At 45.0% G+C, this 66,913-nt stretch overlaps 43 non-coding genes and 3 pseudogenes across 43 annotated transcripts; 1 reads left to right on the forward strand and 45 right to left on the reverse strand.

Moving 5' to 3' along the window:
- Window positions 1-17,848: 17,848 nt before the first annotated feature.
- Window positions 17,849-17,922, reverse strand: TRNAN-AUU (transfer RNA asparagine (anticodon AUU)). The gene has a single exon. It is a non-coding gene; the product is annotated as a tRNA-Asn (tRNA).
- Window positions 17,923-19,482: 1,560 nt separating this feature from the next.
- Window positions 19,483-19,624, reverse strand: LOC135021330 (U1 spliceosomal RNA; annotated as a pseudogene).
- Window positions 19,625-19,776: 152 nt separating this feature from the next.
- LOC135021351 (U1 spliceosomal RNA) lies at window positions 19,777-19,940 on the reverse strand. Its single transcript, XR_010218610.1, has one exon. It is a non-coding gene; the product is annotated as a U1 spliceosomal RNA (small nuclear RNA).
- Window positions 19,941-20,611: 671 nt separating this feature from the next.
- On the reverse strand, window positions 20,612-20,774 carry LOC135021316 (U1 spliceosomal RNA). The gene has a single exon (XR_010218580.1). It is a non-coding gene; the product is annotated as a U1 spliceosomal RNA (small nuclear RNA).
- A 152-nt stretch (window positions 20,775-20,926) lies between these two features.
- LOC135021352 (U1 spliceosomal RNA) lies at window positions 20,927-21,090 on the reverse strand. The gene has a single exon (XR_010218611.1). It is a non-coding gene; the product is annotated as a U1 spliceosomal RNA (small nuclear RNA).
- A 671-nt stretch (window positions 21,091-21,761) lies between these two features.
- On the reverse strand, window positions 21,762-21,924 carry LOC135021337 (U1 spliceosomal RNA). The gene has a single exon (XR_010218596.1). It is a non-coding gene; the product is annotated as a U1 spliceosomal RNA (small nuclear RNA).
- A 152-nt stretch (window positions 21,925-22,076) lies between these two features.
- On the reverse strand, window positions 22,077-22,240 carry LOC135021343 (U1 spliceosomal RNA). The gene has a single exon (XR_010218602.1). It is a non-coding gene; the product is annotated as a U1 spliceosomal RNA (small nuclear RNA).
- Window positions 22,241-22,913: 673 nt separating this feature from the next.
- LOC135021310 (U1 spliceosomal RNA) lies at window positions 22,914-23,076 on the reverse strand. The gene has a single exon (XR_010218574.1). It is a non-coding gene; the product is annotated as a U1 spliceosomal RNA (small nuclear RNA).
- A 152-nt stretch (window positions 23,077-23,228) lies between these two features.
- On the reverse strand, window positions 23,229-23,392 carry LOC135021283 (U1 spliceosomal RNA). The gene has a single exon (XR_010218549.1). It is a non-coding gene; the product is annotated as a U1 spliceosomal RNA (small nuclear RNA).
- Window positions 23,393-24,063: 671 nt separating this feature from the next.
- Window positions 24,064-24,226, reverse strand: LOC135021317 (U1 spliceosomal RNA). The gene has a single exon (XR_010218581.1). It is a non-coding gene; the product is annotated as a U1 spliceosomal RNA (small nuclear RNA).
- A 152-nt stretch (window positions 24,227-24,378) lies between these two features.
- On the reverse strand, window positions 24,379-24,542 carry LOC135021288 (U1 spliceosomal RNA). The gene has a single exon (XR_010218553.1). It is a non-coding gene; the product is annotated as a U1 spliceosomal RNA (small nuclear RNA).
- Window positions 24,543-25,213: 671 nt separating this feature from the next.
- On the reverse strand, window positions 25,214-25,376 carry LOC135021301 (U1 spliceosomal RNA). The gene has a single exon (XR_010218565.1). It is a non-coding gene; the product is annotated as a U1 spliceosomal RNA (small nuclear RNA).
- Window positions 25,377-25,528: 152 nt separating this feature from the next.
- Window positions 25,529-25,692, reverse strand: LOC135021353 (U1 spliceosomal RNA). Its single transcript, XR_010218612.1, has one exon. It is a non-coding gene; the product is annotated as a U1 spliceosomal RNA (small nuclear RNA).
- Window positions 25,693-26,372: 680 nt separating this feature from the next.
- LOC135021328 (U1 spliceosomal RNA) lies at window positions 26,373-26,535 on the reverse strand. Its single transcript, XR_010218592.1, has one exon. It is a non-coding gene; the product is annotated as a U1 spliceosomal RNA (small nuclear RNA).
- A 152-nt stretch (window positions 26,536-26,687) lies between these two features.
- LOC135021344 (U1 spliceosomal RNA) lies at window positions 26,688-26,851 on the reverse strand. Its single transcript, XR_010218603.1, has one exon. It is a non-coding gene; the product is annotated as a U1 spliceosomal RNA (small nuclear RNA).
- Window positions 26,852-27,524: 673 nt separating this feature from the next.
- Window positions 27,525-27,687, reverse strand: LOC135021311 (U1 spliceosomal RNA). Its single transcript, XR_010218575.1, has one exon. It is a non-coding gene; the product is annotated as a U1 spliceosomal RNA (small nuclear RNA).
- Window positions 27,688-27,839: 152 nt separating this feature from the next.
- Window positions 27,840-28,003, reverse strand: LOC135021354 (U1 spliceosomal RNA). The gene has a single exon (XR_010218613.1). It is a non-coding gene; the product is annotated as a U1 spliceosomal RNA (small nuclear RNA).
- A 692-nt stretch (window positions 28,004-28,695) lies between these two features.
- On the reverse strand, window positions 28,696-28,837 carry LOC135021333 (U1 spliceosomal RNA; annotated as a pseudogene).
- Window positions 28,838-28,989: 152 nt separating this feature from the next.
- On the reverse strand, window positions 28,990-29,153 carry LOC135021293 (U1 spliceosomal RNA). Its single transcript, XR_010218558.1, has one exon. It is a non-coding gene; the product is annotated as a U1 spliceosomal RNA (small nuclear RNA).
- A 671-nt stretch (window positions 29,154-29,824) lies between these two features.
- On the reverse strand, window positions 29,825-29,987 carry LOC135021305 (U1 spliceosomal RNA). The gene has a single exon (XR_010218569.1). It is a non-coding gene; the product is annotated as a U1 spliceosomal RNA (small nuclear RNA).
- A 152-nt stretch (window positions 29,988-30,139) lies between these two features.
- Window positions 30,140-30,303, reverse strand: LOC135021296 (U1 spliceosomal RNA). Its single transcript, XR_010218561.1, has one exon. It is a non-coding gene; the product is annotated as a U1 spliceosomal RNA (small nuclear RNA).
- A 671-nt stretch (window positions 30,304-30,974) lies between these two features.
- On the reverse strand, window positions 30,975-31,137 carry LOC135021309 (U1 spliceosomal RNA). The gene has a single exon (XR_010218573.1). It is a non-coding gene; the product is annotated as a U1 spliceosomal RNA (small nuclear RNA).
- Window positions 31,138-31,289: 152 nt separating this feature from the next.
- LOC135021355 (U1 spliceosomal RNA) lies at window positions 31,290-31,453 on the reverse strand. Its single transcript, XR_010218614.1, has one exon. It is a non-coding gene; the product is annotated as a U1 spliceosomal RNA (small nuclear RNA).
- A 671-nt stretch (window positions 31,454-32,124) lies between these two features.
- LOC135021318 (U1 spliceosomal RNA) lies at window positions 32,125-32,287 on the reverse strand. The gene has a single exon (XR_010218582.1). It is a non-coding gene; the product is annotated as a U1 spliceosomal RNA (small nuclear RNA).
- A 152-nt stretch (window positions 32,288-32,439) lies between these two features.
- Window positions 32,440-32,603, reverse strand: LOC135021289 (U1 spliceosomal RNA). The gene has a single exon (XR_010218554.1). It is a non-coding gene; the product is annotated as a U1 spliceosomal RNA (small nuclear RNA).
- A 671-nt stretch (window positions 32,604-33,274) lies between these two features.
- On the reverse strand, window positions 33,275-33,437 carry LOC135021302 (U1 spliceosomal RNA). The gene has a single exon (XR_010218566.1). It is a non-coding gene; the product is annotated as a U1 spliceosomal RNA (small nuclear RNA).
- A 152-nt stretch (window positions 33,438-33,589) lies between these two features.
- On the reverse strand, window positions 33,590-33,753 carry LOC135021356 (U1 spliceosomal RNA). Its single transcript, XR_010218615.1, has one exon. It is a non-coding gene; the product is annotated as a U1 spliceosomal RNA (small nuclear RNA).
- Window positions 33,754-34,424: 671 nt separating this feature from the next.
- On the reverse strand, window positions 34,425-34,587 carry LOC135021323 (U1 spliceosomal RNA). The gene has a single exon (XR_010218587.1). It is a non-coding gene; the product is annotated as a U1 spliceosomal RNA (small nuclear RNA).
- Window positions 34,588-34,739: 152 nt separating this feature from the next.
- Window positions 34,740-34,903, reverse strand: LOC135021364 (U1 spliceosomal RNA). The gene has a single exon (XR_010218623.1). It is a non-coding gene; the product is annotated as a U1 spliceosomal RNA (small nuclear RNA).
- Window positions 34,904-35,574: 671 nt separating this feature from the next.
- Window positions 35,575-35,737, reverse strand: LOC135021342 (U1 spliceosomal RNA). Its single transcript, XR_010218601.1, has one exon. It is a non-coding gene; the product is annotated as a U1 spliceosomal RNA (small nuclear RNA).
- A 152-nt stretch (window positions 35,738-35,889) lies between these two features.
- On the reverse strand, window positions 35,890-36,053 carry LOC135021345 (U1 spliceosomal RNA). Its single transcript, XR_010218604.1, has one exon. It is a non-coding gene; the product is annotated as a U1 spliceosomal RNA (small nuclear RNA).
- A 673-nt stretch (window positions 36,054-36,726) lies between these two features.
- Window positions 36,727-36,889, reverse strand: LOC135021312 (U1 spliceosomal RNA). Its single transcript, XR_010218576.1, has one exon. It is a non-coding gene; the product is annotated as a U1 spliceosomal RNA (small nuclear RNA).
- Window positions 36,890-37,041: 152 nt separating this feature from the next.
- On the reverse strand, window positions 37,042-37,205 carry LOC135021285 (U1 spliceosomal RNA). Its single transcript, XR_010218550.1, has one exon. It is a non-coding gene; the product is annotated as a U1 spliceosomal RNA (small nuclear RNA).
- Window positions 37,206-37,876: 671 nt separating this feature from the next.
- LOC135021319 (U1 spliceosomal RNA) lies at window positions 37,877-38,039 on the reverse strand. Its single transcript, XR_010218583.1, has one exon. It is a non-coding gene; the product is annotated as a U1 spliceosomal RNA (small nuclear RNA).
- A 152-nt stretch (window positions 38,040-38,191) lies between these two features.
- On the reverse strand, window positions 38,192-38,355 carry LOC135021290 (U1 spliceosomal RNA). The gene has a single exon (XR_010218555.1). It is a non-coding gene; the product is annotated as a U1 spliceosomal RNA (small nuclear RNA).
- Window positions 38,356-39,026: 671 nt separating this feature from the next.
- Window positions 39,027-39,189, reverse strand: LOC135021303 (U1 spliceosomal RNA). The gene has a single exon (XR_010218567.1). It is a non-coding gene; the product is annotated as a U1 spliceosomal RNA (small nuclear RNA).
- A 152-nt stretch (window positions 39,190-39,341) lies between these two features.
- Window positions 39,342-39,505, reverse strand: LOC135021357 (U1 spliceosomal RNA). The gene has a single exon (XR_010218616.1). It is a non-coding gene; the product is annotated as a U1 spliceosomal RNA (small nuclear RNA).
- A 680-nt stretch (window positions 39,506-40,185) lies between these two features.
- LOC135021329 (U1 spliceosomal RNA) lies at window positions 40,186-40,348 on the reverse strand. Its single transcript, XR_010218593.1, has one exon. It is a non-coding gene; the product is annotated as a U1 spliceosomal RNA (small nuclear RNA).
- A 152-nt stretch (window positions 40,349-40,500) lies between these two features.
- Window positions 40,501-40,664, reverse strand: LOC135021346 (U1 spliceosomal RNA). The gene has a single exon (XR_010218605.1). It is a non-coding gene; the product is annotated as a U1 spliceosomal RNA (small nuclear RNA).
- A 673-nt stretch (window positions 40,665-41,337) lies between these two features.
- On the reverse strand, window positions 41,338-41,500 carry LOC135021313 (U1 spliceosomal RNA). The gene has a single exon (XR_010218577.1). It is a non-coding gene; the product is annotated as a U1 spliceosomal RNA (small nuclear RNA).
- A 152-nt stretch (window positions 41,501-41,652) lies between these two features.
- On the reverse strand, window positions 41,653-41,816 carry LOC135021358 (U1 spliceosomal RNA). The gene has a single exon (XR_010218617.1). It is a non-coding gene; the product is annotated as a U1 spliceosomal RNA (small nuclear RNA).
- Window positions 41,817-42,508: 692 nt separating this feature from the next.
- On the reverse strand, window positions 42,509-42,650 carry LOC135021334 (U1 spliceosomal RNA; annotated as a pseudogene).
- A 152-nt stretch (window positions 42,651-42,802) lies between these two features.
- LOC135021294 (U1 spliceosomal RNA) lies at window positions 42,803-42,966 on the reverse strand. Its single transcript, XR_010218559.1, has one exon. It is a non-coding gene; the product is annotated as a U1 spliceosomal RNA (small nuclear RNA).
- Window positions 42,967-43,637: 671 nt separating this feature from the next.
- LOC135021306 (U1 spliceosomal RNA) lies at window positions 43,638-43,800 on the reverse strand. Its single transcript, XR_010218570.1, has one exon. It is a non-coding gene; the product is annotated as a U1 spliceosomal RNA (small nuclear RNA).
- A 152-nt stretch (window positions 43,801-43,952) lies between these two features.
- LOC135021297 (U1 spliceosomal RNA) lies at window positions 43,953-44,116 on the reverse strand. Its single transcript, XR_010218562.1, has one exon. It is a non-coding gene; the product is annotated as a U1 spliceosomal RNA (small nuclear RNA).
- Window positions 44,117-59,963: 15,847 nt separating this feature from the next.
- On the forward strand, window positions 59,964-60,037 carry TRNAN-AUU (transfer RNA asparagine (anticodon AUU)). The gene has a single exon. It is a non-coding gene; the product is annotated as a tRNA-Asn (tRNA).
- The last annotated feature ends 6,876 nt before the right edge of the window (window positions 60,038-66,913 follow it).

Genomic DNA, 66,913 nt, shown 5'->3' on the forward strand with positions numbered 1-66,913 from the left:
CTCCTCCTGCCGCCAGCAGCTACTTTTATAACCTCAGCCTGCACGAGACCCCTTCCCTCACTCACTCTCGCTCTCCTGGCGGCCACTGCGCAGCCGCAACAAATTGAAAAGCCCTATCTCTATAATGGGGCATATTTCTCTTAATTAAAAAAACCCTATAACTTTCTGAAAAACCACAACCCCAAAAGGCACTACACTGGGGCATACTCTATCTAGTAAAACAAACCCCAAGTCTTAATTCGTCCTCTATCCGGAGTTATGCCTTCCCAAAAAATATCTAATTCACTCTATAGGAAAACGGTGTCAAAAAGCCACAAAGGAAGTCACAGAAAAAAACTGACAGTTGGAACTTTAGGTTACTCCCAATTCCTCATTTTTTATTATTTTGCCCTGAAATTTGGCATGCAGCACCGGGTGACGATTCTACACGCCCAGGCCAAATTTCAGCTCAGTACGTCCAATCAGTTTTGAGGTGTAGCCCCTCAAACACCATGCCCCCATCTCAGAAGTTCCCTATGGGAGAATTCCGTTTGTTCGATTCAGCCTTAATATAAGGGCACGACCGTGCCCTTATAATATGTATGTATCTATCTATCTATCTATCTATCGTATGTGTGTGTATATATACATCTATACATACATGCGCTAACACCTGGACATACACTGATGTACCCACACCTAATATCCATACATACACGCCCTGACACCTGGACATACACCAACATTCCCACACCTGCATCTATACATACACATGCTGACACCTGGACATACACCAACATACAAGCACCTGCATCTATATATACACGCGCTGACAAATGGACATACACCGACGTACCCACACTTGCATCTATACATACATGCACTGACATCCGGACATACAAGCACCTGCATCTATACATACACGCGCTGACACCTGAACCTACACTGACCTTCCCACACCTGCATCTATACATACACATTCTGACACCTGGACATACACAGACGTACCCACACCTGCATCTATACATACACGCGTTGACACCTGGACGTACACTGACGTACACACACCTACATCTATATATGCATGGATGCAAATGTGGGTACGTCTGTATACGTCCAGGTGTTAGCATGTGTATGTATAGATGTTAGGTGTGGGTACATCAGTGTATGTCCAGGTGTCAGCACATGTATGTATAGATTCACATGTGGGTAAGCCGGTGTACGTCCACGTGTCAGCATGTGTAGGTATAGATGCAGGTGTGGGTACGTTGGTGTACGTTTAGGGGTCAGCGTGTTAATGTATAGATGTTGGTGTGTGTATGTCAGTGTACGTACAGATATAGGTGTGTGTGTGTGTGTGTGTGTGTGTGTGTGTGTGTGTGTGTGTGTGTATGTATGTATATGTATAGAGGAAGGTGTGATACATACATATAACACATACATGATAGATACATACATATATCACACACACGATAGATAGGATAGATAGATAGAACACATACATACAAGTTAGATACATACATACATTATAGATACATATATATACACACACACACATACGATAGATAGATAGATAGATAGATAGATAGATAGATAGATAGATAGATAGATAGATACATATATATATATATATATATATATCACAAACATATATGATTCATACATATATCACACACACATACATGATACATACATGAGAAAGACCTGGGATGGTGATGAGGCCAGGGCCCCCTGCTGATGTTGCGTTGAGGAAGGCAGTGTTCCAGGGCGGATGCCAGTCGGGGAGAGCGCCGCGCAGCCCGGGAAAAATACTGCTGAGGAGCTACATCTGGAAGAGCCCCTGGGAGGGAGAGTGCCACATGCCCCATCCTGCGCGGCAGACTCTGCAGGCCTGCACATGGGAAGGGAGGTCTCTGGCCACACGTACTCACCCTTCTGCTGAAGCCCCGCTGCTGTCCCCATCAGCGCTCTCCAGCGGGGAGCGGGGCCAGGATGAACCTCAACCTGTGAGAACTATCTTCATGATCAAAAGATCTCATATGCAAGATAAGTATGTGTTGGGATAGGGCTGGGGAGGGTGGCTGCTCGGGCACACCCCCGTCAAGTTAAGGAGATTTAACTGAGGAAGCACAAGGGAACTCTCGTCTGGGGACAACAACTGCAGGGAGACCACATCTTTTCAGATGAACATGGGAGGGCGGAAGGCTGCCTAATACTGAAGCACCCTCAGACATTAAACCATATGCAACAACTATTGCAAGCATTCCTGGGGGAAGGTCTGCAGCAGACGGATTTGCATACGGTGATGTCATCCAAGCAATGGGCCAAAGTTGGCTGGAACCCTCATCTGTATATGAAAAGAGAAAAGGGGCATGCAGGGCATGGCGGCCTTTTGCGGCGCTTGGATAACCCCAAGTTTGCATTAAACACCCCCACCCTCCTTCGGTGTGGGGCTCATGTTGGCCATGCCCAAGCCCCTGAAGCATTCAAGCTGATTTCTTGCAGCAGCTGGGCACTGTAACAGCTTCAGAGCTGCTCTACAAGACAAGTAAAAGGGTGTGGGCCCTGCAGCACCACCTGTAGTTTGCATACACACATATATAGGACAGCATCTCTTATATGCCCCAGGGTCAATAAAATAGTATCCTTGTCTAGGCTATCCATCCCCTCAGATAAGGTATTTGTCCATGCCGCTACAGCACTACACACCCAGGCCGACGCAATTGCCGGTCTGAGTAAGGTACCTGAATGTGTATAAATGGACTTCAGGGTAATCTCCTGTTTGCGGTCAGCACACTCTTTGAGGGTAGCTGTATCCTGGGACGGGAGGGCTACCTTCTTGGATAAGCGTGTTAATGCTTTGTCCACCCTAGGGGAGGATTCCCATCGTAACCTATCCGTTGATGGGAAAGGATACGCCATAAGAATTCTTTTGGAAATCTGCAGTCTTTTATCTGGAGATTCCCAAGCTTTTTCACATAACTCGTTCAGCTCGTGTGAGGGGGGAAAGGTTACCTCAGGCTTCTTTCCCTTGTACATATGTACCCTCTTGTCAGCGACGGGGTTCCTCTGTGATGTGCAAAACATCTTTTATTGCCATAATCATAAATCGAATGGATTTTGCCAATTTTGGCTGTAACTTTGCATCATCGTAATCGACACTGGAGTCAGAATCCGTGTCGGTATCTGTGTCAACAATCTGGGATAGTGGGCGCTTATGAGACCCTGACAGTCCCTGCAACATAGGATCAGGCATGGGTTGAAACCCTGACTGTCCCAAAGCTTCTGCCTTGTCTAATCTTTTGTGCAATGAGTTTACACTAGCATTTAAAACATTCCACATATCCATCCAATCAGCTGTCGGCGGAGACACCACATTCATTTGCTCCCGCTCCTCTCTAATATAGCCTTCTTCCTCAGACATGTCGACACACGTGTACCGACACACTTCACACACAGGGAATGCTTTTTCTGAAGACAGTTTCCCCACAAGGCCCTTTGGAGAGACAGAGAGAGAGTATGCCAGCACACCCCCCAGCGCTATATAACCCAGGAATAAAACAGTAACTTAATGTTTGCCCAGTAGTGCTGCTGTATGTAATTTGCGAATTATGTGCCCCCCCCCCCCCTCTTTTCAACCCTCTTGTCTAACGTGGTATAAGCAGGGTAGAGTCCGGGGAGCTTCCTCTCAGCGGTGCTGTGGAGAAAAAATGGCGCTGGTGAGTGCTGAGGGAGAAGCCCCGCCCCCTCGGAGGCGGGCTTCTGTCCCGCTTAAACTGTAAAATTGGTGGGGGATTATACATATATAAAGTGCCCAGCTGTATATATGTTATATTTTTGCGAAAGAGGTTTATATTGCTGCCCAGGGCGCCCCCCCTGCGCCCTGCACCCTTACAGTGACCGGAGTATGTGAGGTGTATGGGAGCAAAGGCGCACAGCTGCAGTGCTGTGCGTTACCTCAGTGAAGATCATGAAGTCTTCTGCCGCCTCTGAAGTCTTCTTTTCTTCTCATACTCACCCGGCTTCTATCTTCCGGCTCTGCGAGGGGGACGGCGGCGCGGCTCTGGGACGGACGGCGAGGGTGAGATCCTGCGTACCAATCCCACTGGAGCTAATGGTGTCCAGTAGCCTAAGAAGCAGGACCTTGCAACTCAGAGAGTAGGGCTGCTTCTCTCCCCTCAGTCCCTCGATGAGGGAGTCTGTTGCCAGCAGTGCTCCCTGAAAATTAAAAACCTAACAAAATACTTTCTGTCAGAAAGCTCAGGAGAGCTCCTGAAAAGCACCCAGTCTCCACTGGGTACAGTATTGTTTTCTTTCAAAAATCCACTTCATTTTCTTTACCCTATTATTAAAATGGTAATTGACAAAAACAAACTACATTGTCACCAGAAGAGCAATACAAAATGTACAAGTGATATATTAAAATCATCTTTCCAGCTTGAATTTCAATGATGCATTGGGTCAACAATTTTGTGAGAAACATCTTCACCCTTAAATAAAGATTTTCTTAATTCCTTACCTGTGTGCTAATTAGATATCACCTTGTTTTCACATTAAACAGACTTCCACATGAGAAAGCAGCAAGGATGCAGTGGCGTTAATGTTTCCTGGTGTCAACCTGTATTATTTCAGTAGACATTGAAATGAGGATACATCTTGCTGCCTTTCCAATGAAGCAAGTTTAATTTAGTAATAGGTGAAAAACCATCCCTACAAAGGTGTTAATCAGAGACTTGGCTTTGTGGACACTTTTCAGAGAACAAATTTGTTAGCATAAAAATAAAGCCAGAAAATGAAGAGCTGTTTAATCACGCAATTTGATTTTTTTGCCAGCATATTTCTTTTTCTCTGCAACCCACTGCTAAATTGTGCTTCCTAGATGTTTTTATAAAATCGCTGAATCAAATCTAACTCTGATTACATCAGAGAAGGCCAGGTACCCTACACCATAACAGGGGGCATGAAATTTGACTTGTCTACTTAAAGATCACCAAAATCTGATAACAAGGTCAATTACGTCCCTGGGTGGGATTGAACCACCAACCTTTTGGTTAATAGTCGTACACACTAACTGATTGCGCCACAGAGACACTTTGCAAAACAACATACTGACAAATGCTAATAAGCATTCATCTAAAACGTTTCCTAGAAAAACTTAAAAAAGTCAATAATCTGGAGAGTTTTTGTAAGATGTTTCTTCTATCAACCAACGAAGAAACACATTGGTACTTTCCCATGATGAGTGAGTGCTTCAGGATCTCTTGCACTTACATGTGCAGCAGAGTACAGCAATGGAAGCATGCTGGGCCCATAACCCAGAGGTAGGCAGCTTGAAACTATCCTCTGCTATATGCATTTTTTTGTTTGTTATTTCAAGTAATCCAAAACTGGGATTGATATTTTGGCTCTTTTATTTTTACTTAAAGTACAATAACTTTTACCATTTTAATTTGTTTTAATAGTATATTGACAGTATTGTTTTCTTTCAAAAATCCACTTAATTTTCTTTACCCTATTATTAAAATGGTAATTGACAAAAACAAACTACATTGTCACCAGAAGAGCAATACAAAATGTACAAGTGATATATTAAAATCATCTTTCCAGCTTGAATTTCAATGATGCATTGGGGCAACGATTTTGTGAGAAACATCTTCACCCTTAAATAAAGATTTTCTTAATTCCTTACCTGTGTGCTAATTAGATATCACCTTGTTTTCATATTAAACAGACTTCCACATGAGAAAGCAGCAAGGATGCAGTGGCGTTAATATTTCCTGGTGTCAACTTGTATTATTTCAGTAGACATTGAAATGAGGATGCATCTTGCTGCCTTTCCAATGAAGCAAGTTTAATTTAGTAATAGGTGAAAAACCATCCTTACAAAGGTGTTAATCAGAGACTTGGCTTTGTGGACACTTTTCAGAGAACAAATTTGTTAGCATAAAAATAAAGCCAGAAAATGAAGAGCTGTTTAATCACTCAATTGGATTTTTCTGCCAGCATATTTCTTTTTCTCTGCAACCCACTGCTAAATTGTGCTTCCTAGCTGTTTTTATAAAATCACTGAATCAAATCTAACTCTGATTACATCAGAGAAGGCCAGGTACCCTACACCGTAACAGGGGGTTTGAAATTTTGACTTGTCTACTTAAAGATCACCAAAATCTGATAACAAGGGAAATTAGGTCCCTGGGTTGGATTGAACCACCAACCTTATGGTTAATAGCCGTACATACTAACTGATTGCGCCACAGAGACACTTTGCAAAAGTCCGTACTGACAAAGGCTAATAAGCATTAATCTAAAACGTTTCCTAGAAAAACTTTAAAAAGTCAATAATCTGGAGAGTTTTTGTAAGATGTTTCTTCCATCAACCAACGAAGAAACACATTGGTACTTTCCCATGATGAGTGAGTGCTTCAGGATCTCTTGCACTTACATGTGCAGCAGAGTACTGCAATGGAAGCATGCTGGGCTCATAACCCAGAGGTAGGCAGATTGAAACTATCCTCTGCTATATGCATTTTTTTTTGTTAATTAAAGTAATCCAAAACTGGGATTGATATTTTTGCTCTTTTATTTTTACTTAAAGTACAATAACTTTTACCATTTTCATTTGTTTTAATAGTATATTGACAGTATTGTTTTCTTTCAAAAATCCACTTCATTTTCTTTACCCTATTATTAAAATGGTAATTGACAAAAACAAACTACATTGTCACCAGAAGAGCAATACAAAATGTACAAGTGATATATTAAAATCATCTTTCCAGCTTGAATTTCAATGATGCATTGGGTCAACAATTTTGTGAGAAACATCTTCACCCTTAAATAAAGATTTTCTTAATTCCTTACCTGTGTGCTAATTAGATATCACCTTGTTTTCACATTAAACAGACTTCCACATGAGAAAGCAGCAAGGATGCAGTGGCGTTAATGTTTCCTGGTGTCAACCTGTATTATTTCAGTAGACATTGAAATGAGGATACATCTTGCTGCCTTTCCAATGAAGCAAGTTTAATTTAGTAATAGGTGAAAAACCATCCCTACAAAGGTGTTAATCAGAGACTTGGCTTTGTGGACACTTTTCAGAGAACAAATTTGTTAGCATAAAAATAAAGCCAGAAAATGAAGAGCTGTTTAATCACTCAATTGGATTTTTCTGCCAGCATATTTCTTTTTCTCTGCAACCCACTGCTAAATTGTGCTTCCTAGCTGTTTTTATAAAATTACTGAATCAAATCTAACTCTGATTACATCAGAGAAGGCCAGGTACCCTACACCATAACAGGGGGTTTGAAATTTTGACTTGTCTACTTAAAGATCACCAAAATCTGATAACAAGGTCAATTAGGTCCCTGGGTGGGATTGAACCACCAACCTTTTGATTAATAGCCGTACATACTAACTGATTGCGCCACAGAGACACTTTGCAAAATTCTATACTGACAAAGGCTAATAAGCATTCATCTAAAACGTTTCCTAGAAAAACTTAAAAAAGTCAATAATCTGGAGAGTTTTTGTAAGATGTTTCTTCTATCAACCAACGAAGAAACACATTGGTACTTTCCCATGATGAGTGAGTGCTTCAGGATCTCTTGCACTAACATGTGCAGCAGAGTACAGCAATGGAAGCATGCTGGGCCCATAACCCAGAGGTAGGCAGATTGAAACTATCCTCTGCTATATGCATTTTTTTTTGTTAATTAAAGTAATCCAAAACTGGGATTGATATTTTGGCTCTTTTATTTTTACTTAAAGTACAATAACTTTTACCATTTTAATTTTTTTTAATAGTATATTGACAGTATTGTTTTCTTTCAAAAATCCACTTCATTTTCTTTACCCTATTATTAAAATGGTAATTGACAAAAACAAACTACATTGTCACCAGAAGAGCAATACAAAATGTACAAGTGATAAATTAAAATCATCTTTCCAGCTTGAATTTCAATGATGCATTGGGGCAACGATTTTGTGAGAAACATCTTCACCCTTAAATAAAGATTTTCTTAATTCCTTACCTGTGTGATAATTAGATATCACCTTGTTTTCGCATTAAACAGACTTCCACATGAGAAAGCAGCAAGGATGCAGTGGCATTAATGTTTCCTGGTGTCAACTTGTATTATTTCAGTAGACATTGAAATGAGGATGCATCTTGCTGCCTTTCCAATGAAGCAAGTTTAATTTAGTAATAGGTGAAAAACCATCCTTACAAAGGTGTTAATCAGAGACTTGGCTTTGTGGACACTTTTCAGAGAACAAATTTGTTAGCATAAAAATAAAGCAAGAAAATGAAGAGCTGTTTAATCACTCAATTGGATTTTTCTGCCAGCATATTTTTTTTCTCTGCAAACCACTGCTAAATTGTGCTTCCTAGCTGTTTTTATAAAATCAATGAATCAAATCTAACTCTGATTACATCAGAGAAGGCCAGGTACCCTACACCATAAGAGGGGGTTTGAAATTTTGACTTGTCTACTTAAAGATCACCAAAATCTGATAACAAGATCAATTACATCCCTGGGTGGGATTGAACCACCAACCTTTTAGTTAAAAGCCATACACACTAACTGATTGCGCCACAAAGACACTTTGCGAAAGGGCATACTGACAAAGGCTAATAAGCATTCATCTAAAACGTTTCCTAGAAAAACTTTAAAAAGTCAATAATCTGGAGAGTTTTTGTAAGATGTTTCTTCCATCAACCAACGAAGAAACACATTGGTACTTTCCCATGATGAGTGAGTGCTTCAGGATCTCTTGCACTTACATGTGCAGCAGAGTACAGCAATGGAAGCATGCTGGGCCCATAACCCAGAGGTAGGCAGATTGAAACTATCCTTTGCTATATGCTTTTTTTTTGTTAATTAAAGTAATCCAAAACTGGGATTGATATTTTGGCTCTTTTATTTTTACTTAAAGTACAATAACTTTTACCATTTTAATTTGTTTTAATAGTATATTGACAGTATTGTTTTCTTTCAAAAATCCACTTAATTTTCTTTACCCTATTATTAAAATGGTAATTGACAAAAACAAACTACATTGTCACCAGAAGAGCAATACAAAATGTACAAGTGATATATTAAAATCATCTTTCCAGCTTGAATTTCAATGATGCATTGGGGCAACGATTTTGTGAGAAACATCTTCACCCTTAAATAAAGATTTTCTTAATTCCTTACCTGTGTGATAATTAGATATCACCTTGTTTTCGCATTAAACAGACTTCCACATGAGAAAGCAGCAAGGATGCAGTGGCGTTAATGTTTCCTGGTGTCAACTTGTATTATTTCAGTAGACATTGAAATGAGGATGCATCTTGCTGCCTTTCCAATGAAGCAAGTTTAATTTAGTAATAGGTGAAAAACCATCCCTACAAAGGTGTTAATCAGAGACTTGGCTTTGTGGACACTTTTCAGAGAACAAATTTGTTAGCATAAAAATAAAGCCAGAAAATGAAGAGCTGTTTAATCACTCAATTGGATTTTTCTGCCAGCATATTTCTTTTTCTCTGCAACCCACTGCTAAATTGTGCTTCCTAGCTGTTTTTATAAAATCACTGAATCAAATCTAACTCTGATTACATCAGAGAAGGCCAGGTACCCTACACAATAAGAGGGGGTTTGAAATTTTGACTTGTCTACTTAAATATCACCAAAATCTGATCACAAGGTCAATTACGTCCCTGGGTGGGATTGAACCACCAACCTTTTGGTTAATAGTCGAACACACTAACCGATCGCGCCACAGAGACACTTTGCAAAAAGTACATACTGACAAAGGCTAATAAGCATACATCTAGAACGTTTCCTAGAAAAACATTAAAAAATAAATAATCTGGAGAGTTTTTGTAAGATGTTTCTTCCATCAACCAACGAATAAACACATTGGTACTTTCCCATGATGAGTGAGTGCTTCAGGATCTCTTGCACTTACATGTGCAGCAGAGTACTGCAATGGAAGCATGCTGGACCCATAACCCAGAGGTAGGCAGATTGAAACTATCCTTTGCTATATGCATTTTTTTTTGTTAATTTAAGTAATCAAAACTGGGATTGATATTTTTGCTCTTTTATTTTTACTTAAAGTACAATAACTTTTACCATTTTAATTTGTTTTAATAGTATATTGACAGTATAGTTTTCTTTCAAAAATCCACTTAATTTTCTTTACCCTATTATTAAAATGGTAATTGACAAAAAAAACTACATTGTCACCAGAAGAGCAATACAAAATGTACAAGTGATATATTAAAATCATCTTTCCAGCTTGAATTTCAATGATGCATTGGGGCAACAATTTTGTGAGAAACATCTTCACCCTTAAATAAAGATTTTCGTAATTCCTTACCTGTGTGCTAATTAGATATCACCTTGTTTTCACATTAAACAGACTTCCACATGAGAAAGCAGCAAGGATGCAGTGGCGTTAATGTTTCCTGGTTTCAACCTGTATTATTTCAGTAGACATTGAAATGAGGATGCATCTTGCTGCCTTTCCAATGAAGCAAGTTTAATTTAGTAATAGGTGAAAAACCATCCCTACAAAGGTGTTAATCAGAGACTTGGCTTTGTGGACACTTTTCAGAGAACAAATTTGTTAGCATAAAAATAAAGCCAGAAAATGAAGAGCTGTTTAATCACGCAATTTGATTTTTTTGCCAGCATATTTCTTTTTCTCTGCAACCCACTGCTAAATTGTGCTTCCTAGATGGTTTTATAAAATCATTGAATCAAATCTAACTCTGATTACATCAGAGAAGGCCAGGTACCCTACACAATAACAGGGGGTATGAAATTTGACTTGTCTACTTAAAGATCACCAAAATCTGATAACAAGGTCAATTACGTCCCTGGGTGGGATTGAACCACCAACCTTTTGGTTAATAGCCGTACACACTAACTGATTGCGCCACAGAGACACTTTGCAAAAGTCCATACTGACAAATGCTAATAAGCATTCATCTAAAACGTTTCCTAGAAAAACTTAAAAAAAGTCAATAATCTGGAGAGTTTTTGTAAGATGTTTCTTCTATCAACCAACGAAGAAACACATTGGTACTTTCCCATGATGAGTGAGTGCTTCAGGATCTCTTGCACTTACATGTGCAGCAGAGTACAGCAATGGAAGCATGCTGGGCCCATAACCCAGAGGTAGGCAGATTGAAACTATCCTCTGCTATATGCATTTTTTTTTTGTTAATTAAAGTAATCCAAAACTGGGATTGATATTTTGGCTCTTTTATTTTTACTTAAAGTACAATAACTTTTACCATTTTAATTTGTTTTAATAGTATATTGACAGTATTGTTTTCTTTCAAAAATCCACTTAATTTTCTTTACCCTATTATTAAAATGGTAATTGACAAAAACAAACTACATTGTCACCAGAAGAGCAATACAAAATGTACAAGTGATATATTAAAATCATCTTTCCAGCTTGAATTTCAATGATGCATTGGGGCAACGATTTTGTGAGAAACATCTTCACCCTTAAATAAAGATTTTCTTAATTCCTTACCTGTGTGCTAATTAGATATCACCTTGTTTTCACATTAAACAGACTTCCACATGAGAAAGCAGCAAGGATGCAGTGGCGTTAATGTTTCCTGGTGTCAACCTGTATTATTTCAGTAGACATTGAAATGAGGATGCATCTTGCTGCCTTTCCAATGAAGCAAGTTTAATTTAGTAATAGGTGAAAAACCATCCCTACATAGGTGTTAATCAGAGACTTTGCTTTGTGGACACTTTTCAGAGAACACATTTGTTAGCATAAAAATAAAGCCAGAAAATGAAGAGCTGTTTAATCACTCAATTGGATTTTTCTGCCAGCATATTTCTTTTTCTCTGCAACCCACTGCTAAATTGTGCTTCCTAGCTGTTTTTATAAAATCACTAAATCAAATCTAACTCTGATTACATCAGAGAAGGCCAGGTACCCTACACAATAAGAGGGGGTTTGAAATTTTGACTTGTCTACTTAAATATCACCAAAATCTGATCACAAGGTCAATTACGTCCCTGGGTGGGATTGAACCACCAACCTTTTGGTTAATAGTCGAACACACTAACCGATCGCGCCACAGAGACACTTTGCAAAAAGTACATACTGACAAAGGCTAATAAACATACATCTAGAACGTTTCCTAGAAAAACATTAAAAAATAAATAATCTGGAGAGTTTTTGTAAGATGTTTCTTCCATCAACCAACGAATAAACACATTGGTACTTTCCCATGATGAGTGAGTGCTTCAGGATCTCTTGCACTTACATGTGCAGCAGAGTACTGCAATGGAAGCATGCTGGACCCATAACCCAGAGGTAGGCAGATTGAAACTATCCTTTGCTATATGCATTTTTTTTTTGTTAATTTAAGTAATCAAAACTGGGATTGATATTTTTGCTCTTTTATTTTTACTTAAAGTACAATAACTTTTACCATTTTAATTTGTTTTAATAGTATATTGACAGTATAGTTTTCTTTCAAAAATCCACTTAATTTTCTTTACCCTATTATTAAAATGGTAATTGACAAAAAAAACTACATTGTCACCAGAAGAGCAATACAAAATGTACAAGTGATATATTAAAATCATCTTTCCAGCTTGAATTTCAATGATGCATTGGGGCAACAATTTTGTGAGAAACATCTTCACCCTTAAATAAAGATTTTCGTAATTCCTTACCTGTGTGCTAATTAGATATCACCTTGTTTTCACATTAAACAGACTTCCACATGAGAAAGCAGCAAGGATGCAGTGGCGTTAATGTTTCCTGGTTTCAACCTGTATTATTTCAGTAGACATTGAAATGAGGATGCATCTTGCTGCCTTTCCAATGAAGCAAGTTTAATTTAGTAATAGGTGAAAAACCATCCCTACAAAGGTGTTAATCAGAGACTTGGCTTTGTGGACACTTTTCAGAGAACAAATTTGTTAGCATAAAAATAAAGCCAGAAAATGAAGAGCTGTTTAATCACGCAATTTGATTTTTTTGCCAGCATATTTCTTTTTCTCTGCAACCCACTGCTAAATTGTGCTTCCTAGATGTTTTTATAAAATCATTGAATCAAATCTAACTCTGATTACATCAGATAAGGCCAGGTACCCTACACAATAACAGGGGGTATGAAATTTGACTTGTCTACTTAAAGATCACCAAAATCTGATAACAAGGTCAATTACTTCCCTGGGTGGGATTGAACCACCAACCTTTTGGTTAATAGCCGTACACACTAACTGATTGCGCCACAGAGACTCTTTGCAAAAGTACATACTGACAAATGCTAATAAGCATTCATCTAAAACGTTTCCTAGAAAAACTTAAAAAAAGTCAATAATCTGGAGAGTTTTTGTAAGATGTTTCTTCTATCAACCAACGAAGAAACACATTGGTACTTTCCCATGATGAGTGAGTGCTTCAGGATCTCTTGCACTTACATGTGCAGCAGAGTACAGCAATGGAAGCATGCTGGGCCCATAACCCAGAGGTAGGCAGATTGAAACTATCCTTTGCTATATGCTTTTTTTTTGTTAATTAAAGTAATCCAAAACTGGGATTGATATTTTGGCTCTTTTATTTTTACTTAAAGTACAATAACTTTTACCATTTTAATTTGTTTTAATAGTATATTGACAGTATTGTTTTCTTTCAAAAATCCACTTAATTTTCTTTACCCTATTATTAAAATGGTAATTGACAAAAACAAACTACATTGTCACCAGAAGAGCAATACAAAATGTACAAGTGATATATTAAAATCATCTTTCCAGCTTGAATTTCAATGATGCATTGGGGCAACGATTTTGTGAGAAACATCTTCACCCTTAAATAAAGATTTTCTTAATTCCTTACCTGTGTGCTAATTAGATATCACCTTGTTTTCGCATTAAACAGACTTCCACATGAGAAAGCAGCAAGGATGCAGTGGCGTTAATGTTTCCTGGGGTCAACCTGTATTATTTCAGTAGACATTGAAATGAGGATGCATCTTGCTGCCTTTCCAATGAAGCAAGTTTAATTTAGTAATAGGTGAAAAACCATCCCTACAAAGGTGTTAATCAGAGACTTTGCTTTGTGGACACTTTTCAGAGAACAAATTTGTTAGCATAAAAATAAAGCCAGAAAATGAAGAGCTGTTTAATCACTCAATTGGATTTTTCTGCCAGCATATTTCTTTTTCTCTGCAACCCACTGCTAAATTGTGCTTCCTAGCTGTTTTTATAAAATCACTGAATCAAATCTAACTCTGATTACATCAGAGAAGGCCAGGTACCCTACACCATAACAGGGGGTTTGAAATTTTGACTTGTCTACTTAAAGATCACCAAAATCTGATAACAAGGTCAATTACGTACCTGGGTGGGATTGAACCACCAACCTTTTGGTTAACAGCCGTACACACTAACTAATTGCGCCACAGAGACACATTGCAAAAGTATATACTGACAAGGGCTAATAAGCATTCATCTAAAACGTTTCCTAGAAAAACTTTAAAAAGTCAATAATCTGGAGAGTTTTTGTAAGATGTTTCTTCCATCAACCAACGAAGAAACACATTGGTACTTTCCCATGATGAGTGAGTGCTTCAGGATCTCTTGCACTTACATGTGCAGCAGAGTACAGCAATGGAAGCATGCTGGGCCCATAACCCAGAGGTAGGCAGATTGAAACTATCCTTTGCTATATGCTTTTTTTTTGTTAATTAAAGTAATCCAAAACTGGGATTGATATTTTGGCTCTTTTATTTTTACTTAAAGTACAATAACTTTTACCATTTTAATTTGTTTTAATAGTATATTGACAGTATTGTTTTCTTTCAAAAATCCACTTAATTTTCTTTACCCTATTATTAAAATGGTAATTGACAAAAACAAACTACATTGTCACCAGAAGAGCAATACAAAATGTACAAGTGATATATTAAAATCATCTTTCCAGCTTGAATTTCAATGATGCATTGGGGCAACGATTTTGTGAGAAACATCTTCACCCTTAAATAAAGATTTTCTTAATTCCTTACCTGTGTGCTAATTAGATATCACCTTGTTTTCACATTAAACAGACTTCCACATGAGAAAGCAGCAAGGATGCAGTGGCGTTAATGTTTCCTGGTGTCAACCTGTATTATTTCAGTAGACATTGAAATGAGGATGCATCTTGCTGCCTTTCCAATGAAGCAAGTTTAAATTAGTAATAGGTGAAAAACCATCCTTACAAAGGTGTTAATCAGAGACTTGGCTTTGTGGACACTTTTCAGAGAACAAATTTGTTAGCATAAAAATAAAGCCAGAAAATGAAGAGCTGTTTAATCACTCAATTGGATTTTTCTGCCAGCATATTTTTTTTCTCTGTAACCCACTGCTAAATTGTGCTTCCTAGCTGTTTTTTATAAAATCACTGAATCAAATCTAACTCTGATTACATCAGAGAAGGCCAGGTAGCCTACACAATAAGAGGGGGTTTGAAATTTTGACTTGTCTACTTAAATATCACCAAAATCCGATCACAAGGTCAATTACGTCCCTGGGTGGGATTGAACCACCAACCTTTTGGTTAATAGTCGAACACACTAACCGATCGCGCCACAGAGACACTTTGCAAAAAGTTCATACTGACAAAGGCTAATAAGCATACATCTAGAACGTTTCCTAGAAAAACATTAAAAAATAAATAATCTGGAGAGTTTTTGTAAGATGTTTCTTCCATCAACCAACGAATAAACACATTGGTACTTTCCCATGATGAGTGAGTGCTTCAGGATCTCTTGCACTTACATGTGCAGCAGAGTACTGCAATGGAAGCATGCTGGACCCATAACCCAGAGGTAGGCAGATTGAAACTATCCTTTGCTATATGCATTTTTTTTTGTTAATTTAAGCAATCAAAACTGGGATTGATATTTTTGCTCTTTTATTTTTACTTAAAGTACTATAACTTTTACCATTTTAATTTGTTTTAATAGTATATTGACAGTATAGTTTTCTTTCAAAAATCCACTTAATTTTCTTTACCCTATTATTAAAATGGTAATTGACAAAAAAAACTACATTGTCACCAGAAGAGCAATACAAAATGTACAAGTGATATATTAAAATCATCTTTCCAGCTTGAATTTCAATGATGCATTGGGGCAACAATTTTGTGAGAAACATCTTCACCCTTAAATAAAGATTTTCGTAATTCCTTACCTGTGTGCTAATTAGATATCACCTTGTTTTCACATTAAACAGACTTCCACATGAGAAAGCAGCAAGGATGCAGTGGCGTTAATGTTTCCTGGTTTCAACCTGTATTATTTCAGTAGACATTGAAATGAGGATGCATCTTGCTGCCTTTCCAATGAAGCAAGTTTAATTTAGTAATAGGTGAAAAACCATCCCTACAAAGGTGTTAATCAGAGACTTGGCTTTGTGGACACTTTTCAGAGAACAAATTTGTTAGCATAAAAATAAAGCCAGAAAATGAAGAGCTGTTTAATCACGCAATTTGATTTTTTTGCCAGCATATTTCTTTTTCTCTGCAACCCACTGCTAAATTGTGCTTCCTAGATGTTTTTATAAAATCATTGAATCAAATCTAACTCTGATTACATCAGAGAAGGCCAGGTACCCTACACAATAACAGGGGGTATGAAATTTGACTTGTCTACTTAAAGATCACCAAAATCTGATAACAAGGTCAATTACGTCCCTGGGTGGGATTGAACCACCAACCTTTTGGTTAATAGCCGTACACACTAACTGATTGCGCCACAGAGACACTTTGCAAAAGTACATACTGACAAATGCTAATAAGCATTCATCTAAAACGTTTCCTAGAAAAACTTAAAAAAGTCAATAATCTGGAGAGTTTTTGTAAGATGTTTCTTCTATCAACCAACGAAGAAACACATTGGTACTTTCCCATGATGAGTGAGTGCTTCAGGATCTCTTGCACTTACATGTGCAGCAGAGTACAGCAATGGAAGCATGCTGGGCCCATAACCCAGAGTTAGGCAGATTGAAACTATCCTCTGCTATATGCATTTTTTTTGTTAATTAAAGTAATCCAAAACTGGGATTGATATTTTGGCTCTTTTATTTTTACTTAAAGTACAATAACTTTTACCATTTTAATTTGTTTTAATAGTATATTGACAGTATTGTTTTCTTTCAAAAATCCACTTAATTTTCTTTACCCTATTATTAAAATGGTAATTGACAAAAACAAACTACATTGTCACCAGAAGAGCAATACAAAATGTACAAGTGATATATTAAAATCATCTTTCCAGCTTGAATTTCAATGATGCATTGGGGCAACGATTTTGTGAGAAACATCTTCACCCTTAAATAAAGATTTTCTTAATTCCTTACCTGTGTGCTAATTAGATATCACCTTGTTTTCACATTAAACAGACTTCCACATGAGAAAGCAGCAAGGATGCAGTGGCGTTAATGTTTCCTGGTGTCAACCTGTATTATTTCAGTAGACATTGAAATGAGGATGCATCTTGCTGCCTTTCCAATGAAGCAAGTTTAATTTAGTAATAGGTGAAAAACCATCCTTACAAAGGTGTTAATCAGAGACTTGGCTTTGTGGACACTTTTCAGAGAACAAATTTGTTAGCATAAAAATAAAGCCAGAAAATGAAGAGCTGTTTAATCACTCAATTGGATTTTTCTGCCAGCATATTTCTTTTTCTCTGCAACCTACCGCTAAATTGTGCTTCCTAGCTGTTTTTATAAAATCACTGAATCAAATCTAACTCTGATTACATCAGGGAAGGCCAGGTACCCACACCATAACCAGGGGTTTGAAATTTTGACTTGTCTACTTAAATATCACCAAAATCTGATCACAAGGTCAATTACATCCCTGGGTGGGATTGAACCACCAACCTTTTGGTTAATAGCCAAACACACTAACCGATTGCGCCACAGAGACACTTTGCAAAAAGTTCATACTGACAAAGGCTAATAAGCATTCATCTAGAACGTTTCCTAGAAAAACTTTAAAAAGTCAATAATCTGGAGAGTTTTTGTAAGATGTTTCTTCCATCAACCAACGAAGAAACACATTGGTACTTTCCCATGATGAGTGAGTGCTTCAGGATCTCTTGCACTTACATGTGCAGCAGAGTACTGCAATGGAAGCATGCTGGGCCGATAACCCAGAGGTAGGCAGATTGAAACTACCCTCTGCTATATGCATTTTTTTTTAATTAAAGTAATCCAAAATTGGGATTGATATTTTAGCTCTTTTATTTTTACTTAAAGTACAATAACTTTTACCATTTTAATTTGTTTAATAGTATATTGACAGTATTGTTTTCTTTCAAAAATCCACTTAATTTTCTTTACCCTATTATTAAAATGGTAATTGACAAAAACAAACTACATTGTCACCAGAAGAGCAATACAAAATGTACAAGTGATATATTAAAATCATCTTTCCAGCTTGAATTTCAATGATGCATTGGGGCAACGATTTTGTGAGAAACATCTTCACCCTTAAATAAAGATTTTCTTAATTCCTTACCTGTATGCTAATTAGATATCACCTTGTTTTCACATTAAACAGACTTCCACATGAGAAAGCAGCAAGGATGCAGTGGCGTTAATGTTTCCTGGTGTCAACCTGTATTATTTCAGTAGATATTGAAATGACGATGCATCTTGCTGCCTTTCCAATGAAGCAAGTTTAATTTAGTAATAGGTGAAAAACCATCCCTACAAAGGTGTTAATCAGATACTTGGCTTTGTGGACACTTTTCAGAGAACAAATTTGTTAGCATAAAAATAAAGCCAGAAAATGAAGAGCTGTTTAATCACTCAATTGGATTTTTTTGCCAGCATATTTCTTTTTCTCTGCAACCCACTGCTAAATTGTGCTTCCTAGCTGTTTTTTTTTATAAAATCACTTAATCAAATCTAACTCTGATTACATCAGAGAAGGCCAGGTACCCTACACCACAAGAGGGGGTTTGAAATTTTGACTTGTCTACTTAAAGATCACCAAAATCTGATAACAAGGTAAATTACGTCCCTGGGTGGGATTGAACCACCAACCTTTTGGATAATAACCAAACACGCTAACTGATTGCGCCACAGTGACACTTTGCAAACTTACATTCTGACAAACGCTAATAAGCATTCATCTAGAACGTTTCCTAGAAAAACTTTAAAAAGTCAATAATCTGGAGAGTTTTTGTAAGATGTTTCTTCCATCAATCAACAAAGAACATTCAAGCTGATTTCTTGCAGCAGCTGGGCACTGTAACAGCTCCAGAGCTGCTCTGTAAGGCAACTAAAAGGGTGTGGGCCCTGCAGCACTACCTGTAGTTCGCATTGTGCGTTGGAAGGCACAAAGTAAGCAGACGGGAGAAGTCAGGATAGTGCGCAAGGGCATAGAAAGGAGCGGCTCAAGAAAAGAGAAGTGGAAACAGACAGAAAACTAGGCTGGAGAGAGACCTGAGACAAAGAGATCTGAATTATATGAGAGCCGACCAGGGGAAACACAAATTATGCAGTCGAGTTTCCCACATTTGGGGAAATCGCTGGAGCAGCACACACAGAGTGCAATGGGTGAGCCTTGCCCTGGGAGAAGCACCTTCATGATCATAGTATCTCACCTGGCAGGTAAGTAGGAGTTGGGCAAGAGCTGAGGAGGGTCGCTGCTCGGGCACCCCCCTGTCAAGTGAAGGAGATCCAACTGAGGCAGCACAAGAGAACTCTCGAAAGAAGAACAAGGCTAGAGGAAGATCTGAGACACAGAAATCTGGCTTTTACCAGAGCTGACCAGAGGAAAGCACAAACACAGTCCCCCACTACCACAAATAATGCAGTCGAGTTTCCCACATTTGGGGAAATCACAGGGGTCAGCATACCCAGAATGCAATGAATGAACCTCACCCTGGGAGAACAATCTTCATGACCATGGTATCTCCTATGCAAAATAAGTATGATTTGGGATAGGGCTGGGGAGGGCCGCTGCTCAGGCACATCTCTGTCAAGTAAAGGAGATTCAACTGAGGCAGCACAAGGGAACTCTCATCTGGGGACAACAACTGCAGGGAGAACACATATTTTCAGATGAACATGGGAGGGCAGAAGGCTGCCTAATACTGAAGCACCCCCAAACAACAAACCAAATGCAACAACTAGTACAAGCATTCCTGGGGGAAGGCCTGCAGCAGATGGATTTGCATATGGTGATGTCATCCAAGCAGTGGGTCAAAGTTGGCTTCAACCCTCGTCTGCATATGAAAAGAGAAAAGGGGCGTGCAGGGCATGGCGGCCTTTTGCGGCGCTTGGATGACCCCTAGTTCGCATTAAACACCTCCACCCTACTTCGGTGTGGGGCTCATGTTGGCTATGCCCCAGCCCATGAAGCATTCAAGCTGATTACTTGCAGCAGCTGGGCACTGTAATAGCTCCAGAGCTGCTATGTAAGGCAAGTGAAAGGGTGTGGGCCCTGCAGCACTACCTGTAGTTCGCATTGTGCATTGGAAGGCACAAAGTAAGCAGATGGGAGAAGTCAAGATAATGCGCAAGGGCATAGAAGGGAGCGGCTCAAGAAAAGAGAAGTTTAAACAGACAGCAAACTAGGCTGGAGAGAGACCTGAGACAAACAGATCTGAATTATACGAGAGCTGACCAGGGGAAACACAAATTATGCAGTCAAGTTTCCCACATTTGGGGAAATCGCAGGAGCAGCACACCCAGAGTGCAATGGGTGAGCCTTGCCCTGGGAGAAGCACCTTCATGATCATAGTATCTCACTTGGCAGGTAAGTAGGAGTTGGGCTTGAGCTGGGGAGGGTTGATGCTAGGGCACCCCCCTGTCAAGTGAAGGAGATCCAACTGAGGCAGCACAAGGGAACTCTCGAAAGAAGAACAAGGCTAGAGGAAGATCTGAGACAAATAAATCTGACTTTTACCAGAGCTGACCAGAGGAAAGCACAAACACAGTCCCCCACTACCACAAATAATGCAGTCGAGTTTCCCACATTTGGGGAAATCACAGGGGTCAGCATACCCAGAATGCAATGAATGAACCTCACCCTGGGAGAACAATCTTCATGACCATGGTATCTCCTATGCAAAATAAGTATGATTTGGGATAGGGCTGGGGAGGGCCGCTGCTCAGGCACATCTCTGTCAAGTAAAGGAGATTCAACTGAGGCAGCACAAGGGAACTCTCATCTGGGGACAACAACTGCAGGGAGAACACATATTTTCAGATGAACATGGGAGGGCAGAAGGCTGCCTAATACTGAAGCACCCCCAAACAACAAACCAAATGCAACAACTAGTGCAAGCATTCCTGGGGGAAGGCCTGCAGCAGATGGTTTTGCATATGGTGATGTCATCCAAGCAGTGGGTCAAAGTTGGCTTCAACCCTCGTCTGCATATGAAAAGAAAAAAGGGATGTGCAGGGCATGGCGTCCTTTTGTGGCGCTTGGATGACCCCTAATTCGCATTAAACATCTCCACCCTCCTTCGGTGTGGGGCTCATGTTGGCTATGCCCCAGCCCCTGAAGCATTCAAGATGATTTCTTGCAGCAGCTGGGCACTGTAACAGCTCCAGAGCTGCTCTGTAAAGCATGTAAAAGGGTGTGGGCCCTGCAGCACTACCTGTAGTATGCATTGTGCGTTGGAAGGCACAAAGTAAGCAGACGGGAGAGGTCAGGATAGTGCGCAAGGGCATAGAAGGGAGCGGCTCAAGAAAAGAGAAGTGGAAACAGACAGCAAACTAGGCTGGAGAAAGACCTGAGACAAAGAGATCTGAATTATATGAGAGCCGACCAGAGGAAACACAAATTATGCCGTCAAGTGTCCCACATTTGGGGAAATCGCAGGAGCAGCACACCCAGAGTGCAATGGGTGAGCCTTGCCCTGGGAGAAGCACCTTCCTGATCATAGTATCTCACCTGGCAGGTAAATAGGAGTTGGGCTAGAGCTGGGGAGGGTCGCTGCTCGTGCACCCCCCTGTCAAGTGAAGGAGATCCAACTGAGGCAGCACAAGGGAACTCTCGAAACAAGAACAAGGCTAGAGGAAGATCTGAGACAAAGAAATCTGACTTTTACCAGAGCTGACCAGAGGAAAGCACAAACACAGTCCCCCACTACCACAAATAATGCAGTTGAGTTTCCCACATTTGGGGAAATCACAGGGGTCAGCATACCCAGAATGCAATGAATGAACCTCACCCTGGGAGAACAATCTTCATGACCATGGTATCTCCTATGCAAAATAAGTATGATTTGGGATAGGGCTGGGGAGGGCCGCTGCTCAGGCACATCTCTGTCAAGTAAAGGAGATTCAACTGAGGCAGCACAAGGGAACTCTCATCTGGGGACAACAACTGCAGGGAGAACACATATTTTCAGATGAACATGGGAGGGCAGAAGGCTGCCTAATACTGAAGCACCCCCAAACAACAAACCAAATGCAACAACTAGTGCAAGCATTCCTGGGGGAAGGCCTGCAGCAGATTGATTTGCATATGGTAATGCCATCCAAGCAGTGGGTCAAAGTTGGCTTCAACCCTCGTCTGCATATCAAAAAAGAGAAAAGGGGCGTGCAGGGCATGGCGGCCTTTTGCGGCGCTTGGATGACCTCTAGTTCGCATTAAACACCTCCACCCTCCTTCGGTGTGGGGCTCATGTTGGCTATGCCCCAGCCCCTGAAGCATTCAAGCTGATTTCTTGCAGCAGCTGGGCACTGTAACAGCTCCAGAGCTGCTCTGTAAGGCAAGTAAAAGGGTGTGGGCCCTGCAGCACTACCTGTAGTTTGCATTGTGCATTGGAAGGCACAAAGTAAGCAGACGGGAGAAGTCAGGATAGTGCGCAAGGGCATAGAAGGGAGCGGCTCAAGAAAAGAGAAGTGGAAACAGACAGCAAACTATACTGGAGAGAGACCTGAGACAAAGAGATCTGAATTATACGAGAGCCGACCAGGGGAAACACAAATTATGCAGTCAAGTGTCCCACATTTGGGGAAATTGCAGGAGCAGCACACCCAGAGTGCAATGGGTGAGCCTTGCCCTGGGAGTAGCACCTTCATGATCATAGTATCTCACCTGGCAGGTAAGTAGGAGTTGGACTAGAGCTGGGGAGGGTCGCTGCTCGGGCACCCCCCTGTCAAGTGAAGGAGATCCAACTGAGGCAGCACAAGGGAACTCTTGAAAGAGGAACAAGGCTAGAGGAAGATCTGAGACAAAGAAATCTGACTTTTACCAGAGCTGACCAGAGGAAAGCACAAACACAGTCCCCCACTACCACAAATAATGCAGTCGAGTTTCCCACATTTGGGGAAATCACAGGGGTCAGCATACCCAGAATGCAATGAATGAACCTCACCCTGGGAGAACAATCTTTATGACCATGGTATCTCCTATGCAAAATAAGTATGATTTGGGATAGGGCTGGTGAGGGCCGCTGCTCAGGCACATCTCTGTCAAGTAAAGGAGATTCAACTGAGGCAGCACAAGGGAACTCTCATCTGGGGACAACAACTGCAGGGAGAACACATATTTTCAGATGAACATGGGAGGGCAGAAGGCTGCCTAATACTGAAGCACCCCCAAACAACAAACCAAATGCAACAACTAGTACAAGCATTCCTGGGGGAAGGCCTGCAGCAGATGGATTTGCATATGGTGATGTCATCCAAGCAGTGGGTCAAAGTTGGCTTCAACCCTCGTCTGCATATGAAAAGAGAAAAGGGGCGTGCAGGGCATGGCGGCCTTTTGCGGCGCTTGGATGACCCCTAGTTCGCATTAAACACCTCCACCCTACTTCGGTGTGGGGCTCATGTTGGCTATGCCCCAGCCCATGAAGCATTCAAGCTGATTACTTGCAGCAGCTGGGCACTGTAATAGCTCCAGAGCTGCTCTGTAAGGCAAGTAAAAGGGTGTGGGCCCTGCAGCACTACCTGTAGTTCGCATTGTGCATTGGAAGGCACAAAGTAAGCAGATGGGAGAAGTCAAGATAATGCGCAAGGGCATAGAAGGGAGCGGCTCAAGAAAAGAGAAGTTGAAACAGACAGCAAACTAGGCTGGAGAGAGACCTGAGACAAACAGATCTGAATTATACGAGAGCTGACCAGGGGAAACACAAATTATGCAGTCAAGTTTCCCACATTTGGGGAAATCGCAGGAGCAGCACACCCAGAGTGCAATGGGTGAGCCTTGCCCTGGGAGAAGCACCTTCATGATCATAGTATCTCACTTGGCAGGTAAGTAGGAGTTGGGCTTGAGCTGGGGAGGGTTGATGCTAGGGCACCCCCCTGTCAAGTGAAGGAGATCCAACTGAGGCAGCACAAGGGAACTCTCGAAAGAAGAACAAGGCTAGAGGAAGATCTGAGACAAATAAATCTGACTTTTACCAGAGCTGACCAGAGGAAAGCACAAACACAGTCCCCCACTACCACAAATAATGCAGTCGAGTTTCCCACATTTGGGGAAATCATAGGAGTCAGCATACCCAGAATGCAATGAATGAACCTCACCCTGGGAGAACAATCTTCATGACCATGGTATCTCCTATGCAAAATAAGTATGATTTGGGATAGAGCTGGGGAGGGCCGCTGCTCAGGCACATCTCTGTCAAGTAAAGGAGATTCAACTGAGGCAGCACAAGGGAACTCTCATCTGGGGACAACAACTGCTGGGAGAACACATATTTTCAGATGAACATGGGAGGGCAGAAGGCTGCCTAATACTGAAGCACCCCCAAACAACAAACCAAATGCAACAACTAGTACAAGCATTCCTGGGGGAAGGCCTACAGCAGATGGATTTGCATATGGTGATGTCATCCAAGCAGTGGGTCAAAGTTGGCTTCAACCCTCGTCTGCATATGAAAAGAAAAAAGGGATGTGCAGGGCATGGCGTCCTTTTGTGGTGCTTGGATGACCCCTAATTCACATTAAACATCTCCACCCTCCTTCGGTGTGGGGCTCATGTTGGCTATGCCCCAGCCCCTGAAGCATTCAAGATGATTTCTTGCAGCAGCTGGGCACTGTAACAGCTCCAGAGCTGTTCTGTAAAGCATGTAAAAGGGTGTGGGCCCTGCAGCACTACCTGTAGTATGCATTGTGCGTTGGAAGGCACAAAGTAAGCAGACGGGAGAGGTCAGGATAGTGCGCAAGGGCATAGAAGGGAGCGGCTCAAGAAAAGAGAAGTGGAAACAGACAGCAAACTAGGCTGGAGAAAGACCTGAGACAAAGAGATCTGAATTATACGAGAGCCGACCAGAGGAAACACAAATTATGCAGTCAAGTTTCCCACATTTGGGGAAATCGCAGGAGCGGCACACCCAGAGTGCAATGGGTGAGCCTTGCCCTGGGAGAAGCACCTTCCTGATCATAGTATCTCACCTGGCAGGTAAGTAGGAGTTGGGCTAGAGCTGGGGAGGGTCGCTGCTCGGGCACCCCCCTGTCAAGTGAAGGAGATCCAACTGAGGCAGAACAAGGGAACTCTCGAAACAAGAACAAGGCTAGAGGAAGATCTGAGACAAAGAAATCTGACTTTTACCAGAGCTGAGCAGAGGAAAGCACAAACACAGTCCCCCACTACCACAAATAATGCAGTCGAGTTTCCCACATTTGGGGAAATCACAGGGGTCAGCATACCCAGAATGCAATGAATGAACCTCACCCTGGGAGAACAATCTTCATGACCATGGTATCTCCTATGCAAAATAAGTATGATTTGGGATAGGGCTGGGGAGGGCCGCTGCTCAGGCACATCTCTGTCAAGTAAAGGAGATTCAACTGAGGCAGCACAAGGGAACTCTCATCTGGGGACAACAACTGCAGGGAGAACACATATTTTCAGATGAACATGGGAGGGCAGAAGGCTGCCTAATACTGAAGCACCCCCAAACAACAAACCAAATGCAACAACTAGTGCAAGCATTCCTGGGGGAAGGCCTGCAGCAGATTGATTTGCATATGGTAATGCCATCCAAGCAGTGGGTCAAAGTTGGCTTCAACCCTCGTCTGCATATGAAAAGAGAAAAGGGGCGTGCAGGGCATGGCGGCCTTTTGCGGCGCTTGGGTGACCCTTAGTTCGCATTAAACACCCCCACCCTCCTTCGGTGTGGGGCTCATGTTGGCAATGCCCCAGCCCCTGAAGCATTCAAGCTGATTTCTTGCAGCAGCTGGGCACTGTAACAGCTCCAGAGCTGCTCTGTAAAGCATGTAAAAGAAGTAAAAGGGTGTGGGCCCTGCAGCACTACCTGTAGTTTGCATTGTGTGTTGGAAGGCACAAAGTAAGCAGACGGGAGAAGTCAGGATAGTGCGCAAGGGCATAGAAGGGAGCGGCTCAAGAAAAGAGAAGTGGAAACAGACAGCAAACTAGGCTGGAGAGAGACCTGAGACAAAGAGATCTGAATTATACGAGAGCCGACCAGGGGAAACACAAATTATGCAGTCAAGTTTCCCACATTTGGGGAAATCACAGGGGCAGCACACCCAGAGTGCAATGGGTGAGCCTTGCCCTGGGAGAAGCACCTTCCTGATCATAGTATCTCACCTGGCAGGTAAATAGGAGTTGGGCTAGAGCTGGGGAGGGTCGCTGCTCGTGCACCCCCCTGTCAAGTGAAGGAGATCCAACTGAGGCAGCACAAGGGAACTCTCGAAAGAAGAACAAGGCTAGAGGAAGATCTGAGACAAAGAAATCTGACTTTTACCAGAGCTGACCAGAGGAAAGCACAAACACAGTCCCCCACTACCACAAATAATGCAGTTGAGTTTCCCACATTTGGGGAAATCACAGGGGTCAGCATACCCAGAATGCAATGAATGAACCTCACCCTGGGAGAACAATCTTCATGACCATGGTATCTCCTATGCAAAATAAGTATGATTTGGGATAGGGCTGGGGAGGGCCGCTGCTCAGGCACATCTCTGTCAAGTAAAGGAGATTCAACTGAGGCAGCACAAGGGAACTCTCATCTGGGGACAACAACTGCAGGGAGAACACATATTTTCAGATGAACATGGGAGGGCAGAAGGCTGCCTAATACTGAAGCACCCCCAAACAACAAACCAAATGCAACAACTAGTGCAAGCATTCCTGGGGGAAGGCCTGCAGCAGATTGATTTGCATATGGTAATGCCATCCAAGCAGTGGGTCAAAGTTGGCTTCAACCCTCGTCTGCATATCAAAAAAGAGAAAAGGGGCGTGCAGGGCATGGCAGCCTTTTGCGGCGCTTGGATGACCTCTAGTTCGCATTAAACACCTCCACCCTCCTTCGGTGTGGGGCTCATGTTGGCTATGCCCCAGCCCCTGAAGCATTCAAGCTGATTTCTTGCAGCAGCTGGGCACTGTAACAGCCCCAGAGCTGCTCTGTAAGGCAAGTAAAAGGGTGTGGGCCCTGCAGCACTACCTGTAGTTTGCATTGTGCATTGGAAGGCACAAAGTAAGCAGACGGGAGAAGTCAGGATAGTGCGCAAGGGCATAGAAGGGAGCGGCTCAAGAAAAGAGAAGTGGAAACAGACAGCAAACTATACTGGAGAGAGACCTGAGACAAAGAGATCTGAATTATACGAGAGCCGACCAGGGGAAACACAAATTATGCAGTCAAGTGTCCCACATTTGGGGAAATTGCAGGAGCAGCACACCCAGAGTGCAATGGGTGAGCCTTGCCCTGGGAGTAGCACCTTCATGATCATAGTATCTCACCTGGCAGGTAAGTAGGAGTTGGGCTAGAGCTGGGGAGGGTCGCTGCTCGGGCACCCCCCTGTCAAGTGAAGGAGATCCAACTGAGGCAGCACAAGGGAACTCTTGAAAGAGGAACAAGGCTAGAGGAAGATCTGAGACAAAGAAATCTGACTTTTACCAGAGCTGACCAGAGGAAAGCACAAACACAGTCCCCCACTACCACAAATAATGCAGTCGAGTTTCCCACATTTGGGGAAATCACAGGGGTCAGCATACCCAGAATGCAATGAATGAACCTCACCCTGGGAGAACAATCTTCATGACCATGGTATCTCCTATGCAAAATAAGTATGATTTGGGATAGGGCTGGTGAGGGCCGCTGCTCAGGCACATCTCTGTCAAGTAAAGGAGATTCAACTGAGGCAGCACAAGGGAACTCTCATCTGGGGACAACAACTGCAGGGAGAACACATATTTTCAGATGAACATGGGAGGGCAGAAGGCTGCCTAATACTGAAGCACCCCCAAACAACAAACCAAATGCAACAACTAGTACAAGCATTCCTGGGGGAAGGCCTGCAGCAGATGGATTTGCATATGGTGATGTCATCCAAGCAGTGGGTCAAAGTTGGCTTCAACCCTCATCTGCATATGAAAAGAGAAAAGGGGCGTGCAGGGCATGGCGGCCTTTTGCGGCGCTTGGATGACCCCTAGTTCGCATTAAACACCTCCACCCTCATTCGGTGTGGGGCTCATGTTGGCTATGCCCCAGCCCCTGAAGCATTCAAGCTGATTTCTTGCAGCAGCTGGGCACTGTAACAGCTCCAGAGTTGCTCTGTAAGTCAAGTAAAAGGGTGTGGGCCCTGCAGCACTACCTGTAGTTCGCATTGTGCGTTGGAAGGCACAAAGTAAGCAGACGGGAGAAGTCAGGATAGTGCGCAAGGGCATAGAAGGGAGCGGCTCAAGAAAAGAGAAGTGGAAACAGACAGCAAACTAGGCTGGAGAGAGACCTGAGACAAAGAGATCTGAATTATATGAGAGCCGACCAGGGGAAACACAAATTATGCAGTCAAGTTTCCCACATTTGGGGAAATCAAAGGGGCAGCACACCCAGAGTGCAATGGGTGAGCCTTGCCCTGGGAGAAGCACCTACATGATCATAGTATCTCACCTGGCAGGTAAGTAGGAGTTGGGCTAGAGCTGGGGAGGGTCGCTGCTCGGGCACCCCCCTGTCAAGTGAAGGAGATCCAACTGAGGCAGCACAAGGGAACTCTCGAAACAAGAACAAGGCTAGAGGAAGATCTGAGACAAAGAAATCTGACTTTTACCAGAGCTGACCAGAGGAAAGCACAAACACAGTCCCCCACTACCACAAATAATGCAGTCGAGTTTCCCACATTTGGGGAAATCACAGGGGTCATCATACCCAGAATGCAATGAATGAACCTCACCCTGGGAGAACAATCTTCATGACCATGATATCTCCTATGCAAAATAAGTATGATTTGGGATAGGGCTGGGGAGGGCCGCTGCTCAGGCACATCTCTGTCAAGTAAAGGCGATTCAACTGAGGCAGCACAAGGGAACTCTCATCTGGGGACAACAACTGCAGGGAGAACACATATTTTCAGATGAACATGGGAGGGCAGAAGGCTGCCTAATACTGAAGCACCCCCAAACAACAAACCAAATGCAACAACTAGTGCAAGCATTCCTGGGGGAAGGCCTGCAGCAGATGGATTTGCATATGGTGATGTCATCCAAGCAGTGGGTCAAAGTTGGCTTCAACCCTCGTCTGCATATGAAAAGAAAAAAGGGATGTGCAGGGCATGGCGGCCTTTTGCGGCGCTTGCATGACCCCTAATTCGCATTAAACACCTCCACCCTCCTTCGGTGTGGGGCTCATGTTGGCTATGCCCCAGCACCTGAAGCATTCAAGCTGATTTCTTGCAGCAGCTGGGCACTGTAACAGCTCCAGAGCTGCTCTGTAAGGCAACTAAAAGGGTGTGGGCCCTGCAGCACTACCTGTAGTTCGCATTGTGCGTTGGAAGGCACAAAGTAAGCAGACGGGAGAAGTCAGGATAGTGCGCAAGGGCATAGAAGGGAGCGGTTCAAGAAAAGAGAAGTGGAAACAGACAGCAAACTAGGCTGGAGAGAGACCTGAGACAAAGAGATCTGAATTATACGAGAGCCGACCAGAGGAAACACAAATTATGCAGTCAAGTGTCCCACATTTGGGGAAATCGCAGGAGCAGCACACCCAGAGTGCAATGGGTGAGCCTTGCCCTGGGAGAAGCACCTTCCTGATCATAGTATCTCACCTGGCAGGTAAGTAGGAGTTGGGCTAGAGCTGGGGAGGGTCGCTGCTCGGGCACCCCCCTGTCAAGTGAAGGAGATCCAACTGAGGCAGCACAAGGGAACTCTCGAAAGAAGAACAAGGCTAGAGGAAGATCTGAGACAAAGAAATCTGACTTTTACCAGAGCTGACCAGAGGAAAGCACAAACACAGTCCCCCTCTACCACAAATAATGCAGTCGAGTTTTCCACATTTGGGGAAATCACAGGGGTCATCATACCCAGAATGCAATGAATGAACCTCACCCTGGGAGAACAATCTTCATGACCATGATATCTCCTATGCAAAATAAGTATGATTTCGGATAGGGCTGGGGAGGGCCGCTGCTCAGGCACATCTCTGTCAAGTAAAGGCGATTCAACTGAGGCAGCACAAGGGAACTCTCATCTGGGGACAACAACTGCAGGGAGAACACATATTTTCAGATGAACATGGGAGGGCAGAAGGCTGCCTAATACTGAAGCACCCCCAAACAACAAACCAAATGCAACAACTAGTACAAGCATTCCTGGGGGAAGGCCTGCAGCAGATGGATTTGCATATGGTGATGTCATCCAAGCAGTGGGTCAAAGTTGGCTTCAACCCTCGTCTGCATATGAAAAGAAAAAAGGGATGTGCAGGGCATGGCGTCCTTTTGTGGCGCTTGGATGACCCTTAATTCGCATTAAACATCTCCACCCTCCTTCGGTGTGGGGCTCATGTTGGCTATGCCCCAGCCCGTGAAGCATTCAAGATGATTTCTTGCAGCAGCTGGGCACTGTAACAGCTCCAGAGCTGTTCTGTAAAGCATGTAAAAGGGTGTGGGCCCTGCAGCACTACCTGTAGTATGCATTGTGCGTTGGAAGGCACAAAGTAAGCAGACGGGAGAGGTCAGGATAGTGCGCAAGGGCATAGAAGGGAGCGGCTCAAGAAAAGAGAAGTGGAAACAGACAGCAAACTAGGCTGGAGAAAGACCTGAGACAAAGAGATCTGAATTATATGAGAGCCGACCAGAGGAAACACAAATTATGCAGTCAAGTGTCCCACATTTGGGGAAATCGCAGGAGCAGCACACCCAGAGTGCAATGGGTGAGCCTTGCCTTGGGAGAAGCACCTTCCTGATCATAGTATCTCACCTGGCAGGTAAGTAGGAGTTGGGCTAGAGCTGGGGAGGGTCGCTGCTCGTGCACCCCCCTGTCAAGTGAAGGAGATCCAACTGAGGCAGCACAAGGGAACTCTCGAAAGAAGAACAAGGCTAGAGGAAGATCTGAGACAAAGAAATCTGACTTTTACCAGAGCTGACCAGAGGAAAGCACAAACACAGTCCCCCACTACCACAAATAATGCAGTCGAGTTTCCCACATTTGGGGAAATCACAGGGGTCAGCATACCCAGAATGCAATGAATGAACCTCACCCTGGGAGAACAATCTTCATGACCATGGTATCTCCTATGCAAAATAAGTATGATTTGGGATAGGGCTGGGGAGGGCCGCTGCTCAGGCACATCTCTGTCAAGTAAAGGAGATTCAACTGAGGCAGCACAAGGGAACTCTCATCTGGGGACAACAACTGCAGGGAGAACACATATTTTCAGATGAACATGGGAGGGCAGAAGGCTGCCTAATACTGAAGCACCCCCAAACAACAAACCAAATGCAACAACTAGTACAAGCATTCCTGGGGGAAGGCCTGCAGCAGATGGATTTGCATATGGTGATGTCATCCAAGCAGTGGGTCAAAGTTGGCTTCAACCCTCGTCTGCATATGAAAAGAGAAAAGGGGCGTGCAGGGCATGGCGGCCTTTTGCGGCGCTTGGATGACCCCTAGTTCGCATTAAACACCTCCACCCTACTTCGGTGTGGGGCTCATGTTGGCTATGCCCCAGCCCATGAAGCATTCAAGCTGATTACTTGCAGCAGCTGGGCACTGTAATAGCTCCAGAGCTGCTATGTAAGGCAAGTAAAAGGGTGTGGGCCCTGCAGCACTACCTGTAGTTCGCATTGTGCATTGGAAGGCACAAAGTAAGCAGATGGGAGAAGTCAAGATAATGCGCAAGGGCATAGAAGGGAGCGGCTCAAGAAAAGAGAAGTTTAAACAGACAGCAAACTAGGCTGGAGAGAGACCTGAGACAAACAGATCTGAATTATACGAGAGCTGACCAGGGGAAACACAAATTATGCAGTCAAGTTTCCCACATTTGGGGAAATCGCAGGAGCAGCACACCCAGAGTGCAATGGGTGAGCCTTGCCCTGGGAGAAGCACCTTCATGATCATAGTATCTCACTTGGCAGGTAAGTAGGAGTTGGGCTTGAGCTGGGGAGGGTTGATGCTAGGGCACCCCCCTGTCAAGTGAAGGAGATCCAACTGAGGCAGCACAAGGGAACTCTCGAAAGAAGAACAAGGCTAGAGGAAGATCTGAGACAAATAAATCTGACTTTTACCAGAGCTGACCAGAGGAAAGCACAAACACAGTCCCCCACTACCACAAATAATGCAGTCGAGTTTCCCACATTTGGGGAAATCATAGGAGTCAGCATACCCAGAATGCAATGAATGAACCTCACCCTGGGAGAACAATCTTCATGACCATGGTATCTCCTATGCAAAATAAGTATGATTTGGGATAGAGCTGGGGAGGGCCGCTGCTCAGGCACATCTCTGTCAAGTAAAGGAGATTCAACTGAGGCAGCACAAGGGAACTCTCATCTGGGGACAACAACTGCTGGGAGAACACATATTTTCAGATGAACATGAGAGGGCAGAAGGCTGCCTAATACTGAAGCACCCCCAAACAACAAACCAAATGCAACAACTAGTACAAGCATTCCTGGGGGAAGGCCTACAGCAGATGGATTTGCATATGGTGATGTCATCCAAGCAGTGGGTCAAAGTTGGCTTCAACCCTCGTCTGCATATGAAAAGAAAAAAGGGATGTGCAGGGCATGGCGTCCTTTTGTGGCGCTTGGATGACCCCTAATTCACATTAAACATCTCCACCCTCCTTCGGTGTGGGGCTCATGTTGGCTATGCCCCAGCCCCTGAAGCATTCAAGATGATTTCTTGCAGCAGCTGGGCACTGTAACAGCTCCAGAGCTGCTCTGTAAAGCATGTAAAAGGGTGTGGGCCCTGCAGCACTACCTGTAGTATGCATTGTGCGTTGGAAGGCACAAAGTAAGCAGACGGGAGAGGTCAGGATAGTGCGCAAGGGCATAGAAGGGAGCGGCTCAAGAAAAGAGAAGTGGAAACAGACAGCAAACTAGGCTGGAGAAAGACCTGAGACAAAGAGATCTGAATTATACGAGAGCCGACCAGAGGAAACACAAATTATGCAGTCAAGTTTCCCACATTTGGGGAAATCGCAGGAGCGGCACACCCAGAGTGCAATGGGTGAGCCTTGCCCTGGGAGAAGCACCTTCCTGATCATAGTATCTCACCTGGCAGGTAAGTAGGAGTTGGGCTAGAGCTGGGGAGGGTCGCTGCTCGGGCACCCCCCTGTCAAGTGAAGGAGATCCAACTGAGGCAGCACAAGGGAACTCTCGAAACAAGAACAAGGCTAGAGGAAGATCTGAGACAAAGAAATCTGACTTTTACCAGAGCTGAGCAGAGGAAAGCACAAACACAGTCCCCCACTACCACAAATAATGCAGTCGAGTTTCCCACATTTGGGGAAATCACAGGGGTCAGCATACCCAGAATGCAATGAATGAACCTCACCCTGGGAGAACAATCTTCATGACCATGGTATCTCCTATGCAAAATAAGTATGATTTGGGATAGGGCTGGGGAGGGCCGCTGCTCAGGCACATCTCTGTCAAGTAAAGGAGATTCAACTGAGGCAGCACAAGGGAACTCTCATCTGGGGACAACAACTGCAGGGAGAACACATATTTTCAGATGAACATGGGAGGGCAGAAGGCTGCCTAATACTGAAGCACCCCCAAACAACAAACCAAATGCAACAACTAGTGCAAGCATTCCTGGGGGAAGGCCTGCAGCAGATTGATTTGCATATGGTAATGCCATCCAAGCAGTGGGTCAAAGTTGGCTTCAACCCTCGTCTGCATATGAAAAGAGAAAAGGGGCATGCAGGGCATGGCGGCCTTTTGCGGCGCTTGGGTGACCCTTAGTTCGCATTAAACACCCCCACCCTCCTTCGGTGTGGGGCTCATGTTGGCAATGCCCCAGCCCCTGAAGCATTCAAGCTGATTTCTTGCAGCAGCTGGGCACTGTAACAGCTCCAGAGCTGCTCTCTGAGGCAAGTAAAAGGGTGTGGGCCCTGCAGCACTACCTGTAGTTTGCATTGTGTGTTGGAAGGCACAAAGTAAGCAGACGGGAGAAGTCAGGATAGTGCGCAAGGGCATAGAAGGGAGCGGCTCAAGAAAAGAGAAGTGGAAACAGACAGCAAACTAGGCTGGAGAGAGACCTGAGACAAAGAGATCTGAATTATACGAGAGCCGACCAGGGGAAACACAAATTATGCAGTCAAGTTTCCCACATTTGGGGAAATCACAGGGGCAGCACACCCAGAGTGCAATGGGTGAGCCTTGCCCTGGGAGAAGCACCTACATGATCATAGTATCTCACCTGGCAGGTAAGTAGGAGTTGGGCTAGAGCTGCGAAGGGTCGCTGCTCGGGCACCCCCCTGTCAAGTGAAGGAGATCCAACTGAGGCAGCACAAGGGAACTCTCGAAAGAGGAACAAGGCTAGAGGAAGATCTGAGACAAAGAAATCTGATTTTTACCAGAGTTGACCAGAAGAAAGCACAAACACAGTCCCCCACTACCACAAATAATGCAGTTGAGTTTCCCACATTTGGGGAAATCACAGGGGTCAGCATACCCAGAATGCAATGAATGAACCTCACCCTGGGAGAACAATCTTCATGACCATGGTATCTCCTATGCAAAATAAGTATGATTTGGGATAGGGCTGGGGAGGGCCGCTGCTCAGGCACATCTCTGTCAAGTAAAGGAGATTCAACTGAGGCAGCACAAGGGAACTCTCATCTGGGGACAACAACTGCAGGGAGAACACATATTTTCAGATGAACATGGGAGGGCAGAAGGCTGCCTAATACTGAAGCACCCCCAAACAACAAACCAAATGCAACAACTAGTGCAAGCATTCCTGGGGGAAGGCCTGCAGCAGATGGTTTTGCATATGGTGATGTCATCCAAGCAGTGGGTCAAAGTTGGCTTCAACCCTCGTCTGCATATGAAAAGAAAAAAGGGATGTGCAGGGCATGGCGTCCTTTTGTGGCGCTTGGATGACCCCTAATTCGCATTAAACATCTCCACCCTCCTTCGGTGTGGGGCTCATGTTGGCTATGCCCCAGCCCCTGAAGCATTCAAGATGATTTCTTGCAGCAGCTGGGCACTGTAACAGCTCCAGAGCTGCTCTGTAAAGCATGTAAAAGGGTGTGGGCCCTGCAGCACTACCTGTAGTATGCATTGTGCGTTGGAAGGCACAAAGTAAGCAGACGGGAGAGGTCAGGATAGTGCGCAAGGGCATAGAAGGGAGCGGCTCAAGAAAAGAGAAGTGGAAACAGACAGCAAACTAGGCTGGAGAAAGACCTGAGACAAAGAGATCTGAATTATATGAGAGCCGACCAGAGGAAACACAAATTATGCCGTCAAGTGTCCCACATTTGGGGAAATCGCAGAAGCAGCACACCCAGAGTGCAATGGGTGAGCCTTGCCCTGGGAGAAGCACCTTCCTGATCATAGTATCTCACCTGGCAGGTAAATAGGAGTTGGGCTAGAGCTGGGGAGGGTCGCTGCTCGTGCACCCCCCTGTCAAGTGAAGGAGATCCAACTGAGGCAGCACAAGGGAACTCTCGAAAGAAGAACAAGGCTAGAGGAAGATCTGAGACAAAGAAATCTGACTTTTACCAGAGCTGACCAGAGGAAAGCACAAACACAGTCCCCCACTACCACAAATAATGCAGTTGAGTTTCCCACATTTGGGGAAATCACAGGGGTCAGCATACCCAGAATGCAATGAATGAACCTCACCCTGGGAGAACAATCTTCATGACCATGGTATCTCCTATGCAAAATAAGTATGATTTGGGATAGGGCTGGGGAGGGCCGCTGCTCAGGCACATCTCTGTCAAGTAAAGGAGATTCAACTGAGGCAGCACAAGGGAACTCTCATCTGGGGACAACAACTGCAGGGAGAACACATATTTTCAGATGAACATGGGAGGGCAGAAGGCTGCCTAATACTGAAGCACCCCCAAACAACAAACCAAATGCAACAACTAGTGCAAGCATTCCTGGGGGAAGGCCTGCAGCAGATTGATTTGCATATGGTAATGCCATCCAAGCAGTGGGTCAAAGTTGGCTTCAACCCTCGTCTGCATATCAAAAAAGAGAAAAGGGGCGTGCAGGGCATGGCGGCCTTTTGCGGCGCTTGGATGACCTCTAGTTCGCATTAAACACCTCCACCCTCCTTCGGTGTGGGGCTCATGTTGGCTATGCCCCAGCCCCTGAAGCATTCAAGCTGATTTCTTGCAGCAGCTGGGCACTGTAACAGCTCCAGAGCTGCTCTGTAAGGCAAGTAAAAGGGTGTGGGCCCTGCAGCACTACCTGTAGTTTGCATTGTGCATTGGAAGGCACAAAGTAAGCAGACGGGAGAAGTCAGGATAGTGCGCAAGGGCATAGAAGGGAGCGGCTCAAGAAAAGAGAAGTGGAAACAGACAGCAAACTATACTGGAGAGAGACCTGAGACAAAGAGATCTGAATTATACGAGAGCCGACCAGGGGAAACACAAATTATGCAGTCAAGTGTCCCACATTTGGGGAAATTGCAGGAGCAGCACACCCAGAGTGCAATGGGTGAGCCTTGCCCTGGGAGTAGCACCTTCATGATCATAGTATCTCACCTGGCAGGTAAGTAGGAGTTGGACTAGAGCTGGGGAGGGTCGCTGCTCGGGCACCCCCCTGTCAAGTGAAGGAGATCCAACTGAGGCAGCACAAGGGAACTCTTGAAAGAGGAACAAGGCTAGAGGAAGATCTGAGACAAAGAAATCTGACTTTTACCAGAGCTGACCAGAGGAAAGCACAAACACAGTCCCCCACTACCACAAATAATGCAGTCGAGTTTCCCACATTTGGGGAAATCACAGGGGTCAGCATACCCAGAATGCAATGAATGAACCTCACCCTGGGAGAACAATCTTTATGACCATGGTATCTCCTATGCAAAATAAGTATGATTTGGGATAGGGCTGGTGAGGGCCGCTGCTCAGGCACATCTCTGTCAAGTAAAGGAGATTCAACTGAGGCAGCACAAGGGAACTCTCATCTGGGGACAACAACTGCAGGGAGAACACATATTTTCAGATGAACATGGGAGGGCAGAAGGCTGCCTAATACTGAAGCACCCCCAAACAACAAACCAAATGCAACAACTAGTACAAGCATTCCTGGGGGAAGGCCTGCAGCAGATGGATTTGCATATGGTGATGTCATCCAAGCAGTGGGTCAAAGTTGGCTTCAACCCTCGTCTGCATATGAAAAGAGAAAAGGGGCGTGCAGGGCATGGCGGCCTTTTGCGGCGCTTGGATGACCCCTAGTTCGCATTAAACACCTCCACCCTACTTCGGTGTGGGGCTCATGTTGGCTATGCCCCAGCCCATGAAGCATTCAAGCTGATTACTTGCAGCAGCTGGGCACTGTAATAGCTCCAGAGCTGCTCTGTAAGGCAAGTAAAAGGGTGTGGGCCCTGCAGCACTACCTGTAGTTCGCATTGTGCATTGGAAGGCACAAAGTAAGCAGATGGGAGAAGTCAAGATAATGCGCAAGGGCATAGAAGGGAGCGGCTCAAGAAAAGAGAAGTTGAAACAGACAGCAAACTAGGCTGGAGAGAGACCTGAGACAAACAGATCTGAATTATACGAGAGCTGACCAGGGGAAACACAAATTATGCAGTCAAGTTTCCCACATTTGGGGAAATCGCAGGAGCAGCACACCCAGAGTGCAATGGGTGAGCCTTGCCCTGGGAGAAGCACCTTCATGATCATAGTATCTCACTTGGCAGGTAAGTAGGAGTTGGGCTTGAGCTGGGGAGGGTTGATGCTAGGGCACCCCCCTGTCAAGTGAAGGAGATCCAACTGAGGCAGCACAAGGGAACTCTCGAAAGAAGAACAAGGCTAGAGGAAGATCTGAGACAAATAAATCTGACTTTTACCAGAGCTGACCAGAGGAAAGCACAAACACAGTCCCCCACTACCACAAATAATGCAGTCGAGTTTCCCACATTTGGGGAAATCATAGGAGTCAGCATACCCAGAATGCAATGAATGAACCTCACCCTGGGAGAACAATCTTCATGACCATGGTATCTCCTATGCAAAATAAGTATGATTTGGGATAGAGCTGGGGAGGGCCGCTGCTCAGGCACATCTCTGTCAAGTAAAGGAGATTCAACTGAGGCAGCACAAGGGAACTCTCATCTGGGGACAACAACTGCTGGGAGAACACATATTTTCAGATGAACATGGGAGGGCAGAAGGCTGCCTAATACTGAAGCACCCCCAAACAACAAACCAAATGCAACAACTAGTACAAGCATTCCTGGGGGAAGGCCTACAGCAGATGGATTTGCATATGGTGATGTCATCCAAGCAGTGGGTCAAAGTTGGCTTCAACCCTCGTCTGCATATGAAAAGAAAAAAGGGATGTGCAGGGCATGGCGTCCTTTTGTGGTGCTTGGATGACCCCTAATTCACATTAAACATCTCCACCCTCCTTCGGTGTGGGGCTCATGTTGGCTATGCCCCAGCCCCTGAAGCATTCAAGATGATTTCTTGCAGCAGCTGGGCACTGTAACAGCTCCAGAGCTGTTCTGTAAAGCATGTAAAAGGGTGTGGGCCCTGCAGCACTACCTGTAGTATGCATTGTGCGTTGGAAGGCACAAAGTAAGCAGACGGGAGAGGTCAGGATAGTGCGCAAGGGCATAGAAGGGAGCGGCTCAAGAAAAGAGAAGTGGAAACAGACAGCAAACTAGGCTGGAGAAAGACCTGAGACAAAGAGATCTGAATTATACGAGAGCCGACCAGAGGAAACACAAATTATGCAGTCAAGTTTCCCACATTTGGGGAAATCGCAGGAGCGGCACACCCAGAGTGCAATGGGTGAGCCTTGCCCTGGGAGAAGCACCTTCCTGATCATAGTATCTCACCTGGCAGGTAAGTAGGAGTTGGGCTAGAGCTGGGGAGGGTCGCTGCTCGGGCACCCCCCTGTCAAGTGAAGGAGATCCAACTGAGGCAGAACAAGGGAACTCTCGAAACAAGAACAAGGCTAGAGGAAGATCTGAGACAAAGAAATCTGACTTTTACCAGAGCTGAGCAGAGGAAAGCACAAACACAGTCCCCCACTACCACAAATAATGCAGTCGAGTTTCCCACATTTGGGGAAATCACAGGGGTCAGCATACCCAGAATGCAATGAATGAACCTCACCCTGGGAGAACAATCTTCATGACCATGGTATCTCCTATGCAAAATAAGTATGATTTGGGATAGGGCTGGGGAGGGCCGCTGCTCAGGCACATCTCTGTCAAGTAAAGGAGATTCAACTGAGGCAGCACAAGGGAACTCTCATCTGGGGACAACAACTGCAGGGAGAACACATATTTTCAGATGAACATGGGAGGGCAGAAGGCTGCCTAATACTGAAGCACCCCCAAACAACAAACCAAATGCAACAACTAGTGCAAGCATTCCTGGGGGAAGGCCTGCAGCAGATTGATTTGCATATGGTAATGCCATCCAAGCAGTGGGTCAAAGTTGGCTTCAACCCTCGTCTGCATATGAAAAGAGAAAAGGGGCGTGCAGGGCATGGCGGCCTTTTGCGGCGCTTGGGTGACCCTTAGTTCGCATTAAACACCCCCACCCTCCTTCGGTGTGGGGCTCATGTTGGCAATGCCCCAGCCCCTGAAGCATTCAAGCTGATTTCTTGCAGCAGCTGGGCACTGTAACAGCTCCAGAGCTGCTCTGTAAAGCATGTAAAAGAAGTAAAAGGGTGTGGGCCCTGCAGCACTACCTGTAGTTTGCATTGTGTGTTGGAAGGCACAAAGTAAGCAGACGGGAGAAGTCAGGATAGTGCGCAAGGGCATAGAAGGGAGCGGCTCAAGAAAAGAGAAGTGGAAACAGACAGCAAACTAGGCTGGAGAGAGACCTGAGACAAAGAGATCTGAATTATACGAGAGCCGACCAGGGGAAACACAAATTATGCAGTCAAGTTTCCCACATTTGGGGAAATCACAGGGGCAGCACACCCAGAGTGCAATGGGTGAGCCTTGCCCTGGGAGAAGCACCTTCCTGATCATAGTATCTCACCTGGCAGGTAAATAGGAGTTGGGCTAGAGCTGGGGAGGGTCGCTGCTCGTGCACCCCCCTGTCAAGTGAAGGAGATCCAACTGAGGCAGCACAAGGGAACTCTCGAAAGAAGAACAAGGCTAGAGGAAGATCTGAGACAAAGAAATCTGACTTTTACCAGAGCTGACCAGAGGAAAGCACAAACACAGTCCCCCACTACCACAAATAATGCAGTTGAGTTTCCCACATTTGGGGAAATCACAGGGGTCAGCATACCCAGAATGCAATGAATGAACCTCACCCTGGGAGAACAATCTTCATGACCATGGTATCTCCTATGCAAAATAAGTATGATTTGGGATAGGGCTGGGGAGGGCCGCTGCTCAGGCACATCTCTGTCAAGTAAAGGAGATTCAACTGAGGCAGCACAAGGGAACTCTCATCTGGGGACAACAACTGCAGGGAGAACACATATTTTCAGATGAACATGGGAGGGCAGAAGGCTGCCTAATACTGAAGCACCCCCAAACAACAAACCAAATGCAACAACTAGTGCAAGCATTCCTGGGGGAAGGCCTGCAGCAGATTGATTTGCATATGGTAATGCCATCCAAGCAGTGGGTCAAAGTTGGCTTCAACCCTCGTCTGCATATCAAAAAAGAGAAAAGGGGCGTGCAGGGCATGGCGGCCTTTTGCGGCGCTTGGATGACCTCTAGTTCGCATTAAACACCTCCACCCTCCTTCGGTGTGGGGCTCATGTTGGCTATGCCCCAGCCCCTGAAGCATTCAAGCTGATTTCTTGCAGCAGCTGGGCACTGTAACAGCCCCAGAGCTGCTCTGTAAGGCAAGTAAAAGGGTGTGGGCCCTGCAGCACTACCTGTAGTTTGCATTGTGCATTGGAAGGCACAAAGTAAGCAGACGGGAGAAGTCAGGATAGTGCGCAAGGGCATAGAAGGGAGCGGCTCAAGAAAAGAGAAGTGGAAACAGACAGCAAACTATACTGGAGAGAGACCTGAGACAAAGAGATCTGAATTATACGAGAGCCGACCAGGGGAAACACAAATTATGCAGTCAAGTGTCCCACATTTGGGGAAATTGCAGGAGCAGCACACCCAGAGTGCAATGGGTGAGCCTTGCCCTGGGAGTAGCACCTTCATGATCATAGTATCTCACCTGGCAGGTAAGTAGGAGTTGGGCTAGAGCTGGGGAGGGTCGCTGCTCGGGCACCCCCCTGTCAAGTGAAGGAGATCCAACTGAGGCAGCACAAGGGAACTCTTGAAAGAGGAACAAGGCTAGAGGAAGATCTGAGACAAAGAAATCTGACTTTTACCAGAGCTGACCAGAGGAAAGCACAAACACAGTCCCCCACTACCACAAATAATGCAGTCGAGTTTCCCACATTTGGGGAAATCACAGGGGTCAGCATACCCAGAATGCAATGAATGAACCTCACCCTGGGAGAACAATCTTCATGACCATGGTATCTCCTATGCAAAATAAGTATGATTTGGGATAGGGCTGGTGAGGGCCGCTGCTCAGGCACATCTCTGTCAAGTAAAGGAGATTCAACTGAGGCAGCACAAGGGAACTCTCATCTGGGGACAACAACTGCAGGGAGAACACATATTTTCAGATGAACATGGGAGGGCAGAAGGCTGCCTAATACTGAAGCACCCCCAAACAACAAACCAAATGCAACAACTAGTACAAGCATTCCTGGGGGAAGGCCTGCAGCAGATGGATTTGCATATGGTGATGTCATCCAAGCAGTGGGTCAAAGTTGGCTTCAACCCTCATCTGCATATGAAAAGAGAAAAGGGGCGTGCAGGGCATGGCGGCCTTTTGCGGCGCTTGGATGACCCCTAGTTCGCATTAAACACCTCCACCCTCATTCGGTGTGGGGCTCATGTTGGCTATGCCCCAGCCCCTGAAGCATTCAAGCTGATTTCTTGCAGCAGCTGGGCACTGTAACAGCTCCAGAGTTGCTCTGTAAGTCAAGTAAAAGGGTGTGGGCCCTGCAGCACTACCTGTAGTTCGCATTGTGCGTTGGAAGGCACAAAGTAAGCAGACGGGAGAAGTCAGGATAGTGCGCAAGGGCATAGAAGGGAGCGGCTCAAGAAAAGAGAAGTGGAAACAGACAGCAAACTAGGCTGGAGAGAGACCTGAGACAAAGAGATCTGAATTATATGAGAGCCGACCAGGGGAAACACAAATTATGCAGTCAAGTTTCCCACATTTGGGGAAATCAAAGGGGCAGCACACCCAGAGTGCAATGGGTGAGCCTTGCCCTGGGAGAAGCACCTACATGATCATAGTATCTCACCTGGCAGGTAAGTAGGAGTTGGGCTAGAGCTGGGGAGGGTCGCTGCTCGGGCACCCCCCTGTCAAGTGAAGGAGATCCAACTGAGGCAGCACAAGGGAACTCTCGAAAGAAGAACAAGGCTAGAGGAAGATCTGAGACAAAGAAATCTGACTTTTACCAGAGCTGACCAGAGGAAAGCACAAACACAGTCCCCCACTACCACAAATAATGCAGTCGAGTTTCCCACATTTGGGGAAATCACAGGGGTCATCATACCCAGAATGCAATGAATGAACCTCACCCTGGGAGAACAATCTTCATGACCATGATATCTCCTATGCAAAATAAGTATGATTTGGGATAGGGCTGGGGAGGGCCGCTGCTCAGGCACATCTCTGTCAAGTAAAGGCGATTCAACTGAGGCAGCACAAGGGAACTCTCATCTGGGGACAACAACTGCAGGGAGAACACATATTTTCAGATGAACATGGGAGGGCAGAAGGCTGCCTAATACTGAAGCACCCCCAAACAACAAACCAAATGCAACAACTAGTGCAAGCATTCCTGGGGGAAGGCCTGCAGCAGATGGATTTGCATATGGTGATGTCATCCAAGCAGTGGGTCAAAGTTGGCTTCAACCCTCGTCTGCATATGAAAAGAAAAAAGGGATGTGCAGGGCATGGCGGCCTTTTGCGGCGCTTGCATGACCCCTAATTCGCATTAAACACCTCCACCCTCCTTCGGTGTGGGGCTCATGTTGGCTATGCCCCAGCACCTGAAGCATTCAAGCTGATTTCTTGCAGCAGCTGGGCACTGTAACAGCTCCAGAGCTGCTCTGTAAGGCAACTAAAAGGGTGTGGGCCCTGCAGCACTACCTGTAGTTCGCATTGTGCGTTGGAAGGCACAAAGTAAGCAGACGGGAGAAGTCAGGATAGTGCGCAAGGGCATAGAAGGGAGCGGTTCAAGAAAAGAGAAGTGGAAACAGACAGCAAACTAGGCTGGAGAGAGACCTGAGACAAAGAGATCTGAATTATACGAGAGCCGACCAGAGGAAACACAAATTATGCAGTCAAGTGTCCCACATTTGGGGAAATCGCAGGAGCAGCACACCCAGAGTGCAATGGGTGAGCCTTGCCCTGGGAGAAGCACCTTCCTGATCATAGTATCTCACCTGGCAGGTAAGTAGGAGTTGGGCTAGAGCTGGGGAGGGTCGCTGCTCGGGCACCCCCCTGTCAAGTGAAGGAGATCCAACTGAGGCAGCACAAGGGAACTCTCGAAAGAAGAACAAGGCTAGAGGAAGATCTGAGACAAAGAAATCTGACTTTTACCAGAGCTGACCAGAGGAAAGCACAAACACAGTCCCCCTCTACCACAAATAATGCAGTCGAGTTTTCCACATTTGGGGAAATCACAGGGGTCATCATACCCAGAATGCAATGAATGAACCTCACCCTGGGAGAACAATCTTCATGACCATGATATCTCCTATGCAAAATAAGTATGATTTCGGATAGGGCTGGGGAGGGCCGCTGCTCAGGCACATCTCTGTCAAGTAAAGGCGATTCAACTGAGGCAGCACAAGGGAACTCTCATCTGGGGACAACTGCAGGGAGAACACATATTTTCAGATGAACATGGGAGGGCAGAAGGCTGCCTAATACTGAAGCACCCCCAAACAACAAACCAAATGCAACAACTAGTACAAGCATTCCTGGGGGAAGGCCTGCAGCAGATGGATTTGCATATGGTAATGCCATCCAAGCAGTGGGTCAAAGTTGGCTTCAACTCTCGTCTGCATATGAAAAGAGAAAAGGGGCGTGCAGGGCATGGCGGCCTTTTGCGGCGCTTGGATGACCCCTAGTTCGCATTAAACACCTCCACCCTCCTTCGGTGTGGGGCTCATGTTGGCTATGCCCCAGCCCCTGAAGCATTCAAGCTGATTTCTTGCAGCAGCTGGGCACTGTAACAGCCCCAGAGCTGCTCTGTAAGGCAAGTAAAAGGGTGTGGGCCCTGCAGTACTACCTGTAGTTTGCATTGTGCATTGGAAAGCACAAAGTAAGCAGACGGGAGAAGTCAGGATAGTGCGGAGGGCTGGGTCAGTTGATTGTGGGCGAGTTTGTAAGCCATTGGCGGTGGCAGCGGGTATCGGCTCAGAGGCAGTAGCGGGCATTGGCTAAGGGTCATGGGCAGGATTCGGCGGACATTATGGCTGTAGTGCCTCACTAGCCACTGACCTCACCGCACGCCACTGTGGGACAGATGTAACATGCAGAGAGAGGTAGATTTGGGAGGGGGAATGTCCTAGCATAACTGTTAATTGCAGTGTAATACTGTAATTCAGCTGTGCAGCATTTGTGGCTAAATGTCAAAGAAGCCAGTATTTACCCTGCATGCAAAACAATAAATGTATTTGAACATACCTCCCAACTATCCCAATTTTTGCAGGACAGTCACTTTTTTGGGGAATGTCCAGCTAACCCAAACACCCCCCCCCCCTTCCCATGGGGAAGGGGGTGGATGGGGGGTGGAAGGCTCCCTGTAGCTTGTTGCTCTGCAAATATGCACATTGTGGGTAATTCAGACCTGATCGCTAGGGTGTGTTTTTTGCATCCCTGTAATCAGGTAGTTGTCGCCTACAGCGGAAGGGAAAATTTGCTGTGCAGGTGTGTGATCACATGTGCACAAGAGCTGCACAGCTCAGCACTTACTCAGCCATTGAGGTGACGTCACAAATCCTCCCACAAAACGCCGGGTCCCTCCAGTGTTTTTCCGGACACTCCCTAGACACATTCAGTTGCCACCCACACAAACACCCTCTTCTTGTCAATCTTCTTGTGATCTCCGGGCCGTCGCACTTACGCATTGTGGCGCATACGCATGTGCAATGCAAACCAGATTGCCCGCTGGGTGAAAATAAATTGAAGCGATCTGGTCTGAATAAGCCTCAATCTCTATTCACGGGAGACAGAGGGGCTGGGGCATGGCCAGCAGCTCACAGAGCACCTATAATGACAAAAATGGGAGACATGGCTCATGATCGCGATATACCTGCGAAGGTACGCCCTCTACTGATTGACAGGCAGAGGCATTCGTATTTTCTGCGGGGCACCCGGAGAAAATGTAGGCACATGCACAGGATGGACCCTGCGTATATGCCCCCATCCTCTTCATAGTTTTTGCGGTTGGAACGCGTATTACGATCCAAACTGAATTAGGCCCTATGTCTTATATACACGAGCAGTGTGAAAACATCAATCGATGGGGGTAATTCCAAGTTGATCGCAGCAGGAATTTTGTTAGCAGTTGGGCAAAACCATGTGTACTGCAGGGGAGGCAGATATAACATGTGCAGAAAGAGTTAGATTTGGGTGAGTTATTTTGTTTCTGTGCAGGGTAAGCCCCACACATTAATGCCCTTTGGAACATATTATGTCACTCACCACAATATCTGTGATACACTATGCCCTACAGTAAAGCTTCTAATTACTTTTACAAAAACTGCTCAATGCCAAGAGTTTCACGTGCTGGGTGTCATGCTCATTGCCAGGGGTTTCACTCTCTGGGTGTCATGCTCATTGCCAGGGGGAACGCAGTAGGGGGTGTTATATAGTAAGCACCACTATGGCATAGTATATAGCATTATATATATTGTGAGCACTGGTGATGTTGAGTGCAGTAGAGCTGCTGCTGGGTAATTACAATTTACTACAACCACCAATATATTCTGCTGCACTATATATATGCAAAGCTAATTCTGCTGGGTAATTACAATTGACTACAACCACCAATATATTCTGCTGCACTATATCTATATTTGCAAAGCTAATTCTGCTGGGTAATTACAATTGACTACAACCACCAATATATTCTGCTGCACTATATCTATATATGAAAAGCTAATTCTGCTGAGTAATTACAATTGACTACAACCACCAATATATTCTGCTGCACTATATCTATATATGCAAAGCTAATTCTGCTGGGTAATGCAAATTGAAACATTATTGCATAGTATGTGATTTTTAAGTACTTTTTTAAAGTTTTGAATGATATAGACCCAGTTTAATCTTTGTGGAATGCCTGGTTGTTGTTTTTAAGGTAATTTATTGCCTGGCATTTGAGGGGGTGGGGTGTGGTTACAGATTTCAATTATTGGTTTCACTTGTAATAGTCTTCTACTTAAGTCCAATGGTGTAGGCTGTGCAAAGCCGTTTGGCTGTGCATTTATTGATCCAAGCGTGCATTTTTATCAAAGCGTGATAAAATTGACACATAACAGCAGCGTTCAATCAGCGTTAATTTATCTTCAGCTGATATCGATTGTGAATTGACGTTTCTTCTCTTCTTGTCACCTACAGGTAATTACAATTGACTACAACCACCAATATATTCTGCTGCACTATATCTATATATGCAAAGCTAATTCTGCTGGGTAATGCAAATTGAAACATTATCGCATAGTATGTGATTTTTAAGTACTTTTTTAAAGTTTTGAATGATATAGACCCAGTTTAATCTTTGTGGAATGCCTGGTTGTTGTTTTTAAGGTAATTTATTGCCTGGCATTTGAGGGGGTGGGGTGTGGTTACAGATTTCAATTATTGGTTTCACTTGTAATAGTCTTCTACTTAAGTCCAATGGTGTAGGCTGTGCAAAGCCATTTGGCTGTGCATTTATTGATCTAAGCGTGCACTCCCCAAACAGCACATGACGCAAAGAAAAAAAGAGGCGCAATGAGGTAGCTGTGTGAGTAAGATTAGCGACCCTAGTGGCCGACACAAACACCGGGCCCATCTAGGAGTGGCACTGCAGTGTCACGCAGGATGGCCCTTCCAAAAAACCCTCCCCAAACAGCACATGACGCAAAGAAAAAAAGAGGCGCAATGAGGTAGCTGTGTGAGTAAGATTAGCGACCCTAGTGGCCGACACAAACACCGGGCCCATCTAGGAGTGGCACTGCAGTGTCACGCAGGATGGCCCTTCCAAAAAACCCTCCCCAAACAGCACATGACGCAAAGAAAAAAAGAGGCGCAATGAGGTAGCTGACTGTGTGAGTAAGATTAGCGACCCTAGTGGCCGACACAAACACCGGGCCCATCTAGGAGTGGCACTGCAGTGTCACGCAGGATGTCCCTTCCAAAAAACCCTCCCCAAACAGCACATGACGCAAAGAAAAAAAGAGGCGCAATGAGGTAGCTGTGTGAGTAAGATTAGCGACCCTAGTGGCCGACACAAACACCGGGCCCATCTAGGAGTGTCACTGCAGTGTCACGCAGGATGTCCCTTCCAAAAAACCCTCCCCAAACAGCACATGACGCAAAGAAAAAAAGAGGCGCAATGAGGTAGCTGTGTGAGTAAGATTAGCGACCCTAGTGGCCGACACAAACACCGGGCCCATCTAGGAGTGGCACTGCAGTGTCACGCAGGATGTCCCTTCCAAAAAACCCTCCCCAAACAGCACATGACGCAAAGAAAAAAAGAGGCGCAATGAGGTAGCTGACTGTGTGAGTAAGATTAGCGACCCTAGTGGCCGACACAAACACCGGGCCCATCTAGGAGTGGCACTGCAGTGTCACGCAGGATGTCCCTTCCAAAAAACCCTCCCCAATCAGCACATGATGCAAAGAAAAAGAAAAGAAAAAAGAGGTGCAAGATGGAATTGTCCTTGGGCCCTCCCACCCACCCTTATGTTGTATAAACAAAACAGGACATGCACACTTTAACCAACCCATCATTTCAGTGACAGGGTCTGCCACACGACTGTGACTGATATGACGGGTTGGTTTGGACCCCCCCCAAAAAAGAAGCAATTAATCTCTCCTTGCACAAACTGGCTCTACAGAGGCAAGATGTCCACCTCATCTTCACCCTCCGATATATCACCGTGTACATCCCCCTCCTCACAGATTATCAATTCGTCCCCACTGGAATCCACCATCTCAGCTCCCTGTGTACTTTGTGGAGGCAATTGCTGCTGGTCAATGTCTCCGCGGAGGAATTGATTATAATTCATTTTAATGAACATCATCTTCTCCACATTTTCTGGATGTAACCTCGTACGCCGATTGCTGACAAGGTGAGCGGCGGCACTAAACACTCTTTCGGAGTACACACTTGTGGGAGGGCAACTTAGGTAGAATAAAGCCAGTTTGTGCAACGGCCTCCAAATTGCCTCTTTTTCCTGCCAGTATAAGTACGGACTGTGTGACGTGCCTACTTGGATGCGGTCACTCATATAATCCTCCACCATTCTATCAATGTTGAGAGAATCATATGCAGTGACAGTAGACGACATGTCCGTAATCGTTGTCAGGTCCTTCAGTCCGGACCAGATGTCAGCATCAGCAGTCGCTCCAGACTGCCCTGCATCACCGCCAGCGGGTGGGCTCGGAATTCTGAGCCTTTTCCTCGCACCCCCAGTTGCGGGAGAATGTGAAGGAGGAGATGTTGACAGGTCGCGTTCCGCTTGACTTGACAATTTTGTCACCAGCAGGTCTTTCAACCCCAGCAGACCTGTGTCTGCCGGAAAGAGAGATCCAAGGTAGGCTTTAAATCTAGGATCGAGCACGGTGGCCAAAATGTAGTGCTCTGATTTCAACAGATTGACCACCCGTGAATCCTTGTTAAGCGAATTAAGGGCTGCATCCACAAGTCCCACATGCCTAGCGGAATCGCTCCGTGTTAGCTCCTCCTTCAATGCCTCCAGCTTCTTCTGCAAAAGCCTGATGAGGGGAATGACCTGACTCAGGCTGGCAGTGTCTGAACTGACTTCACGTGTGGCAAGTTCAAAGGGCATCAGAACCTTGCACAACGTTGAAATCATTCTCCACTGCACTTGAGACAGGTGCATTCCACCTACTATATCGTGCTCAATTGTATAGGCTTGAATGGCCTTTTGCTGCTCCTCCAACCTCTGAAGCATATAGAGGGTTGAATTCCACCTCGTTACCACTTCTTGCTTCAGATGATGGCAGGGCAGGTTCAGTAGTTTTTGGTGGTGCTCCAGTTTTCTGTACGTGGTGCCTGTACGCCGAAAGTGTCCCGCAATTCTTCTGGCCACCGACAGCATCTCTTGCACGCCCCTGTCGTTTTTTAAAAAATTCTGCACCACCAAATTCAAGGTATGTGCAAAACATGGGACGTGCTGGAATTGGCCCAGATTTAATGCACACACAATATTGCTGGCGTTGTCCGATGCCACAAATCCACAGGAGAGTCCAATTGGGGTAAGCCATTCCGCGATGATCTTCCTCAGTTGCCGTAAGAGGTTTTCAGCTGTGTGCGTATTCTGGAAAGCGGTGATACAAAGCGTAGCCTGCCTAGGAAAGAGTTGGCGTTTGCGAGATGCTGCTACTGGTGCCGCCGCTGCTGTTCTTGCGGCGGGAGTCCATACATCTACCCAGTGGGCTGTCACAGTCATATAGTCCTGACCCTGCCCTGCTCCACTTGTCCACATGTCCGTGGTTAAGTGGACATTGGGTACAGCTGCATTTTTTAGGACACTGGTGACTCTTTTTCTGCGGTCTGTGTACATTTTCGGTATCGCCTGCCTAGAGAAATGGAACCTAGATGGTATTTGGTACCGGGGACACAGTACCTCCAACAAGTCTCTAGTTGGCTCTGCAGTAATGATGGATACCGGAACCACGTTTCTCACCACCCAGGATGCCAAGGCCTCAGTTATCCGCTTTGCAGTAGGATGACTGCTGTGATATTTCATCTTCCTCGCAAAGGACTGTTGAACAGTCAATTGCTTACTGGAAGTAGTACAAGTGGGCTTACGACTTCCCCTCTGGGATGACCATCGACTCCCAGCGGCAACAACAGCAGCGCCAGCAGCAGTAGGCGTTACACGCAAGGATGCATCGGAGGAATCCCAGGCAGGAGAGGACTCGTCAGAATTGCCAGTGACATGGCCTGCAGGACTATTGGCATTCCTGGGGAAGGAGGAAATTGACACTGAGGGAGTTGGTGGGGTTGTTTGCGTGAGCTTGGTTACAAGAGGAAGGGATTTACTGGTCAGTGGACTGCTTCCGCTGTCACCCAAAGTTTTTGAACTTGTCACTGACTTATTATGAATGCGCTGCAGGTGACGTATAAGGGAGGATGTTCCGAGGTGGTTAACGTCCTTACCCCTACTTATTACAGCTTGACAAAGGGAACACACGGCTTGACACCTGTTGTCCGCATTTCTGGTGAAATACCTCCACACCGAACTGACCGAAGAGCTGATTTTTTTGGTATTTTCACCTGGCATGTCAACGGCCATATTCCTCCCACGGACAACAGGTGTCTCCCCGGGTGCCTGACTTAAACAAACCACCTCACCATCGGAATCCTCCTGGTCAATTTCCTCCCCAGCGCCAGCAACACCCATATCCTCCTCATCCTGGTGTACTTCAACACTGACATCTTCAATCTGACTATCAGGAATTGGACTGCGGGTGCTCCTTCCAGCACTTGCAGGGGGCGTGCAAATGGTGGAAGGCGCATGCTCTTCACGTCCAGTGTTGGGAAGGTCAGGCATCGCAACCGACACAATTGGACTCTCCTTGTGGATTTGGGATTTCGAAGAATGCACAGTTCTTTGCTGTGCTGCTTTTGCCAGCTTGAGTCTTTTCATTTTTCTAGCGAGAGGCTGAGTGCTTCCATCCTCATGTGAAGCTGAACCACTAGCCATGAACATAGGCCAGGGCCTCAGCCGTTCCTTGCCACTCCGTGTGGTAAATGGCATATTGGCAAGTTTACGCTTCTCCTCCGACAATTTTATTTTAGGTTTTGGAGTCCTTTTTTTACTGATATTTGGTGTTTTGGATTTGACATGCTCTGTACTATGACATTGGGCATCGGCCTTGGCAGACGACGTTGCTGGCATTTCATCGTCTCGGCCATGACTAGTGGCAGCAGCTTCAGCACGAGGTGGAAGTGGATCTTGATCTTTCCCTAATTTTGGAACCTCAACATTTTTGTTCTCCATATTTTAATAGGCACAACTAAAAGGCACCTCAGGTAAACAATGGAGATGGATGGATTGGATACTAGTATACAATTATGGACGGGCTGCCGAGTGCCGACACAGAGGTAGCCACAGCCGTGAACTACCGCACTGTACTGTGTCTGCTGCTAATATATAGACTGGTTGATAAAGAGATAGTATACTTGTAACTAGTATGTATGTATAAAGAAAGAAAAAAAAACCACGGTTAGGTGGTATATACAATTATGGACGGGCTGCCGAGTGCCGACACAGAGGTAGCCACAGCCGTGAACTACCGCACTGTACTGTGTCTGCTGCTAATATAGACTGGTTGATAAAGAGATAGTATACTCGTAACTAGTATGTATGTATAAAGAAAGAAAAAAAAACCACGGTTAGGTGGTATATACAATTATGGACGGGCTGCCGAGTGCCGACACAGAGGTAGCCACAGCCGTGAACTACCGCACTGTACTGTGTCTGCTGCTAATATATAGACTGGTTGATAAAGAGATAGTATACTCGTAACTAGTATGTATGTATAAAGAAAGAAAAAAAAAACACGGTTAGGTGGTATATACAATTATGGACGGGCTGCCGAGTGCCGACACAGAGGTAGCCACAGCCGTGAACTACCGCACTGTACTGTGTCTGCTGCTAATATATAGACTGGTTGATAAAGAGATAGTATACTCGTAACTAGTATGTATGTATAAAGAAAGAAAAAAAAACCACGGTTAGGTGGTATATACAATTATGGACGGGCTGCCGAGTGCCGACACAGAGGTAGCCACAGCCGTGAACTACCGCACTGTACTGTGTCTGCTGCTAATATAGACTGGTTGATAAAGAGATAGTATACTACTAATATTATATACTGGTGGTCAGGTCACTGGTCACTAGTCACACTGGCAGTGGCACTCCTGCAGCAAAAGTGTGCACTGTTTAATTTTAATATAATATTATGTACTCCTGGCTCCTGCTATAACCTATAACTGGCACTGCAGTAGTGCTCCCCAGTCTCCCCCACAATTATAAGCTGTGTGAGCTGAGCAGTCAGACAGATATATAATATATATAGATGATGCAGCACACTGGCCTGAGCCTGAGCAGTGCACACAGATATGGTATGTGACTGACTGAGTCACTGTGTGTATCGCTTTTTTCAGGCAGAGAACGGATATATTAAATAAACTGCACTGTGTGTCTGGTGGTCACTCACTATATAATATATTATGTACTCCTGGCTCCTGCTATAACCTATAACTGGCACTGCAGTAGTGCTCCCCAGTCTCCCCCACAATTATAAGCTGTGTGAGCTGAGCAGTCAGACAGATATATATAATATTATATATAGATAATAGATGATGCAGCACACTGGCCTGAGCCTGAGCAGTGCACACAGATATGGTATGTGACTGAGTCACTGTGTGCTGTGTATCGCTTTTTTCAGGCAGAGAACGGATTATATTATGTACTCCTGGCTCCTGCTATAACCTATAACTGGCACTGCAGTAGTGCTCCCCAGTCTCCCCCACAATTATAAGCTGTGTGAGCTGAGCAGTCAGACAGATATATATAATATTATATATAGATAATAGATGATGCAGCACACTGGCCTGAGCCTGAGCAGTGCACACAGATATGGTATGTGACTGAGTCACTGTGTGCTGTGTATCGCTTTTTTCAGGCAGAGAACGGATTATAAATAAAAGTGGTGGTCACTGGTCACTATCAGCAAAACTCTGCACTGTACACTACTGAGTACTCCTAATGCTCCCCAAAATTAGTAAATCAAGTGTCTCTCTAATCTATTCTAATTCTAAATGGAGAGGACGCCAGCCACGTCCTCTCCCTATCAATCTCAATGCACGTGTGAAAATGGCGGCGACGCGCGGCTCCTTATATAGAATCCGAGTCTCGCGATAGAATCCGAGCCTCGCGAGAATCCGACAGCGTCATGATGACGTTCGGGCGCGCTCGGGTTAACCGAGCAAGGCGGGAAGATCCGAGTCGCTCGGACCCGTGAAAAAAAACATGAAGTTCTGGCGGGTTCGGATTCAGAGAAACCGAACCCGCTCATCTCTAGTTCATACAGTAATTAAATGTTTTCATATTGAGAACTACATCTCCCAGCATATACAGTGTGCTGGGGATGCATTGCTAACAAGCTTTATTTAAAAGTTTAAAAAACATTGCTTTTATGACTGCAATGGTTAAAAAGGGAGAGCTATAAATCAATTTATCAGTGAATGATCGCAGTTTGAGCTGTTACATTTTACTGAACCACCTATCCCTCCACACTCACTACCTGTCCTCAGGATACATTTACCATCCCGGCAGACGGTATACCGGCGGTCATTTGACCGATGTTGGAATCCTGACACCACTTGGGAGACTGGTGCCGGCACACAGACAGCCAACATCCCGAAGGCGAGTATTGGAGGGAGGGTTAGGACCGGGGGAGCGGGTGTTAGGGAAGGCACTAGGAGGGGGGGGGGGGTTAGTCCTAGCTGCCACCCCCTGAGGGTTAGCCCTATCCGCCACCCCCCCAGAGGGTTAGGATTAGGTATCATGTGACTGCTGGAATCCCGAGCGCCGGATGCCATACCCAACCCCCTTTACTTTTTCAGGCATTTCTATCTCTCCTCTCTCTATGGTGTTCCGATTGCCCACTTTCCCTTGTGCTTTTCTCTCTCTCTCCTTTGTTTAGAGCATCAGTTTCTGTAGTCCACTTTATCCTTATTTTTTCCAGTGTTTCACTATCTCTCTGATGTAATGAGGATGTATGGTCTAGAGGGATCAGTAATGCATTGTACTGTATAGAGGCGTCAGGGATGTAGCGTAGGGTATAGAGGCGTCAGGGATGTAGCGTAGGTTATAGAGGCATCAGGAATGTAGCGTAGGGAATAGAGGCATCAGGGATGTAGCGTAGGGTATAGAGGCGTCAGGGATGTAGCATAGGGAATAGAGGCGTCAGGGATGTAGCGTAGGGAATAGAGGCATCAGGGATTTAGCTTAGGGAATATAGGCATCAGGGATGTACTAGCAGGTATATAGAGGTCAGTGTACTGTATAGAGGGGTCAGTAATGCAGTGATGGTTATAGAAAGGTCAGTGATGTAGTGTAGGGTATAGAGGGGTCAGTTATGTAGTGTGGGGTAAAGAGGGGTCAGTAAAGATACTAAGCTGAAGTACTTAGAACACTTCTTGAATTAAGACACAACCTGCAAGAAAAAGTATGCAATATGGGTGAAAAGGCAAATGTCAGAGGTCTGATACAAGTAACCAGCTCCACACCTTGCACCACATAGCGTTATGTTAAACTGGGATATGTTCTTTTTTGGTGTGTGTGTATGTGTGTGTGGGGGGGGGTGCCAAAGGAAATTTTTGCCATTGGCTCCTTTGGTCTAGAACCAGCCCTGATCACAAAATATTTTTGTCTAAGCAGACTGGACATTGATCAGCGTTGGCTCATTCTCAGCCCCCCGCCCAGCCTCTGCTGCCAACAGACTGCTATTAGCTAGTTAACCTTCTGCCTTCCCTATCTATGACACAGACTGCTGCTAATGCTACCAGACTGTTCCCAGTGGCTTCACACCAACAGTGAATCCCAGCCGATGATGTAGGGCAGCGTGTGGGGGAGGGGGTCAGTTGCTGTGGCTCCAACATGGTAACCGCCAATGGACTGCAATGCTTTATCGAAAGGGGGGGCGCCAGTCCCTTACTTTGCCAGGGGCGCTTGGACCCCTAGCTACACCTCTGTTGACCCTAACCGATACCCCTAAACTAACCATAATTCCTGCAGTAAAAAATCCATGTTTCTATGTATATAGGGGGTCATTCCGAGTTGATCGCATGCTGCCGTTGTTCGCTGCGTAGCAATCAGTTGAAAAAAAATGGCTAATCTGTGCATGCGCATGCTCCGTAATGTGCATGCGCATCGTACGGGTACAAAGTCCATTGTGGTTTTGCACTAGTTCTAGCGATTATTCCAATCACAGAACAGGCCACAAGGAGATTGACAGAAAGAGGGCGTTTCTGGGTGGCAACTGACCGTTTTCAGGGAGTGCTTGGAAAAATGCAGGCGTGGCAGAAGAAATGCAGACGTGGCTGGGCATTCGCTGGATGGGAGTGTGACATCAAAAGCCGTCCCTCGGTTGTTAGAATCAACGCACACGAAGTGTAACTACAGTGCTGGTCTTATTTTGAAACGATTTTGCAGGCGCTCTGCTGCTCAAGTGTTCGCACTTCTCCAAAGTGAATATACACTCTCCAGTGGGCAGCGACAATGCGTTTGCATGGCTGCTAAAAACTGCTAGCGAGCAATCAACTCAGAATGACCCCCATAGTGTATTGCAAGAAAATATCTGTAAATCCAATGGTACCGTAAGTGCGGTATATACTCGCACTTCTTTGCGGGGTGAGAACATCTCCCCTAAGTGAAGTCAGCCCTATGAATAGAGTTTGTGTGATCCCTGTGCAGCAGTCACAGAAAGGGTTCATCTCTGCAGTTTGTCACTCAAATTACATTGCTGCATTTTTTTCTAGAAGTGGATCTGAGAGCTGTTACCCGCAGACCAGCTACAATAATTATCCTGGGTACTCACTAGACCAGTGGTTCTCAAACTGCACCCTGGGGTGCCTCAGGACACTTGCAGGGGTGCCTTGGATTGGTGGTCCAGGACCAATTCAAAATATTTATAGTTAGTGTTATAGGCAAAACCAGTGCTGTTGGCTGGCAATCATAACATATGTGCACAAGCAGAAGCAAATCCTGTCCCCTACCAAAGGGCCAGTGCTAGGGTGTTTGGCGCCTCCCTGCAAACTATTAATTTGGTCCCTCTCTCCAATACTTAATAAAGGGACAGTGCGCTCCTTAAAAAAAGAAGGTGTGGTATCACAAGGAAGGGGCATGGCCACACAATAGCACCCCAAATCAAAATACGCCACACAGTAGCACTATCTTATTGTCATTACACCGCATGTAATAATAATAATAATAATAATACCCACAGTCGCAGTGCCCTTTATACACATAACCACCATATCAGTGCAGCTTACACACATAATGCCAACAGTAGCAGTGCCCCTTCTACACATGCCCACGGTGGCAATCCTTTACATGGCAAATATCAACCTGGTTTTGCCATGTAAAGGATTGCCACTTTAAAAACAAACAATCAAACAAAAAAAAAAAAACAACAGGAAAAAACACAAAATCTCTCACTTTCTGATTCTCACACCCTATTACATTCCTCTCTATATATTTAAATGTTTCTATTACTGTATGTTCCCTCTTCCCTTCTCCAAACTATACACATCAACATTTTTTAGTATTTCCAGGTAAGTTTTGTGATGTAGGCCATGCACAATTTTAGTTGCCCTAATGTATTTACAGCCTTCTGGAGATATGGCTTCTGGAACTGAACACAGGATTCTAAATGTGGCTGTACCAAGGACCTATACAGTGGCATTACAGGTTGAGTATCCCTTATCCCAAATGCTTGGGACCAGAGGAATTTTGGATATCGGATTTTTCTGTATTTTGGAATAATTGCATACCATAACGAGATATTATGGTGATGGGACCTAAATCTAAGCACAGAAGGCATTTATGTTTCATATACACCTTATACACACAGCCTGAAGGTCATTTTAGCCAATATTTTTTATAACTTTGTGCATTAAACAAAGTGTGTGTACATTCACAGAATTCATTTATGTTTCATATACACCTTATACACACAGTCTGAAGTTCATTTAATACAATATTTTTAATAACTTTGAGTATTAAACAAAGTTTGTGTACACTGAGCCATCAAAACACAAAGGTTTCACTATCTCAGTCTCACTCAAAAAAGTCCGTATTTCGGAATATTCCGTATTTCGGAATATTTGGATATGGGATACTCAACCTGTATTACTTTTTTCTGCTACTGGTTCTTTAACCTATGCAAACAAGCATCTGACTTGCCTTTCCTATTGCTTTGTTACATTGCTTACCTGAAATAGTAATACTTAGATAGCTTTCCTCTTGCCATTATAATGCCCTTAATATTATAGTTAGCCTTTGCATTTTTGAGACGTGTATGATTTTGCATTTTTTGGCATTAAATGTTGCCATGTTCTTGACCATTCCTCTAGTCCAGGGGCGGAACTGCCAGAGACAACGGAGTCAGTTGCCGCCGGGCTCCAGCCCTAAAGGGGCTTCCTCCATTGCCCCCCGGCTGTTACGTGCCCTTCCTACTAAATAGACAAAGGCGCTACCAGCAGGGTCTCGCAGTTTGTACATTCCATGCCGTAACACCCTTCTTTCCACCTTCACAATGAAGCTATTGGTACTTTGCAAAAAAAAAAATTATTAGCATTGCAACTCAGCAGATCAATGCAGTGTGCAGCCACACACTCCATATATCTGCTCAGCCACAAAGCTGATTATTTCTTCACAAAGTACAAGGTGAGCTCCAAATAGAATTCTCTAGCTTAGATTATACCTTTCTATGCAAGGGTAAATAGCTCAATTGTTTGACTGCAATGCCACAGGAAATGGTTTGGATCCAAGACAGTGTGACTGAATAATAAAGAAACCTTAAGATGAGTTCATGAATGTTGTATAAGTATTAGTGAGAGAAGGGGTCAGGAGCATGCTAGGCTGCAAAAAATAAGGTAGGCTGCAAGTGAAAGTAATGATCTCCTATATATTTTCCCAGATCTGTCACTCTGTGTGGCTAACTCTGGGGGAAGTCACAGCAATGGGCGGAGACGGCAACTGCAGGACGATACACCAGTGCCAGCAGCAGACCGTAACAAAGTGACAGATCAGGGAGAATATATAGGAGGTAGGGAGGTGGCCATGGTACATGGCTGGCCAAGGGACACTAGCTCATGTACCCCTTTGCCACTGAGGCTGGCCACCAAGGATAGACCTGTCACCAGTGCACATGCAATAACCTCTTCTGCTGCCCTCTTTGCAACTCAGATTGCCCAGTGCTCCCCTTCGCTAACAGTCCACAAAGTTTCCCCATCTCACGATCTGCCTCCTCACCCCCACTTTCATCTCTACAGCACACGCGCATATCATACAAGATCCCATCATGCGTACGTAGGTCTGAAATGCAAGAGGGAGGTTGGGGGGAGATTGGCATGCGCCAGCAACACCACACAGCTCACTGTGACCACAGTGGAGAGGCGCTGCAACAGGACAATACACCAACCTCGGAGCAAGGAACTGCGTCGGTCAGGAGGAGAACTATTTCAATAGCATAAAAAGGTTAATGCGTCCCACCCTATGGACACCAGACTCATCAAGTCACTGTTGCCAGAGTCTCATACAATGACTCTGAACCTCTAAGCACACTATTTGACTGTCCACACCCTGCTGTGCCTATTAACCATCTCCTCCACCACCCTCAACACTGACCCACACATCATTCACCCACAAAGATACAATAAAGGTAGTTTGGATAAATTAGCTAAATGAAATGGATTTAACCAATTTATCTAAATGACCATTTTTGGATGTTTTCCAGTGTTTGTGAACAAATGGTCAATTGTAATTTGCTGCCACATATTAGCATAATTTTGTTTCAACTAGAAAAAAAAATTGGACAGATAATCTAAGTGTGGATCCAGTTTAAAGGTCCGTATTCACGGCCCGATTTTGGGGAGAGATGTGTGCTGAGCGAACTGCTCAGCACACATCTCTCCCCCCGCTCAGCACAGCGTGATGTGTGCTGAACGTACGGGGGGTGGGGGTGGCGCTCATTTCACCCCCTGTGTAGGGCATTCTGTGTGTATCCAGCTTAACAGGTGTGAGCATCATACAACTACTGACTTGCGAGTAACTATACAGCAGCTCCATACCTTGTGACTTGAAGAAACACCAGTTAACCCCGGGAATGCTGCAGTCAAAGCAACAATTCCTCTTCTTCAATTACCATTTTAATAATAGGGTAAAGAAAATGAAGTGGATTTTTGAAAGAAAATAATACTGTCAATATACTATTAAAACAAATTAAAATGGTAAAAGTTATTGTACTTTAAGTAAAAATAAAAGAGACAAAATATCAATCCCAGTTTTGGATTACTTTAATTAACAAAAAAAATGCATATAGCAGAGGATAGTTTCAATCTGCCTACCTCTGGGTTATGGGCCCAGCATGCTTCCATTGCAGTACTCTGCTGCACATGTAAGTGCAAGAGATCCTGAAGCACTCACTCATCATGGGAAAGTACCAATGTGTTTCTTCGTTGGTTGATGGAAGAAACATCTTACAAAAACTCTCCAGATTATTGACTTTTTAAAGTTTTTCTAGGAAACGTTTTAGATGAATGCTTATTAGCCTTTGTCAGTATGGACTTTTGCAAAGTGTCTCTGTGGCGCAATTGGTTAGTGTGTTTGGCTATTAACCAAAAGGTTGGTGGTTCAATCCCACCCAGGGACGTAATTAACCTTGTGATCAGATTTTGGTGATATTTAAGTAGACAAGTCAAAATTTCAAACCTCCTCTTATGGTGTAGGGTACATGGCCTTCTCTGATGTAATCAGAGTTAGATTTGATTCAGTGATTTTATAAAAAAACAGCTAGGAAGCACAATTTAGCAGTGGGTTGCAGAGAAAAAAAATATGCTGGCAGAAAAATCCAATCGAGTGATTAAACAGCTCTTCATTTTCTGGCTTTATTTTTATGCTAACAAATTTGTTCTCTGAAAAGTGTCCACAAAGCCAAGTCTCTGATTAACACCTTTGTAAGGATGGTTTTTCACCTATTACTAAATTAAACTTGCTTCATTGGAAAGGCAGCAAGATGCATCCTCATTTCAATGTCTACTGAAATAATACAAGTTGACACCAGGAAACATTAACGCCACTGCATCCTTGCTGCTTTCTCATGTGGAAGTCTGTTTAATGTGAAAACAAATGTGTGTGTTTTTTTCAACCTGGAAGCCCAACATCGATTAAGATCGATCTTAAATAGACCCCTGGGTTTTAAGGATAACCATGGTTGAGTCCAATGGTTAATTCACATTGACCGAAGTTCTAATTAAGTCACCTGTGCTCAAGCATGATATCCTTAAAATCTGGATTGCAATGACAGCATTTTGGAACTATGCCTAAGGGTTTAATTTTTACATTTATCCACTGACAATAAATCTACTTACAATATCCCTGTAACTGTTATGATTACAGTATTTCACTAAATAATTTAATTTGCTGAACCTTCTGTAAAAAGAAATATTAAGCTGCTGTAATTCCCAGATGCAGCAAATTTGTTAGCTAGTGGGCAAAACCATGTGCACTGCAGGGATGGGGGGGGGGCAGATATAACATTTGCAGAGAGATTTAGGTGGGTTATATTGTTTGTGTGCAGGGTAAATACTGGCTGTTTTGTTTTTACACTGCAATTTAGATTTCAGTTTGAACACACCGCACCAAAATCTAACTCTCTCTGCACATATTATACACCCCCCCCCCCCTGCAGTGTACATGGTTTTAGCTAATAAATTTGCTGCTGTGATCAGATCTGAGTTAAGCCCTATGTATTTGGCACTGGCAAAGGGTTAGAGGCCTTGCTGTAGAGCTCACACCTTTCTTATCATGCATTGTAATATTTCCTATGTCCTGATGTTGTGCTCTCTGCTCCATCCAAGTAAACAGCAATGTAGCATGGCTATCAAAGAGCGTGAAGATTGCAGATTTCCTGGGATTAATGCTAAGGAATGCTATTCCAGAGGCTGCTGCTTTAATTCAAGTGTCACTGGGGTTAAATGGTGTTTTTACCTTAAAAACACAGGTAGAGTATATAGTACAGTGGTAAAGTGGGAGCATGTAGTGCTATTGATTACAGATTTGATGGAGCTTAAACATGGATAAGGTCCATGGCTCTAAGAGTTTATCTTGTGTATCCTTTATTCTTAGTCATGGTCAGATAAGATTAGAAAATACCATTTAAGTGGAAATTTCCTGTTAGCTGTTTTTCAGTTTGCTCAACTGTCTGATTAACTGGTCCTAAAAAAGGACCAAAGGAGCTAAATTGCCCTGTGATCTAGCTAAATTGCCCCAGTTAAAAAAAAAAAAAACTAAGCTGCTGTAATTCCTGGATGTTTCCTTACTGCATCAACAGGAAGTGACAAGAAACAATGTAATGTGGAACCGTACAGCAGAAGGGATTGCGGCTACCCCACAATAAGTGCAGCGGAATGTAAGAAGAGGCATATACAGTGTGGTGTGGCTGTAGATGAGCTTAGTGGTTTCTGTTAGAGTTCTTCTACTTCTAACTACTCGTACATAAATGAGTAAGCCGCCGATTTATTAAACCTGGTGAAATGATAATTTGCATGGTGATAAAGTACCAGCCAATCAGCTCCTAATTGCCATGTCACAGGCTGGGTTTGAAAAATGACAGTTAGGAGCTGACTGGCTGGTACTTTATCACCTTGCACTTTATCAGTTCACCAGGCTTAATAGATCTGCCCCAATGTTTCAAAATGGAATGCATCAAGAGAACGGTGTTGGTAGTATAAAACTACCTACAGCACCTGGTATTCCCAGGTGGTCTCACATCCAAGAACAAACCAGGCCTAAAATCAGGTGATATTGGGCATATACAGTGTGGTGTGGCTGTAGATGAGCTTAGTGGTTTCTGTTAGAGTTCTTCTACTTCTAACTACTCGTACATAAATGAGTAAGCAGCCGATTTATTAAACCTGGTGAAATGATAATTTGCATGGTGATAAAGTACCAGCCAATCAGCTCCTAATTGCCATGTCACAGGCTGGGTTTGAAAAATGACAGTTAGGAGCTGACTGGCTGGTACTTTATCACCTTGCACTTTATCAGTTCACCAGGCTTAATAGATCTGCCCCAATGTTTCAAAATGGAATGCATCAAGAGAACGGTGTTAGTATTGTAAAAATACACACAGCTCCTGGTATTTCCTTGTGGTCTCCCATCCAATTACTAAAACCAGGACCAACACTGCTCAGCTTCCATGATCAGGAGAGATTGGGCAAATCCAGTGTGCTGTGGCTGTAGATGAGCTGGTGGTTTCTGTTACAGCTCTTCTACTTCTAACTTCTGGTACATAAAAGAATACATGTAAAAATTAAATGTACCAAGAAAATGGTGTTGGTAGTTTAAAAACACCTAAAGAATCTGATACTACCAAGCAGTCTCCCATCCATGTATTAACAAAGTCCAATACTGCTTTGCTTCAAAAATCAAATGAGATTGGGCATATCCAGTGTGGTGTGGCTTTAGATAAGCTTTGTGGTTTCTGTTAGAGCTCTTCTACTTCTAACTACTGGTACATTAATGAATATGTATAAGGTTGTAGTTTATCCAATATGCCTTTACTACCTTACCTTTCAACCCCCCCTCCCTCCCCTCTTCTCCTTATAGCTTCCTTAGTTCTCTCCTCCTCGTGTGTGCGTTATTTGTTTTCTCATACGTCCTAGAGGATGCTGGGGTCACATTAAGAACCATGGGGTATAGACGGGATCCGCAGGAGACATGGGCACTTTAAGACTTTCAAAGGGTGTGAACTGTCTCCTCCCTCTATGCCCCTCCTCCAGACTCCAGTTTTAGTATTGTGCGCAGTGATACTGGATGCACTACAGGGGAGCTCTACTGAGTTTCTCTGAAAAGACTTGTTAGTTTTTTTTATTTTCAGGGAGGCTGCTGGCAACAGTCTCCCTGCTTCGTGGGACTTAGGGGAGAGAAGTATGACCAACTTCTAGTGAGTTCAATGGCTCTGCTTCAGGCTGACAGGACACCATTAGCTCCTGAGGGTGCTGATCGCTGGGTACGCCTAGATGCACACTCCCGCAGCCTGCCGTCACCCCCTTACAGAGCCAGAAGACAGGTGAGTAGCAGAAGAACAGAAGACTTCTTCTTCAGTGACGGCATTCTGAGGTACCGAGCAGCGAGCGGAACGCTGCGCGCCATGCTCCCACACAAACACAGGCACTGCAGGGTGCAGGGCACGGGGGGGGGGGGGGGCACCCTGGGCAGCATAAATTCCTCACAAAAGGCTGGAAAAAGTGGACATTAGTGCCTGGGCACTGTCCTTACCCCGCTAGCGTAATTAATTATTTCTGAGCGGGACAGATACGCGCCATTACAGCGGCGGGGCTTCTTCCTCACCTCACCAGAACATCTTTAGAGCATTACAAGTCTATCACTATAGAGTTTATTATTTCCCAGACTGTGTACTTTTGGCGCTGGATTGTGAGCTGAAAAATCCTCTGTGTCCCTCTGACAGATTTACTGACGGTCTGTCCCCCATAAGCCGGTGTGTCTGTGGGTACTTGGTATATGTGTGTCAACATGTCGGTGGCTGAATGTTTTTCCCAAGAGGAAACTATATTAGGAATGCAGACATATGATGGTGGCCCTGTTGGCACCACCAATAACTGACTGGGTAAATGTTTCAGTAATATCAGAGTAAGGTTGGATAAATCTGTGTCCCAGACACAGACGTAGAGAATAGATGTGATATTCATGGCTATGTTTCTTTTCCCTCAGGCCCCGCTGGGTCGCAAAAATGTTATTTTGCCCAGTTACTACACACTGATACTGACACGGATACTGATACTTATGTCGACCATAATGTTTCCTGATTAGATCCAATATTGGCAAGGAGCATTCAGTACATGATTGTGGATATTAAGGACATATTAAAGTCACTGAAGACCCTGCTGTTCCTGACAAAGGGGTCTATATGTATGTATATATAGATATATAATGAAAGCTGATGTAACGTTCCTCCATCTCTGTTTGAGAAAGTCTGGGCCAGCTCGACAAGATGGTTTCAAATCCCCAAAAGGATTCTGGTTGTTTATTCATTTCCCGCCGCGGACAGAATAAAGTGGGAGTCACCCCCTGTTCTGCACGGGGCCCTGTCACAAATCCAGCGGATCGTATGCAGGAAGCTACATTATTTCTAGTTATGTAACCACGGGTACATTACTTAGACCTGCCATTACATGTGCATGGGTGAGTAGTAGTATTCAAGAATTGGTCGAATACCTTGTCATCCGATATAGATACCCTGGAGAGATGGGATACTCCTTACGTTGTATCATATCAAGGACACTGCAGCATACTTACGTGAGACTGCAAGGGATATAGGACTCTTGAGTTCACGGGCCAATTTCATGGCAGTGTCGGATAGGAGGGCATTGTGGATTCACCAAGAGAATGCTGATGCTGACTCCAAGAAGAAAGGGAGTCTCTTCCCTATGAAGGTGAAGCCTTGTTTGGTGACTGCCTAGTTAATTTGATCTCGGCAGCTCCCGCAGGTAAGTCAACCTTCTTGCCCTATGTTCCCTCCCAACGGATGAAGACGCATCATTATCTGATGCAGTCATTTCGGCCCAATAGATATGCAAGAAGTTAAGATTCCCCTTTCTTTGCAGGTAGAGGAAGGAGAAGAGAGAAGAGGTCTGCATCCTCTTCAAGATCGCAGGAGCAGAGATCATCCTCTGCTTCTGCCAAATCCACTGCATGACGCTGGGGCTCTCTTGCAGGAGCCCGCACCAGTGGGGGCACGTCTAAAACTCTTTAGTCAGTTCTGGATTCATTCGGACATGGACTCGTGTGTTTTACAAATAGTGTCCCAAGGGTACAAACTGGGGTTTCAAGATGTTCCCCCTCACCGATTGTTCAAACATTAAGTTACTGTGCTATTCCTGGGTTATATAGCGCTGGGGGGTGTGCTGACATACTCTCTCTCTGTCTCTCCAAAGGGCCTTGTGGGGAAACTGTCTTCAGAAAAAGCATTCCCTGTGTGTGTAGTGTGTCGGTACACGTGTGTCGACATGTCTGAGGAAGAAGGCTATATTAGAGAGGAGCGGGAGCAAATGAATGTGGTGTCTCCGCCGACAGCTGATTGGATGGATATGTGGAATGTTTTAAATGCTAGTGTAAACTCATTGCACAAAAGATTAGACAAGGCAGAAGCTTTGGGACAGTCAGGATTTAAACCCATGCCTGATCCTATGTTGCAGGGACTGTCAGGGTCTCATAAGCGCCCACTATCCCAGATTGTTGACACAGATACCGACACGGATTCTGACTCCAGTGTCGATTACGATGATGCAAAGTTACAGCCAAAATTGGCAAAATCCATTCGATTTATGATTATGGCAATAAAAGATGTTTTGCACATCACAGAGGAACCCCCTGTCGCTGACAAGAGGGTACATATGTACAAGGGAAAGAAGCCTGAGGTAACCTTTCCCCCCTCACACGAGCTGAACGAGTTATGTGAAAAAGCTTGGGAATCTCCAGATAAAAGACTGCAGATTTCCAAAAGGATTCTTATGGCGTATCCTTTCCCATCAACGGATAGGTTACGATGGGAATCCTCCCCTAGGGTGGACAAAGCATTAACACGCTTATCCAAGAAGGTAGCCCTCCCGTCCCAGGATACGGCTACCCTCAAAGAGTGTGCTGACCGCAAACAGGAGATTACCCTGAAGTCCATTTATACACATTCAGGTACCTTACTCAGACCGGCAATTGCGTCGGCCTGGGTGTGTAGTGCTGTAGCGGCATGGACAAATACCTTATCTGAGGGGATGGATAGCCTAGACAAGGATACTATTTTATTGACCCTGGGGCATATAAGAGATGCTGTCCTATATATGTGTGTATGCAAACTACAGGTGGTGCTGCAGGGCCCACACCCTTTTACTTGTCTTGTAGAGCAGCTCTGAAGCTGTTACAGTGCCCAGCTGCTGCAAGAAATCAGCTTGAATGCTTCAGGGGCTTGGGCATGGCCAACATGAGCCCCACACCGAAGGAGGGTGGGGGTGTTTAATGCAAACTTGGGGTTATCCAAGCGCCGCAAAAGGCCGCCATGCCCTGCATGCCCCTTTTCTCTTTTCATATACAGATGAGGGTTCCAGCCAACTTTGGCCCACTGCTTGGATGACATCACCGTATGCAAATCCGTCTGCTGCAGAACTTCCCCCAGGAATGCTTGCAATAGTTGTTGCATATGGTTTAATGTCTGAGGGTGCTTCAGTATTAGGCAGCCTTCTGCCCTCCCATGTTCATCTGAAAAGATGTGGTCTCCCTGCAGTTGTTGTCCCCAGACGAGAGTTCCCTTGTGCTTCCTCAGTTAAATCTCCTTAACTTGACGGGGGTGTGCCCGAGCAGCCGCCCTCCCCAGCCCTATCCCAACACATACTTATCTTGCATATGAGATCTCTTGATCATGAAGATAGTTCTCACAGGTTGAGGTTCATCCTGGCCCCGCTCCCCGCTGGAGATCGCTGATGGGGACAGCAGCGGGGCTTCAGCAGAAGGGTGA

This window comes from Pseudophryne corroboree, unplaced genomic scaffold (assembly GCF_028390025.1).
Source record: "Pseudophryne corroboree isolate aPseCor3 unplaced genomic scaffold, aPseCor3.hap2 scaffold_369, whole genome shotgun sequence".
In the NCBI taxonomy this organism is placed as follows: Eukaryota; Metazoa; Chordata; class Amphibia; order Anura; family Myobatrachidae; genus Pseudophryne; species Pseudophryne corroboree.